This window comes from Vicia villosa, linkage group LG3, assembly GCF_029867415.1.
Source record: "Vicia villosa cultivar HV-30 ecotype Madison, WI linkage group LG3, Vvil1.0, whole genome shotgun sequence".
NCBI lineage: Eukaryota > Viridiplantae > Streptophyta > Magnoliopsida > Fabales > Fabaceae > Vicia > Vicia villosa.
The window spans coordinates 202,840,128-202,912,216 of NC_081182.1; the positions used below are offsets into that span (position 1 = coordinate 202,840,128).

Below are 72,089 nucleotides of genomic sequence, written 5' to 3' on the forward strand. Positions count from 1 at the left end.
CATTTCATTTCATATCATTTGTACCTTAGTTTTTAGACTTAGTGTTATTTTTTCGATTTTCAACCGATGTTTGCAAATTGATGTTGGGTTAGTTTTTTGTTAATATACCCATTCTGGAATGTTTTGTCATTTTTGCTTATTCGTAATGTTATTATTTTCCTATCTGTTGTCTTTATATTTGTTGTGATGATAGTATAAAACCTAAAATTGTGTATGTTCTTTGTGTCTTGCTCAATTGCCTAATTGTGATGATTTGTGCGTTTTTGGTTATGTGGCTAGCAATAGTGTGATAACATGTTGTTGTGGTTTCTATTGTAATGTGAATTTTAGTCTTATTTTGTCGTTGTCTTTCTAATTTTTGTCAAATGGGAGAATTTTAAGAGATATCTCACATTTTTATGCTCGTTAAGTGTTAAATGCAGTGGGAGCTTAAGAGCACAAGACCTAAAGTCGTTTTGTGCATTGCTCAAATGAGGAATCAATTTATTCAAAAGTATCTCAAATTTTTCTCGCATAAAAAAAAGAGAGACGAAAAAATTGCTCCATCGATTACAATGTAATTTCATTTATGTATTTTGATGTTCTATCATGATTTTTGGGGTTATCGTTTGTTGTAATATTAAATTGATTAATTTTTGTAGTTTCAATTTTACCACGTATCGTAGTAATGTACCTCTCACTTAACTCTTCTCTCACTTAGGTTGAAACAATTGCAATATTTTTTTAATTTAAGCAAATTGGTTAAAAGACAACTACATATGACTCAAATCACAATTTAGAAATCTTAAAACAATGTGTTTTCTAAGCTTGATTTGAATCACAACTTTGGCTGATTTGAATTAAGAGTTAAGACGAAATTTGGAATTTGGCATTGTAAGTTGGATTGGAATCAAGGTTTTGCCTGAATCGGATCAAATGCACCTTGACTCGAATCACAACTATAGTTGATTCGAATCATGCATGAACATAGTGTTTTGGAAACCACCTCAACTTGTGTGATTTGAATCAGATAACTGCTTGAATCGAATCACATGGTTCAAATCATGATTTGAATGAAACATAATATTTCCAGTTTTTATCATCATGATTCAAGTCACTTTCTCAAGTGATTTAAATCATTTTGTAGGACCTGACTCGAATCAAGTTGCTTATTATACACCTATTTTGTGCCTTATGTAACACCCCAAATCTACCCAACAATTATATTAAAATCAGAGTGAGGAAAATTTTTAACATTAAACCTGAGGCATTACATTTTCAACTTAAAAGCCACAAACAACCTGTATTTCATTTATCCTTGATACATAGCATTCGACATCTACAATTTTAAAATTATAACTCATACACAAGTTTATTCAACTAGATCAAACTTCAACTTATAATTATTCGTCAACTTTTATCCGACCAAAAACATCTTAAAACAACAATAATTACTCCTTATTATTCAACAGTAATAACACAACAACAAAACAACAACTACAATCATAATCCCATCCCGAGTGCTACGTATCAGAGCAAGGCACCAACTCGATTAACAGCAACTAAAGACTTCATAAAATCACTTCAAAACTTCCACCGCTATCTTGAGTACCTGTCTGTTTCCCACGGTAAGGGAAACAACATTCAGAAGGAGTGAGATATCGAAAAATATAAACAAAAGTATGATAATTAATATGTTAGAATTAAATCATACAAAATTATCACTTTACAACTTTCAGACGACAGCTATAACAACTATTTAAAACTGTATAGTTATAATAACAAAATCAACAACAACATAATAATAATAGTTATAACAACTATTTTTTATCTTCCATACGGTACCTGTCACAACAAGTCATTAGCATAACAACTTATAATTACAACTTCACATTATCACAATTCACTTCACAGCGTCATATTCAACAACAACTCAAGTCACATCACGTCACAATTAAATCACACTCATGCCACATATAACGAGACTCTACAATTGCACATGCATGTGGTACCCACGGCTTCAGCCCCCATCGCCAATTGCCAGTTAACAGATGTATCAAGGCATAAGCCTTCGTCACTAATTTTCCAATCCAAGCCATCACTAAAAATGCATATGTATATGAATGCAACAAACAATATCATCGTCACAAAGGCATAAGTCTATATCGTCGCTATACCAATAAATAGAGGTATACATCGTCACTGAAACATCCTGCAACTTCGCATAAAACAACAATAATATACACATCGCTCAGAAATCACAAAGAAATAACAACACAACGTACTCATCATAATTCACAAAACAATGCGATCACAATCACCTACTAGTATATACGAACTACCTCTACAATTTTCAATTAATTCCGGATAACTAAATACACCCTAATCCCATATACAATCATCATATTCCCGGTTATATAATTCGAACCCCATCCTTACCTTGGTAAATATGGACTCTTTCACCATAACTCTAAGCTTTTCTCAAAAACAAATCCTTTCTAACATCAATTGGAGACACACCTAAAAACCAGTTCGGGAATCAGCTTATCTGACGAACTTAAAACCCTCAAAATCAAAATCACTCCGGTCAGAACTTACCTCTATGAGTCACGAACGTTGTGTCCACGTACCGTAACGATCCAACGGTTGAATTGAGAGATATGCCAGATTTGTCAAGGTGACTCTATGCTGAAACTTGCTGCGAAAATTAAGGCTTCCTCCATAATTTTCTTCTTCTCTCAAGTGCTCCTCCCTTGTTTCTCTTCTCTCTTCTATATTTCCTTTCTCCCCAAAAATGAGTTATGAGACTCCAACTCTAAAACCCTAATTTTTTTCTCTCACTATCTCTTTTCTCTTAATGGGCTTAACCCATAATCCATCTATTATGTTTCTACTACTAAGGCCCAATTAACTATATTTCTCATACAACTTAATTAACCCAAATAACACAAACACACATACAATTAAATATTTCAAATAATTATTATATCACATAATAACTAAATAAATAAATAAATAATTATTGAAAATACCAAATAGTATAATTATTTATATAATTAATAAAAATATTAATAAAATCGGGATGTTACAACTCTCCCCCACTTAAAACATTTTCGTCCTTGAAAATCTATACGACATCACCATACTTAACACATCTTTCACATTCAACCCTTCGATCAAACGACAACCCGGTCACGGTTTAAATATAGTACTTATACCATCAATCTTCTAATACGATTGCGACATAATCCTTACTAACTTGCCAACCATTTTAGCAATATCTTGAAACAATAACTTACAACGTAGCAATAACTATCACTTGCTTACATCTGGTTATACAATCTTACTTCATCATCCTCAGCAACCTATTCAACACCAAACGCATACGCAATTCTTATTTCCATAGTCAGGTGTCCTTCGCTACCGAAGCACCAACAACTTACAACCGAATCATAACCGAGGAGCACAGGCACAGCTTCTCCCCCACTTAGTTCCAAACCAACTCCTGCAACAAGCAATAAAAAACAACAAGTACCGACAGTGTTGTACACACTTGTCGCGTACTAAGGGATAAACAACAATTAGACGACTCTGGCCGGACGGACCGACCTGCTCTGATACCACTAATGTAACACCCCAAATCTACCCAACAATTATATTAAAATCAGATTGCGGAAAATTTTAAACATTAAACCTGAGGCATTACATTTTCAACTTAAAAGCCACAAACAACCTGTATTTCATTTATCCTTGATACATAGCATTCGACATCTACAATTTTAAAATTATAATTCATACACAAGTTTATTCAACTAGATCAAACTTCAACTTATAATTATTCGTCAACTTTTATCCGACCAAAAACATCTTAAAACAACAATAATTACTCCTTATTATTCAACAGTAATAACACAACAACAAAACAACAACTACAATCATAATCCCATCCGAGTGCTACGTATCAGAGCAAGACACCAACTCGACTAACAGCAACTAAAGACTTCATAAAATCACTTCAAACTTCCACCGCTATCTTGAGTACCTATCCGTTTCCCACGGTAAGGGAAACATCATTCACAAGGGGTGAGATATCGCAAAATATAAACAAAAGTATGATAATTAATATGTTAGAATTAAATCATACAAAATTATCACTTTACAGCTTTCAGACGACAACTATAACAACAATTTAAAACTGTATAGTTATAATAACAAAATCAACAACAACATAATAATAATAGTTATAACAACTATTTTCATCTTCCAGACGGTACCTGTCACAACAAGTCATTAGCATAACAACTTATAATTACAACTTCACATTATCACAATTCACTTCACAACGTCATATTCAACAATAACTCAAGTCACATCACGTCACAATTAAATCACACTCATGCCACATATAACGAGACTCTACAATTGCACATGCATGTGGTACCCACGACTTCAGCCCCCATCGCCAATTGCCAGTTAACAGAGGCATCAAGGCATAAGCCTTCGTCACTAATTTGCCAATCTAGGCCATCACTAAAAATGCATATGTATATGAATGCAACAAACAACATCATCGTCACAAAGGCATAAGCCTATATCGTTGCTATACCAATAAATAGAGGTATACATCGTCACTGAAACATCCTGCAACTTCGCATAAAACAACAACAATATACACATCGCTCAGAAATCACAAAGAAATAACAACACAACGTACTCATCATTATTCACAAAACAATGCGATCACAATCACCTACTAGTATATACGAACTACCTCTACAATTTTCAATTAATTCCGGATAACTAAATACACCCTAATCCCACATACAATCATCATATTCCTGGTTATATAATTCGAACCCCACTCTTACCTTGGTAAATATGGACTCTTTCACCATAGCTCTAAGTTTTTCTCAAAAACAAATCCTTTCTAACATCAATTGGAGAAACACCTAAAAACCAGTTCGGGAATCAGCTTATCAGACGAACTTAAAACCCTCAAAATCAAAATCACTCCGGTCAGAACTTACCTCTATGAGTCACGAACGTTGTGTCCACGTACCGTAACGATCCAACGGTTGAATTGAGAGATATGCCAGATTTGTCAAGGTGACTCTATGCTGAAACTTGCTGCGAAAATTAAGGCTTCCTCCATAATTTTCTTCTTCTCTCAAGTGCTCATCCCTTGTTTCTCTTCTCTCTTCTATTTTTCCTTTCTCCCCAAAAATGAGTTATGAGACTCCAACTCTAAAACCCTAATTTTTTTCTCTCACTATCTCTTTTCTCTTAATGGGCTTAACCCATAATCCATCTATTATGTTTCTACTACTAAGGCCCAATTAACTAAATTTCTCATATAACTTAATTAACCCAAATAACACAAACACACGTATAATTAAATATTTCAAATAATTATTATATCACATAATAACTAAATAAATAAATAATTATTGAAAATACCAAATAGTATAATTACTTATATAATTAATAAAAATATTAATACAATCGGGATGTTACACCTTATATCTAGCACATATATAAATCATTTTTTGTCTCTCTAGAAAATGTTAATTCATATTTTCATAATCCTTAAAAAACCAAGAGCATTCTTTCTTTCACAAACACCTTCTCTCTCAAGTCAATCTTAAATAAAAACTTCAACGAGTGCTAATTTTGCGAGTTCTGGTTAGACATTGTATGAAATTCTCCTGATATCCAATCATCTTAAACCTTTAGCAAAAAAAACTCATTGTTGTGGTTACTCAACTCTAAGAGTGAGTGTAAGTAGTAGTTGAAAGGTATATAAGAGAATCTAATGTTTTGTGAAGCTTTTTGTGTATTGTGTATCATCGAATTAAAGAATTGGGTTTTGATTATGGTTTGTAGAGACTAACTTCAACAAAGAAAAAAAGTAATTTCTTCTCCAAAGGAAGATTTCAGTAGGGTCAATTGAAGATCACTACAGACAATTTTTTTTTAGAGTTTCTAACTCCTAAAGTATTTCAAAGACTCAGACAAAGGAATTTTAGTAGGGACGAGTGAAGACTGCTGCAGACAAAATCTTGGAGTGCATTGAGTGAGAATCTTGTCGAATTAGTAGTTTTGTGATATGCTTTTAACACAAGGAAAATCAAGATTCAGATATATGTTGCTTAAATTGTTGACGTTAAGTTTTTCAGTATTGTTTGTAATTATTTGTTGTACAAAAACATTGTGTATTAATTTGTGATTTATCGGAAGACCTATAATTTTTTTCAATTGTTTGTCATTAGAGACTAAACTAGGTGAAAACGAGGACACATCGAACCAATAAAGACACCGATGTACAATTTTCTCTAAATTTCTGTATAGTTTGCATGTTCATATGATTTCATCATTTTCTAGCATTGTATGATCTTAGAGTTTTATTGCTTTCTAGAATTGTATGTTGTTAAGTTGTTCGTTCATAATGTTTTAATATTTAAACTTAGGTCCTAGTTAGATCTTGTTTGCTAAACATTCTCTATGTTGATTATATCTGTATAAACATGTAATATTTGATCCTGACTCAATTAATATAATTATATTACCTCTTATTGTGAATCAGATTTAATTAATTGGCGCATTGTATGTCGGTAGTTTCACCCATTTTCTTTTCATTATATTGTGTAATCATTAAGGAATTCGCGAACTTATTCCACAACACATATTTTTTAAAAACCCTATTAAATTTCGCTCCTGCACATTTTGGAACCTCTAGTTCTAAAATCTGTGAAAAGAATTTTTATCATAAAAAAGTCTATTCATCCCATTCTGTTAGAAAAACGGTATGATAATCCTGGATATCTTCAAGAATCGTGTTCGTTCACTTTCCGAACAAAGTATTTCGACCCTATACTTGTCTGGGTTCACGAAATCTTTGCGGGGATAATTCTTGAAGAATCAATCTGTTTCTGACAATGGAGAACAGATCAGAATGTAGAGGAAGTGTATAATTTCGTATTCAAATCGAGACCGAAAGACTCCTTATATAGGAGACCAATAATAGCAACGAACAGACACACCTGTTCGGTAAAAAACAGTTATGTTGGTTGGAAACGAAGCATCTGTTCGGTAAAACGGTTAAGTCCGTTGGGAAAGGGTGCAACTTATTCAAACGAGCCAGGGGCGCTGCCCCTTGGACCCCGCCAGGGGCTCCGCCCCTTGGACCCCGACGGGGCGCTGCCCCGCACCCCGCCAGGGGCGCTGCCCCTTGGACCCCGCCAGGGGCTCCGCCCCTTGGAACCCCGTTTCTATTATTCATATTCAATTGTACGTTTGGCTCTACGAGCGTGCACTCCGCACTACCCTAACTCGTTTCAAGCTTAACGCATAATTGCATCGGCCTTCAGTAAATCACATTACTACCAAAATTGCATTGATGATACTAAAATCACCAACACATTCTAGACCATTTCTCCTCTATATTCAAGTCAACAACAACTTTCACATCTTTTTTAAGTGTTTATATAGTACATATAGTTTCTTTAGGGATTATGCACAAAATGTCCAATTTTAAGTTCAAACCACAAATACAAATTAAAAAAAGAAAAGTTTATATTTAAAAACAAAATTCAAAAAACAACAGACACATGTACAACACATGTATGAACTCTCCCCATTTTGACTTCGTCTTCCATCATTCATTTTTTCATCTGCTAGTTGCTTGGAAGCACAAGCCTGACCATGACCACGACGAACAAAGCAAGGAGCCCATACGTCACAACAACCTTATATTTAATGCTCCTTAGCCGGTCTGAAAACGACCCTTTTAACACCTTGTCCTTTCTATATTCATCCCATTTCTTCAACCTCATTTTTCACACTTTCATGGTCAATATCAACAACAACAAGACCAAAATACAATCTGGGTCGGTCTTATTCTTCGCTATTTCTCTTTCTTTCTATGTAAAGTTCTCACCTTTGAACTTTAACTATGTTGGGTCTAAGGTCTAACATGAATGAAAAAGTCTCAAAATTTATCTATTTTTGCAGGTTCTTTTCACTCTCCTTCATTTGTTATACTTTGATTGTTTCTAGTTTTCCAAATTGAAGACAAAAGATTCAAACTTTCTCAAATTCAAATAGGCCCATTAAGGTATTAATTCTTTTCTTTGTTTCTGTATTAATTTTGTGTCTGTGTCTGTGTCTGAAATCGATACCAGCACTTGTGATTAGTTTAATTTATTAATTTTTTCAAATTATTATCGGCGTCGATGTAACAGTGTTAGTTTTGTGTTTCTGGTGTCTGTGTTTCATAGTTTTGGTTATAGGTTATTGTTCACTTGATCATATTTTCTTCTTTTATTGATGAATAATTCTTGTTTTTATGTGAACAAATGAAGTTTTTGTGAAAAATAAGGAAAAACATGGAAAAGGAGGATTTTTCTGAGATGCTTTCAAGGATGGAAGTTTTGGTTGATGAGGTTGTTATTTTTGCTAAGAAATCTGAAATTGAGGTAGAGGCTTTTTCGGAGTTTGGAAACTTGGTTGAGAAACTATCACCAATCTTGAATGAATTGAGTGATAAAAGTATTGTTTTGGATAAGCCGTCGATAAGAAAATCGTTGGAATCTATTGAGAATGAGTTACGTCGTGCTAGAATTTTAACGAAAAGCTTGAATTTGAGACATCCGGTTAAGCAAATTGAGGATATGACGCATGATATTGGTCGGTCGTTAGGAGTTTTGCTTGTTGCGAGTCTTGAAGTGTCTATTGATTTTAGAGAACAGATTGGTGTATTGCAAAGACAGATGATGAATGCAAGATTTGATGGTGTTTGGAGTATGACTTCGAGTCCAAAATCGGAAATTTTCGCGAATGAAATGAAGACGGTTGGGGAAATAGAAGAGGAAATAATTGATGTGTCTATTGGTGATGTGGTTTTGCAACTTAAGAATGGTAATGATGAAGAATTCGCGGTTTCGCTTCTGAGACTAAAGGAGTTCATGAGAAGTGAGAAATTGGACGGCGGGTTGATTAACGAGGAAGCAACTATTTCCATTCTTTTCAATCGGCTAAGTACGTGTAAGGCAGATAATAGGCTCGCCATAATTCAATTGCTAAGACGTATTGCTTTCGGAAATGACGAGAAAAAGGTAAAATTTTGAAATTTTAAGTTAATTTTAACTTTATTTTTTGTAAATATTGATTTAGAATCATTACACTGTTAGGTCCTGTTTGGATATACAACTTAATTAAACGCTTATATCATAAGTTCTTATCATATAAGTGCTTTTACATAAGCGGTTTTAACTTTTAAACAAGTGCTTATGAAGTGGTACAATGCAGGAGAAGATGGTTGAGGTTGAGTTTTTATCGGCAGTGGTGAAGTCTCTTACAAGGGATTCAGAAGAGAGAAGAGAAGCTGTAGGGTTGTTGCTAGACCTCTCTAACGTTCAAGCCGTTCGAAGGCGGATCGGAAGAATTCAAGGCTGTATTGTTATGTTGGTCGCCATTCTTAACAGTGATGACTCAGTTGCTTCACACGATGCCGCAAAGTTGTTAGATATTTTATCGAGTAATAATCAAAATGCACTTCATATGGCCGAGGCCGGTTACTTTAGGCCGCTAGTTCAGTATTTGAAGGAAGGTAACGCCGGAATTTCCTTAACTGATAAGTTCATATTTATATAAATTTTCAAACAACAATCGTAGCTCCCTTAAGTTTTTCGACATTCTGTTTACTTGAAAACTTCGAATTATATTATTGCAGGCTCTGACATGAACAAAATCCTAATGGCGACGGCACTTTCTAGGTTGGAACTTACCGATAACAGCAAACTTACCCTCGGAGAAGATGGAGCGATCGAGCCACTTGTCAAAATGTTCGTCACTGGGAAACTCGAATCCAAGTTATCATCGCTAAACGCACTACAAAATCTATCTAGTTTGACCGAAAATGTGCAACGTTTAATTCAATCAGGAATTACAGGATCTTTGCTACAACTTCTTTTCTCGGTAACATCCGTGCTCATGACTCTAAGAGAGCCTGCATCAGCCATTCTTGCAAGAATCGCTCAGTCGGAATCCATACTCGTTAATGAAGATGTTGCTCAACAGATGCTTTCGCTTTTGAATCTTTCGAGCCCGATAATTCAGAGTCATCTATTAGAAGCTCTCAATAGCATGTCTTCGCATCTCGGCGCATCGAAAGTGAGAAGAAAAATGAAAGAAAAAGGTGCACTTCAACTACTCTTACCCTTTCTTAAAGAAAGTAACACCAAAATCAGGTGTAAGGTCTTGAATTTGCTATACACGCTCTCTAAAGATATAACCGACGAACTAACAGAATATCTCGACGAAACTCATCTTTTAGAAATTGTTAATATTGTCTCAACGTCCACGTCAGAGAGTGAAAAAGCCGCTGCGGTTGGCATCCTGAGTAACCTTCCTGCTAGCGATAAAAAAGTAACCGATATTCTAAAGCGTGCAAATCTGCTACCGATTTTGATATCAATTTTGTATTCTAGCAATGCAAGTAAATCACCATCAACAAATAGCTTAACCGAGAGCGCCACCGGTGTTATAAACCGCTTCACGAACTCATCCGACAAGAAACTACAACTCGTTTCAGTACAGCACGGGATAATCCCTTTGCTCGTAAAATTACTCTCAACCGGTTCACCGATCACGAAGTCAAGGGCTGCAAACTCCTTAACTCAACTATCACAAAACTCTCTTTCTCTAAGAAAATCTAGAAAATCAAGATGGTTATGCGTTCAACCTTCAAAAAACGCATATTGCGAAGTTCATGACGGATATTGCGTTGTCAATAGCACATTTTGTATAGTAAAAGCGGGTGCGGTTTCTCGACTTATCGAGATATTGGAAGATAAAGAGAAGGAAGTAGTTGAATCTTCTCTTGTTGCACTTTCAACTCTCTTGCAAGATGAAATATGGGAGAATGGTGTGAATTTCATTGCTAAATTATCAGGTGTGCAAGCTATTATAAAAAGCTTAGAAGTTGGTGATGCAAAGGTTCAAGAAAAAGCATTGTGGATGTTGGAGAGAGTATTTAAGATTGAAGAACATAGAGTGAAATATGGAGAATCTGCTCAAGTGGTGCTTATTGATTTGGCACAAAAAAGTGATTCTAGACTTAAGTCAACAGTTGCAAAAGTATTGGCTGAGCTAGAGCTTTTGCAAGATCAATCAAGTTACTTTTGAAACAAGGCTTTCATTATGAGAATTACTATTGTGGAAGTGATTTTTTGTTTTGCAATCAATTCATTTATATATTTTTTGGTGTACATGCTTGTATTTTAGATTGTTTGGGATGAAATACATAAAGCTATATAAATGTATGTAATAATTTGTTAGAAATGAAAGATTGTAAAATAAGTTCAGGTGGACTATGTAAGTATATCATAATATTGGTATTGTAGAAACAAGTCACGTATCCAAGTCAACTGTCTCCACATTAATCTCTTTTTTAATATTTCCGGGAAAGTATTCATCACCAACCTCAAATTTAGTTTCATTCATATTTTGTGTATTTTAAATTTTTAGAATGTCAATGTATATATAAATTAATAGTTTTAATATAGTTTTGGCTCCTTCAAATGTATGATTTTCGTCCTTCAATTTCTAATTGTTTGATTTTAGTTTCTTAAGTTTTTTAATTGTTTTGATTTTGGTCCTTTAAGTTTTAATTGTTTATTTTGATCTTTTAAGTTTGTCTCCTTTTGCATTTGATAATTTTTAATGACATATAGACTAAACTTCTCTTTTTTTAAAAAAAAATCTCTACAATTTTATTTTTCTTCTCTTTTTAATAGTTAAACTTTGAAAGTAATATATTGAAAACTTAAATATTTTATATATGCCTAGTGGTAAATTGTTTTGACAATATAAAAGATAGATCACAAGCTAATTAAAATAACAAATGTTGCTAATAAATTCCTCATATTTAAGTATAAAGTCTCAAAGTCTAACAATCATATTTGTCATATATATTAGAAGCTTGTCCCTATATTTTAAAATAACTTTGTTAAAAAGTTCAAATATATCATTGGCTAAAAGTCAGATAGTTTAATTATCCAATGTTCTATCTTTTGTGTTGTCAAAATACTTTGTCATAAAGTATATTTTAAATAAAAAAATGAAAAATTTTAAAATATTTCATTTAAAGCGAGAAGACACAATAGAATTGTAGAGAAGAAAATAAAAGAGAAAAAGTAAAAAAGAAGTGTAGTATATGTGTCATTAAGAGACTATTAAATATAAAAATGGGCAAATTTGAGGAGCCCAAATCCAGCAATTGAAAAATTTTAGGGGCCAAAATCAAACAATTAAATTTTGGATGGTCGAAATCAAACAATTAAAAAAATTGGAGGACCAAAATTAAACAATTGAAACTTAGGGAGTCAAAATTATGCAATTGGAAAATTTAGGAGTCAAATATGCATTTAAACGTAAATTAAATTATATATTATTTGAATTACTATAAATTGTGAAAATAGAAAAAAATTGTACTTGTCATATTTTAATTAGAAAATAGTACAAACTAAAAATTGTATCTAAGGATTTTCCATTTCAATTATGGTATTTATGTTTATGCTCTTTGAATTTAAACTTTAAAAGATATATATATATATATATATATATATATATATATATATGGGGACGACTCAAGTGAGAACACTTGGTTATTATGAGAAATGAGAACAATGAATCACGATCATTAAATTTTAATTTTGTTGATTTTAATGGACTGGATTGATTTCTCTCTCTATGTTTTAATTAAATTAAATATTAAGGATCATAGAAAGATCCAATCATGTCCATTAAAATCCACAAAATTGAAATTTAATAGTCGTGATTCATTGTTCTCATTTCTCATAATAACCAAGTGTTCTCACTTGAGTCGTCCCCTATATATATATATATATATATATATATATATATATATATATATATATATATATATATATATATATATATATATATATATATATATATATATATATATATATATATATATATATATATATATATATCATTAAAATAGTTGAAAAAAATATAACCATGATGTATAGTTATTTTTTATTATATATTTTGTTAAAGTTGTCGAAATAAAAATATAAAAATTTATTTATTTTATCATAAATTTTTTGAATAAATATCATTGTGATTCATGAGAGATTGATTTCAAGATCAATCGATTAAATAAATAATTTTATAATTTTTTATATCACAATTTATTACATATTTATTAAAGTCTTTATTTTAACTATAATTTTTTTTAGAATTTAGTTGTTTTGACTCAAAAAGTACCTTAAAAATAATATTCATAAATAATCATGATAAATTATGTAATTTTTTTAACAATGATTACCAATTAAACTTTTAATCAGTAAAAAATAAATTAAAATATTACAGATATCAGTAGCATCACAAATGTTTGGTTTTTGTATCATTTACTTAAAAAATTGTATTTTAAAAAAATAAATAAATTAAACTTTTATGTTTTTACCCTGGGCTTAGTTTGGTGAAAACCAGCGCTCAACAAAACGGCACCGTTTAAGTTAGGTTTTTTCAATAGACAAAAACCATAGCAAAACAGATACACAACTGACTCCAAACAGCCATAGCAGAGTCACGCTTCTCTGCCGTACCCTAACCGCCATCGTCGCTCACTCCCTCCGGCAGCCGTTACTACACCATCTCACCTTCAACACAGTTCTTACCAATTCGCGCGCTCTTCACTTTCATTATTTTACCGATTTTATTATTTCAGTTTCGTTGTTCTCAAAATGTTGCGTAGAAACATTCGTTTGAGGAGAGAGTATTTATACCGAAAAAGCTTAGAAGGAAACGAACGTGCTTTGTATGAGAAGAAGCGCAAAATCAGAGAAGCTCTTGAAGGTTTTCATTCATGAATTTCGCTTACTCTTTTTTCAATTTTGAATTTTATTTTATTTTTTTTAATTTTTTGTTTTGTTTTGCAGAAGGGAAGCCTATACCGACTGAGCTTAGAAACGAGGAGGCAACGCTTCGTCGTCAAATTGATCTGGAAGATGAAAACACAGCTGGTATTGTATTTCTACGTTTTTTTTTCCTTTTATTAGGGTTTAGGGTTTAGTAGCAAATTAAATTTTAATAGTGAATATTCTAAGGGAATGAACTTGAGTATGATTATGCTGTTTTAAATTGTTGCTGTCTGGTTGATTAGCATAACCATTAGTTTTTAAGCAACGAAGCACAGACACAAACGGGTATCGGATAGTATACGAAGATACGTCAGTCATTGATAAACGTTAATTAAATCATTTTGTAACTAAAACCAATTGAGTTTGCAAAATTTGATAGTAATTGGTAAAGGAATTATGAGAAAAAGAAAAGATAGTTAAAGTCGAGAGAAAAGTAATTAAAGGAAAAATTTGATTCTTGTATTAGAAAATTGAGTGATGAGGTAATTAAAGTTGAGAAAGGAAGAATTAAGGATGAGGAAGATTGATTCATATTCTAGAAGTATGAATAGTCATGAGATTTTAACTACCCGTATCCGCAGCGCATCAGAGACGTGTCACTAGCATATCACGACGTATTGGAAGTTTTTTATTTTTTATTTTTTAAATAACAATTTTGAATACTCCATCGATACATATCGAAGGCATAACGGCATGTATTGGATTTGATACGGCATAGATTTTAGAGTATCGGTGCTTCATTGATTTTCAAGAAATTATTTCTCTTTAAACCAAGTAGTTGGACTCAAGTGGTTAACAGTACTCAGTTAAGATTAAATTGATTGGGAGTACCTTTGTTTAATCCGTGCCTAGAACAATTTTATACATGAACTGAAGTGTAAGAGTGTGGTCTTGTAACTTCAAGAGATGCAATTCAAATTTCCCCAAAGACAATTGTACAAATGGCTGTTAGTGCTACTTTTGTAGCTTTTCAATTAAGTTTCTACATAGTAGAACTTAATCCAATCTGAGCCAATATGTTTGTAGCTTCTAGGTAGAAGCTATACATTAGCTTCTAGGCGAAATTTCATTTAGAAAGGCTTTTCATAAGCAAGCTGAATACATCGAAGATGAATTGTCAAGTCATCACATCACATATGTTTTAGTATGAGATAGCTCGTAAAAGCCTTGTAATTGGAAGCTATATGCTGCTTAATAATATATTGGTACCAAACAAATGTATATTGAATTTTATAAGTGGAAAGCTGAAAAAGAGTCACTATTATCAAATTTTGAAGTTATAGTTATTATCTATGGACCAAAAACAGATTTGAAATGCCAGAAGGCTTTTCGAGCCTTTGAAAATTTGGTTTTTGTTACACCTTTTTCTTTTATAAACCTCTCACTTCACATGTTCTCTCACTTGATTGTGTCTTACAATATGGGATTTGACGTGTTTTTTGAATTTTTGGGTTTTAATACTCTGCACTTTATTGAATTCAGTCCCAAGAACACACATTGATGATGAGTATGCATTTGCTACTGAGAAAGATCCTAAGATCATGCTGACCACATCCAGGGATCCAAGTGCTCCTCTTCAACAGTTTGTTAAGGTTTGCCTGTTTATATTGTATTGCTGGTTTCAAATATTTTAGTTAAGCTATACCTTCCTCCCATTGTTTGGGGCCATACCAACAACTTATTGAATATTATTATCTTAAATTCTTTTGTGTAGGAGTTGAGTATTGTCTTTCCCAATGCTCAAAGAATAAACCGTGGTGGTCAGGTTGGAGCCTTTACCATTTTATCCCCCTTTATCATTTTCTGTATGTGTATGTAACATGGACATTTGATTATTTGGTGGTTTGTTCTCTTATAGCCCAAGAAAATATAGGATTTAGGCAAAGAAGTTATTTGCAATTAGAGAGATAGTATGATTAATATCATAACTCATGTGAGAACAATTGGGGAAAATAGGACATAGTAGTTTATTTTTTAATGTGGCTATAAGTTATTTGTTTTACTAATCTTGAAATAGTTGTTTGTCCGATCTGGTCAAAATCTTACCTTTGCTTGTCAAACATTTTGTTGGTTTGAGCATGAAAATATGCATACATCAAATATAATATAATTTGTTAATGCTAGACACCTTGAACTAGTCTAGTTGTTCTAATAGTTTAATACAGTAATACTTAACGATCTATCTTCATTTTCATTTCAGGTTCTTTCAGAGATTATAGATGCTTGCCGGTCCCACGACTATACAGATGTAATCTTGGTTCATGAACACCGCGGTGTGCCTGATGGCTTAACTGTTTGCCATCTACCATTTGGCCCTACTGCATATTTTAGTTTACTCAATGTGGTAAGTGCTGGTTTTAGTTTATATATATATATTTTAGGAGGCTATACGCTAATTTGTTGTTTCTTGCAGGTTACAAGGCATGAAATTAAAGACAAAAAAGCTATGGGAACTATGTCTGAGGCTTATCCGCATGTTATTCTCGAAAATTTCTCATCTAAGGTATTCATAATTCAATATGAGCTTTATCATCTTTTACATACTAAGTTTCATTGGTAATGGTCTGTTCCTTTCATCTCTTATTCACCAGAACATTCTGGTAAATGTTGGTCTTTCAGTATCATTGGTTCATATATTATTCAAATATAATCTGGAAAGATTGTGTTTCAAAAGCTATTTTTTAAGTTTCCAAAACAAGTAGCATGTTTGATAAAGGTTTTATTGTGATATCCGTTGAATATGGCTAAAACATTGTGAACACTTCATTTGGAGGAATGATTTTTCTAGGAATGCCTTAACCAGTTTTATAAGTAGCTGCAAACAAGTCAGCCATTCAACCTAGTTTCAGTTTTACAGGTTAATCTGGTCCAAATTACTATTGAAATAATCACCCTACTAACCTACTAAGCGCCGAGAAGAGCATAAATTAAGCGTTGCACACCACATGAGTGTTGTGTTGAATGAGTAGACTTGCATAATATTAATATATTAAGATTACATATTAGAAGATAGTAAAATCATGCCTATGATGGTTTGGCCAAATATTTGAGTATATACATACCAAGGATATAAAATGGGGATGAGTGTGACCCTCGTAGTCTGTCCCCATTTTCAACTATTCCCGTTCCCACAGCTTGGTGAAAGACTGACAGGGCTGCAAAAACTCTAAAATATTTGACATAAACAATTACCTTCTTTAATAATAGTAACACTGCTTTTGTGCTCCGTGCTGTCTGCTCATATTTAGGACTGTAAATAGTAAGGTGAAAGGACTGTATACATTCGAAAATATTTTTAGACTAAATAATTGCCTTCTATAACAAAGCAACACTGGTTGTGTCAAGTGCTCATAAAATTTCTTTTGGGCTGTAAACAGTTAGGTGAAAGGACTGCCAATATTCTAAAACATCTGTTTCCGGAGCCAAAACCTGACACAAAGCGTATTGTCACTTTTTCCAACCAGTCTGACCATATCTTGTTCAGGTTGTTACATTTATCCGTTTTTGAGTATTTTGCCTTTACAGTTACTTGTTCAAGTTCTGTTAACTCTTGTAGCGATTCATTTCCTTCTCATTTTAAATATTGTGTCTGCTGCATACAGGCATCATGTATATGAAAAACGCGGGGGTCCTAACTCTGTAGAATTGAAGGAAATTGGTCCACGGTTTGATTTAAAACCATATCAGGTTTGTGTTGTGATTAAGTTCACTATTGGTTGCTTTATTCTAACTTTAAGATTCTTTTTTAGATTCATTGAATAATGAATGTATCTAGTCTACATAAAAGATCAGATATATTCATTATTCAATGAACCTAAAAAAAAAACTTTGCTTATAAATAAGGCCGGAGGGAGTATTTGATCATCTTTTATTTGACTACCATTTTGTTACTGTCTCCAATTTTATAATTGTTTACACGAACTTATTCGACGAGAGATCTCCAATACGAGATTTTATACCGGAAAACCTGTTCCTCATTTTTATGGACTCTTTTGCAGATAAAATTGGGAACAGTAGATCAAGTTGAAGCTCAAACAGAGTGGGTCCTCAGACCGTACATGAACACTACCAAGAAACAGAGGTTTCTCGGTAATTGATGCATGCACCGATGGTGTTGACGGCGGCAGTGGTGGTGGTGGTGGTGCAGCCAAACCATATTATACACTCTCTGGGTTCATACTGAGACTGTAGACGAAAAGCTGAAAATTTTGAAATGGAGATTATTTAACATGGTCACACATTAGATGTAATTGGAACGTACTTGTTGCTAAATTTTGGATGAAATTTAATTTTATGGGTTTACTCTTTTATTCTTCTGGGTTGTGTTATGTTATTTACTCATGTGTTAAACATACTAACTGCATGGAGTATCTATATATTTTAATTTTTTCACTGGTTATTTTATGCTTTTAATAAAATGATTACAATCTTTTAATATACTTTTTGTTTATGGTTCTAATAAGTATTATTAATTTCTTAATATATATTTTAGGTAGAACTTATTATCCTTGAAAAAACAAACTTTTACTAAAGTAGGTGCCATCACATTTTGTGCTATACACATATAACCGGTGCATTATGTAGGATCGTGGAAATGTTTATTTTTTAATTTCATTTCTTTTTCTTTCAATATTAGGATCTTTATATGTCTTAATTTCTGCAAGGATTTAATGGAAACACACCGACAGTGTAAAGCAGTTTTACACTGTCAGTAAAATTCAAACCGTTAATTTTTGTAAACGTTTGACTTTTTCATTGAATCATATTCATATATAAAGTATTTATTTTTAAGGGTTGTGATGCACTGACCGTGTACAAAAATTTACACTGACAGTGCACTACCTTTAAACTCTTTTTGCAAAAGTAAAATTTATGGAGTAAATTTAGAGGACTTCTTGGATAGTGCGTTCTATGTTGTTGTAGAGATGTGTTGCCTTTCAAATTTTTGGGTATTCTAATTGGGTCTATTCCAAGAAGATGTAATTTTTGAAATTCGGTGGTGAGTAATTTGAGGAAAAAATGGTCGACTCCGAAGGCTCGATTGCTTTCCATTGGGGGATTGGTAACTCTTCTCAACTCAGCATTATCTAGCATCCCCATCTTCACGATGTCGTTCTTTAGAGCCTCAGTTAAGATAATTAAAGAAATCATATCCATTTAGAGTCGTTTTTTAGGGCTTGGTAACGAGGAAAAAAGATGCATAAGCTGGGTGAGTTGGGCAAATGTATGCAAACCCAAATCTGAAGGCGAATTCGGAGTAAAACACATGAGTTTCTTTAACAAAGCGCTTCTGTACAAATGAAAGTGGTGGATTTTGATCAAAAGCGATGCTTTATGGAGAAATATCTTGCAATTCAGACATGGTGATTCAAACCAAACGATGATTAGGGGTTTAAAGCACAAACCCAAAGTGAAAAATTCTGTGTAGTGGAAGGATTTATGTGCGGCTAGTTCGCTCAAAACTAACATATTTGATTCTTTTGTAGGTAACATCAATTTTGTTTTATGAAAGGGAAACAATATTCCATTCTGGCATGGCAGATGACTGAGGGGTTCTACTGTTAGATCAGTGTTTCCCTCTGTATTCAACTTGTCGCGCGTCCTAACAAAATGGTATGTGAGATGGGGTACTGGCAGGAAAAAGTTTTGCAATGGGACTTTGACATTTTAGGAGAGGTTTAACTGGGAAATCCAAAAGCAACGATGGAAGTTTTGGAGTTAGTGAAACTTTTGGCAAATGTTAACCTAATGGACGCGGTGTGCAACTCTCTCAAATGGTGGCCGAATGCTGATGGAGTCTTCTCCGTAAAAAGTTGTTATTCTTCTCTCTGCGACACACAAGCTGAAGAGGTTGTGGATTGGGATGGCTTACTTGCTCTGGGTAGATTTTAGAGAACACGAATTTCATCGAAACTTAAGGTGTTCAGGTGGAGAGTGGTACTAGATAAATTGGCTTCAAAAGTACAATTGACAAAGAGAGGTTAATTCATAACAATCAAAACAAAAAAGGGTTCTCATATAATTGGCAAAGAGAGGTATAATTCATAACTTCTTAAAGTTTTGATAACGACAACACCGATGACAGTCGAAGTCGGTAAATTTGGTGGTAATGGTTCTCCAACTCTCCGATGATGGTGATCAAAAAACTTAAGGACATCTCAAACCTCATCTAATTAGAGAATCAAGACTTTATTGAAGTGCTTATATGATTAACATATCTGACAAATAATATTAAAGCCCTCAAAGTTGTGATAAGAGAGAAATTGTGAAAGCTCACCTGATCGTGTCCGTTTAAGTGAATGAAATTTTGTAAAAGTAAGGAAGTAAGTCCTAAGATACTAAGGCAACTCAGACACACACTAAAAAACATTTCTATCAAAAAATGATAATTTCAAAAATGCCTTAAAGTTGTATTAGATTACCTAAGAGTTGAAGAAATGACCTAAGGAAATTTTTTTTAGCAAATTTAATCGGTTAAACCTTTGGTGTAATCGGTGAGATTAGTCCAAGTTTACGTTCCAAGATATTTGATTAGCGTCTTAGGATATGTTTGAATTGATGGAAAACGACGGAGCGGAGTAAAATAGAATGGAATAATATTATGTTTCATTGTTTGGATTGGTAAAAAGAGGATGAAATGAAGCGGAACATAATGGACTAATGGAGTGCATTTCATCCTATTCCATCCAATTCCTCATTTTTTGTTCCATCCAACTTGGGGGTGTATGAGATGGAATGAGAAATTTTAAATAAAATAGCCAAACAATATACTGATATTTATATTTCATTCTGTCCTTCATAGCCGTTATGTTATGTTTCATTACGCTCTGCTCTGTTGCGTTCCATCAATCCAAACATAGTCTTAATGATGTGCAACGACTCTCTATCCAAACCTTCCTATTTGGGAAACATAAATGGTTATATTTGACGTTTCTAATCGGTTAGACAATCAATTAAATAATTAATTCAGCCCATGGATCGTTTTCTTTTTGGATGATTTATACTACTATATAAAGGGGTGACTTCCTAACTTGAAATCACGCATTTTTTCAATGTTTTTATATTTGTTTAGAATTTATCTCTATACTTTTTCTACTTCTCTCACTAAAATTCATTTCGCCACTCGTGGTTGGCTTAATACTTTGGAATGAAATTTTATTTGTGAGGAGAATACTTTCGTAAGTGGCCGTGCTTGTCGTTTATAGTCATAAGGGTGCAATACCTTTAAGAGACCAAGTTTTGGTTCTTGAGATAAACCATAAATCTCTTATTGGTTTATTAAACTTCTAAAAAAAATTGTTTTGGTTAAAGAAATTAACCAAAAAATATCTAACTGTTTCGATGGAATAAATTGGGGTAAAAATTGTCTATAGGTTGGGGATAAGTCTGTTAAAAAATCTTAAGATCATATTGTATTATGGTTCATGGACATAACCTTTGAAAGCTCACATGTCTATAGCGAAAAATATCAAGAAGACCTATTGGGGACAAGATTAGGTCAACGTTCGGCCAAATCTAGATAACTCTCTAGTGCAATCTTTTTATCCTTATCCTCTTTATTTTTAACAATTTACTTTCTTGTACTTTATTTCAGCAACCCTTACTCACTTGTTAGCTTACTAATACGATCTTAATCAAGAAAGGTTAAAATTATTCACGTTTTTAAATACCACAATTCACACTCTCCCTTGTGCTTGGAGTCACTTGTTTAATACTATTTACCACAACTACTTCTGAACCATTGTGGTCTACTTTTCCCTTGACTACCCTGGGCATGAGTTGTTTGACAGGCACCGCTGGCTGTGGTATCTGGTTATTAGGTAATTGCCGAATTAGCGCTCGTGGAACACCTAAACAGTTAGCAATTTGTTCCATTTTATGTACTAGCTGCTGGTAATTGTGGTTAGTGTCTAGAATCAAGGGATTGAACACAATGCCAATTTTTTGCATTAGCATGTTAACCATTTCATGGTTACTCTCATCCAATTTTTGCCTCGTACACAACATGGCAGTATTGGTTAGCTTCATCATAACTTGTAGTTGCCCCACTCGACCAGGGCTGCTCGTTGCAGATACTAATGCAAAATGTTGATTTAACGTTGATGCTATCGTCGCAGAGTTATTTGCAAATGTAGAAGCGTGGATTTTCAAACCTACCATTATGACGGTCGGTATGCCATACGAGTAATCTCTAATGCCTAGATTTAGCGTAAAACTCGGGACATAAGGGTGCCATGGGTCCCCTACAACAGCTTGAGAAACCCTGGGGTTAGTTAGGGTGTTCACTTCTAGTGGTAACAAAACTCCCACCCCTAGGATTGACGCCGAAGTGGATATTTGGCTTATAACAGGTTCTCTAATAATACTTGATGTCACTGCGCTACTAGCCATTGATTCGACGAGTTGTTATATGTTTGGGGGATTATTTTTGGGGAAAGAAGTGTTTTTTGAATTTCCCATTTCAACGAGGGATTTCCACTTCTCAAACGCATAAACATCTAGACATAAAAGGGTTCTCATATAACACGGGATTAATGTTGGAGCGGTATAGCGGCAAGCAACAAAAGTTTTGGAAGTATTTATCCGGGAATTTATCGTGTCCACAGAGATCGGTGCTACTGAACTGCCGTTCGACGGATTCTTAGTTCTTGAGTTTGGGTTAAAATGGGTTTTAAGTAAACAAGGAAAATATAACATTTGAACATAAACTAAATTCATTCTTGATAGAGAATAGCTTCTCTGGTTTGAATCTAAACTACTCCTCACAAACTTAGATTTATCACTCCGCCGTACTCAATCTACAATACTCATCAGAATCACCACATATCCCTCACATCAATGTCCATTTCTGCAACACCGACGGAAATTCAACTATATTGCTCTTTCGACGATGTCTCAACCGATCGAACAACACAGAGACATTAAACTCAGATATTATGTGGATGTTAACCCCAATCCTATGTCTAGAATCAAAAGCTAACAGATATCCCCCTAATCAAGATTTGTGATGTCTATTTCTACAACAACACAAATCTAAAGCATTCAAGCAAAAAGATCAAGAAAACACCCATTAAGATTTGTAAAGCAAATATATTATACAACTAGTACAAAGAGTAACAAACATCCATGGGTTTAGAGTATTTACATACAAACTCACCAAAAGAGAAATACAAAGAGAAGAGAAGAAGAGGAACCAAACATTTCTTGGTTTGTCAGCACCAATCGATGAGAAATTCGACCTCCGATCATCCGATTACAAGCTCCAATGGTGTTTCCAAGCCAAATCTACCCAAAAATGACCTAGGATGAGTTGGGGTTCAAAAATACCCAAAACATAACCTAAAAAATCTGATTTTCGCCTATTTATGCAATTTTGGATCTGGTACAGCGCGCGTCGCGCGCAGGAGCGCGCATCGCGCCCAACCTGCTGAATTGAAAAAACAGCTTTTAGTAAAAATGGCGTAACTTGAGAACCGTAACTCCGATTTGCGCCCGGTTTGAAGCGTTGGAAAGCTTATTCAATTTCCTATCTAACAATGACAACATATCAACCAAATTGGTGATTTATTATTCTTTGATTTTGAGCTTTATTCGCCGAATGAATTGATTCCGCCGCTCAAAATCGCGCGTTTGAAGCCGTGTCTTCGACACGTTATTGCTCATGCTCCAAATACGCAAGAATACCTACAAAAAGAGTAGAAAACTATCAAAAAGTATAAAAGTGTATGAAAATATATCTATTCACAAAGTATACGTATTTATGCACAAAACGGGGTATTATTCAAACGTTATTAACAAAAAGTATCGATAAGTGCCACTATTTACAATCACAAAATAACTACATTTTGGCACTTAACAACTCTCCCCAACTTGAATTTGTTTGTCCTCAAACAAGGCCAAACACTCAAATCGCAAAAGTAAAAATCCAAAGAATCAAGAATCAACAAAGTTTAGAAAACGAAACAATTGCACGGTTCAAACAAAAACGCACAAAGTAAACACTTACCACAATCCTACAACGAACATGAAAATGAAACGAATCCTAAGTACAAAAATCATATAAAACACTCTAAAACAAAACAAGCTCAATCACGAATCACGCCTAGCAAAAACTCACCGGTAGATGAAAAACACCGAAAGGTGAGGACTTTGAACACTCTTCCAACAATCTTGCAAACAATAGACAAAATTATGCATTCATCCAAAAATAGTATTGAAAATGCAACGACACGAATCACAAGGGCTTTCAAGGATGTAATGTGGCTCGGTTAACAAACAAGTGATAAGTCCTAAAGCTAATCGAAACAAAAAAACTTGCCTAAACCTAAGGGAGTGATCAATCCACAAGGTTTCAAACAATGAAATTTCAATCAAACTTCTTCTTCATCACATGTTTCACACCAAACACAATACTTATTAGCATATTCTTATTCATACTCTTTTTGTTATTTTCTTTTTCAAACTTTTTCTCTTTTTTCTTTCTTTTTCTTTTCTTTCTTTTTCACATTTTTTTTCTTTATCTTTTCTATCCACAACCGCATAACAATCACAACATAAGTAGATAAACATCCTCTCCCCAACTTGAATTCAACCACAACATAAAGTGAATACTCTCTACTTTCTAAGGCAAGGTAAAAATACAACTAAACATCATAGTTAAGGGTTCAAGAAAAACGATAATCAAAATCCATCAAAAATGTGAACTATGTCTCAAGTTCAAAAACAAAATGGACAATGATAAAAAGGCTCAGAGGGGTTACGAATGGTCACACACTCACAAGGTAAATTGACCTTTGGCTATGGTAGTTGTGCTCAAAATCAAACAAGTGCCTTGATCACTTTCGTGCATTCACAAAATCAATACAAATGAAAGATTAAACATAATAATATCCAGTTAAAACAAGAAATGTCGGTCACTCACATATATACACAATGAAAAGCCACCTCACATTTATGGTAAAAAGGGGAAACTAATTGTGATTCAAGTCATGAGCAAGTTATGCAAAAAGAATAAGTAATATGAAATTTGTACAACTGAAAAGTCTCAAAAACATGTTATGCTATAGAAAGCGATAAACGAGTACCTTGAGACGTACAAATTTGAACAATCATTACCGCACAATTGGCATGTTGAATCAATCAAAATTGAAGAATTACCAAATGCTACTTCAAGCGGTCGGGCCAAAATTTGAATCTAAACACAAACAAGAGAATTAAAAATAAAACTATAAAATAGTATACTACAAAGCCTTGGTGTAAGTGGGAAAAAAAACTAGGCAAATGAACCATTAAAAAGAATTCACTGGCCAAAAGTTACAAGGCGCGCGACGCGCCCTCAAGACCGCGCGACGCACGCAAAGTTCTGCCAAACCAAGCTCTTCAGCTCCCAGGCCGCGCGACGCGCCCTCTTTGCGCGCGACGCGCGCTACACCAGATAAACAAAAACCAGTGCAGCAAAACAGAAACTCAAAGAAACCTCCACTTATCACCTACACTACTCATTTACAGAAAAACAGAAAAATAGAATTGTTGGGGTGCCTCCCAACAAGCGCTTGTTTTACGTCGTTAGCTCGACGCCTTTATTTTGCACGGTAGTAGCTTTCTCCACGACACGCCAACGCTTTCACCCAACGCGAACCTAGAGAAAGTATCCTAACCACACACGAACAAACATTACGAAACACGAGAATATACAACAATACGTAAACAACACATATTAACAAACACGTAACGATAAGTAAAAACACAATTTTTACAAAAGTTTGGTGAAATTAACTAAACAAGTTTAAAAGGGAAGATTTGAAATTAAAAAACTATCCGAGTTCAACTTGTTTAATAAGTCCACCAAACAAAATTTAGAACATGTATCTATACAATCCACTATATAAAAGTATACAAGTATAAGGAAATTCACAAATATACGATATTCACAAAACTCGAAAACAAAGAAACTATCACAATGCGAATTCAATAGAAACACCAATCCCCGGCAACGGCGCCATTTTGTTGGAGCGGTATAGCGGCAAGCAACAAAAGTTTTGGAAGTATTTATCCGGGAATTTATCGTGTCCACAGAGATCGGTGCTACTGAACTGCCGTTCGACGGATTCTTAGTTCTTGAGTTTGGGTTAAAATGGGTTTTAAGTAAACAAGGAAAATATAACATTTGAACATAAACTAAATTCATTCTTGATAGAGAATAGCTTCTCTGGTTTGAATCTAAACTACTCCTCACAAACTTAGATTTATCACTCCGCCGTACTCAATCTACAATACTCATCAGAATCACCACATATCCCTCACATCAATGTCCATTTCTGCAACACCGACGGAAATTCAACTATATTGCTCTTTCGACGATGTCTCAACCGATCGAACAACACAGAGACATTAAACTCAGATATTATGTGGATGTTAACCCCAATCCTATGTCTAGAATCAAAAGCTAACAGATATCCCCCTAATCAAGATTTGTGATGTCTATTTCTACAACAACACAAATCTAAAGCATTCAAGCAAAAAGATCAAGAAAACACCCATTAAGATTTGTAAAGCAAATATATTATACAACTAGTACAAAGAGTAACAAACATCCATGGGTTTAGAGTATTTACATACAAACTCACCAAAAGAGAAATACAAAGAGAAGAGAAGAAGAGGAACCAAACATTTCTTGGTTTGTCAGCACCAATCGATGAGAAATTCGACCTCCGATCATCCGATTACAAGCTCCAATGGTGTTTCCAAGCCAAATCTACCCAAAAATGACCTAGGATGAGTTGGGGTTCAAAAATACCCAAAACATAACCTAAAAAATCTGATTTTCGCCTATTTATGCAATTTTGGATCTGGTACAGCGCGCGTCGCGCGCAGGAGCGCGCATCGCGCCCAACCTGCTGAATTGAAAAAACAGCTTTTAGTAAAAATGGCGTAACTTGAGAACCGTAACTCCGATTTGCGCCCGGTTTGAAGCGTTGGAAAGCTTATTCAATTTCCTATCTAACAATGACAACATATCAACCAAATTGGTGATTTATTATTCTTTGATTTTGAGCTTTATTCGCCGAATGAATTGATTCCGCCGCTCAAAATCGCGCGTTTGAAGCCGTGTCTTCGACACGTTATTGCTCATGCTCCAAATACGCAAGAATACCTACAAAAAGAGTAGAAAACTATCAAAAAGTATAAAAGTGTATGAAAATATATCTATTCACAAAGTATACGTATTTATGCACAAAACGGGGTATTATTCAAACGTTATTAACAAAAGTATCGATAAGTGCCACTATTTACAATCACAAAATAACTACATTTTGGCACTTAACAATTAACAGAGAAAATGTAAAACTTTCTTGTAAAAGTATGAAAGTTACAAAAAACAGTCTCACCGGGCGTCCTAACTTGTTCGCAGGTGTTTTTTACGAACAATCACGCGTTTGATTAGCTTGTGAGATAAACTAAAAAATCTCGAGAGCAATCTGTGCAAATTGAATGTACGAGAAAGTGTGTTTGCAATGTGAATATGTACGATTGCACAAAGAAAAAAACGACATAAACTTTAATTAAATAAGAGTTTGGATAAAGGCGATGAATGATAAGTGCAATAAATTACATTAAATGAGAATGTGCACTAAATGACATTAAAATAAGAATGTTTCAGTTAAGGAAACATAAAGATAATGAAATAAAGGGACCACACTTGTACATGTTCCTCACAAACTGTTTTCTCTTTGGCTCGAGTACTCCAGTTCTCTAGAGAGATGGATGAATTTTGCAACCTTGAATACAATATACGAGTCTTCTATTTATATTACTCTAAAAATAACTGTCGATAACAATTAATCCCTAAAATATCAGACATGATTCTCACTACTTGAATGCTTGCATTTTGACTTGCTTCATTGTGTCTTTAAAGAGAAAGCTATTGAGGAACATGACATCATGTCGATAACCGTCTTCCAACGTTTTTTGAACTTCCCAACTGCCTTCAAGCCTATCTGATTCAGTTCCAATAACGTGCATCGAAGTACTTTCCCGCTTACCTGATATTTGGACTTATTAAATTATTCTAAGTCCTAGACAACTGGTGACCTTGGCGAATCTGACCATTATGGCGAAATCCCCTTTTCGAGATTTCAGACACGTTTAGAGGAGAGGGTGATCCTAATCTTATGGATTTATTCTTGAGATTCTTTCAATCCAAGCTTACCGCTTCGTCGAACGCTTTTTGGGTCGACGTGTTTGATGAGTTGAAGCCCCTTCTGTTGAGATTTCTCAATACTTACCATCTTTAAATGTAACCAGCTAGTCTTATTTGTTGGCTTTCAAGCATTTTTTTGTTGACTTTCTCCAACTAGAATTTCCAGGCTAAAACCGAATCACTTTGAATTTTGCACCTCCTCTGATACTAATTGTTAGAACAGAAACGTTAATACAGATCAGAGTAGAGAGAAACACAAAAGCTTTGTTCACGCAGTTCAACCAAATTGCTTACGTCTGCGACTATATCTTGTGAATTGTATTCGATTATAGTGTTCCAATACAATTATTGGCCTTGTTTTAGTATATCTAAAACCCTAATATTTAATTTCCCTCAACAAACAATCATCTCTATTCATAATTATCCCAACAATATGAGTTATACTCTCAACAACCTAACTCCCAATTATCTCAACAATTCACAATCATCTCAACACTTTGAACCATACTCAACAATATTCTTACTTATTTTAAATCTTTGTTATTTTACTTTCGTTTTCTGATGAATGATCCGTCAATATATTGTGTAATGATCAAAGATACTCTTGAGAGACTAATTAATCATTTTTTTTTAAAAAAAGGGGGGAAACTAATCTATTTAGAGTTTAGATCTTTGAAATTGTGTTTGCACAAGATATGAACAATAAAAACTACTCTATCCGTTCTTTTTTAAGTATCGTTTTAGAAGAATTTTTTTTCCTATTTAAGTGTCGTTTTATAATTTAATGTTATAATTTGTCAATTATACCATTGTTTTCTCAATAACTCCACCTCACATTTTTCAATTAGTTATTAGAAAAAGAGAGTGTATGATTCAATTTATTTAGAAAGAGATAAATAAATAAATAAATAAGAGTATAATAGGAAAATTAACTCTAACAATCCAATATGTTGGTTGAAGAGTTTTATGCTAAAATGACACTTAAAAAGGTACGGAGGGAGTAATTTACACCCGCCCGAGCCATAATCTAGTTTCACATTATTTAAAAATAAAAAACAATTATAATTTGTAAATAAACTGATATTCTTCAACTCAGGGAAGTTTCTTTACATAGAACAATACCTCACAAAAGTAGAAAAACAAAGAATGTTATTAAACAAGAAAAGGATGGGAATAGATTCCAAGTTGCACATATAATTATTGAAGTTGGTTATTAGTTGTTAGATCATACATATCATGGAGTATGCCACTTCAGTTCATTATTTGCTCATTAATGAAAAGATAGGGGTGTGTCGAAAATTTTGATTATTTAAAAAAATCAAGTTGATGTAAAATGAACTTATAGATAATGCATGCTTATGTCATAAAATAGTAAAAGGTTGACTAAATATTTATGACAACTTTTTTGAAGGATTTTTAAATATGGACCTACAAATCCAATGTTGGCTGCTATATCAACATTAGGATTTAATCTCCATAACTGTCCCACTATTTTATGAATTTCTTTTGATGTTGTTGAGAGCTTATTGAAATAAGCTGAAAATTTTAAGACATTTATAACTTATAAGCTACTTTTACAAGTTCTCAAAAATATATACAAGTGCTTTTGTCATAAGATACGTCTAAATAAGATTTTATCGCGCCTCTAACAATGACATAGTAGCTTCATTTTGTGAACACTCTTCACAACTTCTTGAAGACGATTCTACCTGAATCGGATGATGAACTGATCTGGAATAAAACCCGGGTTCGCTAGGTTCAGGCAACAAATTTTCACCATTCAACATTAAGACTACAGATGACATGTTTGGTCTATGTTGTGGTGTTTGTTGCACACATAGTAGACCAACATGAATACATCTCAACATTTCACATGGAATTGTTGTTCCATGGAATAAGTCATCTATTAATTCTTGTGCCTTATCTTCATTCCATAGTCTCCATGCCTGAAATCAATGTCACAAATGTTTTATCGCTATATATTTTTTATACTATTAATCAATCATAATCGTCTAATCATAAAAAAACGCCTAACTTCAATCATAGTTACTTTTAAAGTCATGCATATGAATGGTTGTGATTTTTTAACGGTGCAAGAATATGTACATAGACAACGTTTCAAAATTAAACTCTTAGATGATTGCAGCAAAAAATATTGATCCAAAAACAAATGAGATATAAACTTACATGACCAAGAAGATTAAGATTGTGATGATGGTCATAAAAGTTTCGATTCTTTCTCCCACTAATTATCTCCAGAACAATTACACCAAAGCTAAATACATCTGATTTGATTGAATAAGATCCATGAACCGCGTATTCAGGTGGCATATAACCACTGCAACATAACCATTAAAGTCAAAAGTCAATGTAAAAGGACTAGAAGATAAAAGACTGAAGTTCAAACTTGGTGACGGCGAAAATACTAACATTTGCCCATCTTAAAAAAGAAATTCAATGTAAAATGGAATTGCAATATAATGGAGCTATATGACTTAGAGTTACTTACTATGTTCCCATCAGTCTATTTGTTTTGGATTCATCTTGATCTCCTCTAAATGTTCTAGCTAGACCAAAATCGGATATTCTTGGATTCATATCATTATCTAGAAGAATATTACTTGTTTTCAGATCTCTATGGATGATTCTTAATCTAGAGTCTTGATGAAGATACATCAACCCTCGAGCAATTCCATCAATAATTTGGAACCGTTTTGTCAGATCTAATTTTTCCTTTCGCGTTGAATCTAAAAAAAATGCTTTTAAAGTTAGCATGGTAGCTAAATAATAGCAAAGAGTAAAATGAAGTAAACATAGTTTGCATAGTGTGAAGTTTCAAACCAAAAATGAAATAATCCAAGCTTCTGTTGGGCATCAATTCATAGATCAAAAGCTTTTCCTCTTGATAAATTGAACAACCAAGAAGTTTTACAAGATTACGGTGCTGAAGCTTCGCCATCAACATAACTTCGTTTTTAAACTGTTCTTCTCCTTGTTCTGAATTTTCGGATAGCCTCTTCACCGCAATCTCTAACCCATCTTCCAATACGCCCTGACAATAATTTCAGAAAACTTTGAGACTTTGAAATAAAGATGACTAACGAACCACCAAAAATGAGACCAAACTCTTCTAAAACGAGTAATATCACTCGTTTATATTTAGTGACAGTGACTGACATTATATGCACATGCATAACAAATCACGATTGATTAAAATATCAACGATTTTCTCACTTTAACCAAGACTTATTTGAATGAATCCAACTACCTTGTATACCGGTCCAAAACCACCTTGTCCTATCTTGTTACCGTCTGAAAAATGATTTGTGGCTTTAGATATGGTTGTAAAACAAAATATTGTTGATAGTTGCACATCTTCCTTCTCCCTTTTGCACTTTCTATGAAATATTTTTAGCATCCCTAAAATTGAAGATGATACCAATTGAATATAACTAAAAGGATATTTGGAAGAACATAAATATGACATTTATAATTGAAAAAACTTCTCTACATTCTAATATTAAAATTCACCTGGCTCTGCAAGCTTCTTCCTCTTTTTGTATGTAAATGTGACCAATCCAAGAATCATGACAAATAAAATGATTCCTCCAAGTGCCCCTGCAAGTTTCTTGTTGTTAAAGCTCCATTTATTTCTTCTATGATCTGAGGGAAAAAAAAAGTATTCTCCATGAACAAATAAGCAGCCAGAAGCTTATTGAAATTCCACATACAAAAAAGTTTCTGAGAAAAGTGAAAGTACCTAAATCAGAAGCAGCAAGTCTTATGAAAATATCTTGTCCTTGATCGATATGTTTTGTCAAGTCCCTTATCTTGCCAAACCAAAGCAAACAACCACTATTACTTTTAACATCTAAATTCGCATATGCTGAACAAGAACAGTTTTTCAAACACATTTTCTGACATTCCTCAAGACTCAAGCTCTTATCGAACCAAGAATTTGATGTATCTGGCAACTCTACTCCTGAATGCTTTAGAAATTCATCTCCGATACAGTTTAATGTTATTCGTCTAATACATCCACCAGACCAATCCAAAGAATTCCACTTTTTGTAATATTTCGGTACAAAACCTTCCAAGCATTGACATGTTCTTGGAGAGTTTGTAATATTACAAACAGAATTAGCATCACAGCTTGAATAATATTCACACTGATCCATTGGACGAGTCGATATAATCTCCCAATCTCCTCCACTATCTGACCATACCAGTCTTTGAGCAAAACCTGATGGATTAAGCCATAATCTAGTAATAGTTTCATTTTTCAAAGTTTCATACTCATAAGAAACTTCTTTATCATTGAACACTAAAGAAAATTTGAATAGTTTAAGATTCCTTAGCCATGAAACTCCACCAAAAGCATAACCATTCCATGATCCACCTCTACTAAATAAAACTTTTCCCTTTGTAGTAACCAGTTGAGGAAATCCATGAACATCTATGTGATAAGAAAACTCACCTGAAGAAGGATCTTCAACACTTTTCCAAGACGTTAGAGACCTAAAAGTACCATTAAGTAAATTTGTCTTAAGTTTCATTCCTGCAAGAAAAGTGTCACCAGGGTAATCAAAACTCTCCCACAAAATCTTCTCTCCATCTTTCACAACAAGGTTTCCTGAATCTAAAAGCGACAAGACCGGTTTCAAGACCGGTTTCTCTGCAATTGTTGATGCATTGGAGGACCATATGATCCTTCCAGAATCATCAACAATAATAAGAGTTCCTTGATATGTTAGTTTCAGATTCGGTGTTGAGTTTTGTATCGGAGAATCTCTATTGGCAATCCAAACATAAGTTCTAGGTGATATGGTTTTGTACCATATACCATAGTATTGGAATTGCGAATTTGCAAAGTTGAAGAATCCAGCTTCAAAAGTTCCAGCAGAAGATATCAAAGTCTCATTACCTTGGATAGAATGATTTGGTCTATTAGTAGTAAAAGTTTCATATTGTATAGATAAAGTGGGAATAATAAAACAGAAGAAAGTGTGAAGCATTAGCAAGAGAACCATGTATATTTGCATAGTGTGTGGTTATTAGCTTCTATGTGAATTTCATCAAACATTGATTTGAAGAAGAGGTTGAGTAGAAGTCAATAGCATAGAGATGAAAGTTGAGACTGCAATTAAGGATAAAGCTTCACTGTATGTTACAATAAATTGGGGACATATGTAGGAAATTGATTCTGCAGCAGTCAAAGAACAACAGATTTGGATTGATTTTGACTATTTACTGATAGTATAATAATGCTATCAGCACACTTTCCAATACATTGCATTTACTACAATTTATAAAGGTCCCATTAAATATTAAATTTATGTGTGAGGCACATAGTTTAATAAATTTCAGTTGATGGTTAACCTATCAAACAAGTTTTTAAACTTTGCTTTTACAACAGGAATTTATCTAGAATCATACTAACATAAGATTACACATGCACATGACACTAATATTCTATTTTCTCTCTATCTTTATAATTTCAGACAAAATTTTAACACCTTTTTAGCAGTATTTCATTCATATCAGCGTCACAGTAGGATCTTATCGGGCCTCTAACAATGAGATTGAAGCTTCGTTTAGTGAACAACCTTTTGAAGAAGATCCTGTGCTATTTGTATTATCTTTTCCAGCATAGAACCCAGGTTCACTAGGTTTTGGGAGTATCTTTTCACCCTTTAACATAAAAACCACAGATGACATGTTAGGTCTGTTTTCTGGTTTCTCTTGTACACACAATAGAGCCACATGAATAAATCTTATTATTTCTGAATATATATCCGCATCATAGGATATATCAGCTATTAACTCATGTGGCCTTTCTTCAACCCATAGTCTCCATGCCTAAAACCACATCAAAGTTACAGCAAGAGTAAGCTCAATCTTTCCTTCCAGGAGATTTAATGAAACAAAAAAGAGATATGAGGAGAGCAAGCAGCTATAAATAAAAAAATGAACACAAACACAAACACTTCAAAACTTACATGACCAAGAAGGTTTAGATGGTGTATAGGGTCACAAAATCTGCGATTCTTCCTACCGCTAATTATCTCAAGTACAACGACTCCAAAGCTAAAAACATCTGATTTTATTGAGAAATATCCATGCACTGCATATTCTGGAGGCATATACCCACTGCAAGAAAGAACATTGAAGTTAGGAACAAAAGATGTTAAAAGGGGTTATGACGACGCAGAACTGAAGGTTTAAACTACATTATAGTACCTATAATATACAATACTATTAGCATATTTTTTTTTGTATTTATTCCCTAAAAAAGTTTTAGCAGCATTAATGTCTGAAACGTAGAAAAGAATCCTTGTAATATTTGTCCATATTGAACAAAGTCCATGTATAGTTTTTATTCTAAGGACGAAGATGAAAATATATTCCGATATGAACAAGTACTACCAAGGACTAAAACCAAAATAATGAGTAATCTAAAACAGAAATCAATGCATATTATAAAGACTAAAGTGTTATTTAAGCCTTAAATTGAAATAAACATAAGTTGAAATTACTATGTTCCCATCACTCTATTTGTATTCGCCTCAGCTTGGTCTCCCATAAATGATCTGGCTAAACCAAAATCTGATATCTTTGGGATCATATCAATATCAAGAAGAATATTGCTTGTCTTGAGATCTCTATGTATGATTCTTAGTGTAGAATCTTGATGGAGATACAACAGCCCTCGAGCAATCCCATCAATAATTTCCAAGCGCTTGGTCCAAGTTAGTAATTTGCTTTGCATAGTATCTGACAGATTTCACTTACTTAAGTTAGCATGAGAACTATATTTTGACGAGAAACTGAGATCAATAAATTTGAATGGTGTGTAAGTTCAAACCAAAAATAAAGCAATCCAAGCTTTTGTTGGGCATGAATTCATATATCAACAACTTCTCATCTTGTTGAATAGAACAACCAAGAAGTTTTACAAGATTACGGTGTTGAAGTGTTGCCATCAACTTTACTTCATTTTTGAACTCCTCGGCTCCTTGTCCCGATGTTTTTGAAAGCCTCTTTACAGCAATCTCTTGGCCATCTACCATTAAGCCCTAGTAATATTTTTAGAAATTTTAGTATTCAATACTTATAGTACTTGCCCAAATAAGGGGATAAATTAACTTGGTAACCAAGACTTTACCTTGTACACTGTTCCAAAACCACCTTCTCCTAACTTGTTTCTGTCAGAGAAGTTATTTGTTGCATTAGTGATGGTCGAAAAATCAAATATTGTAGCCAACTCACCGTCTTCCGTCTCCATTTTGTGCTTCCGGTGAAATAATTTGTTTATATACCCTGAAGTAACAATAAGTTGTTTAATGTTCACAGTATAGGAACAAAGCAATTAAACTTCAGAGTTCACTGTAATCTGTAACTTATTCTGTTTGCGACACTATTTTAGTAAATCATAAATATTTAAGATTTTCTTATCATAACTTTTTCACTTGGCTTACCAAACTTCTTTCTATATACTGATGTGACCAATACAAGAACAGATAGTCCTATAATGAATGCAATAACTCCTGCAAGAGTCCCAGCAAGCTTCAAGTTCCTCTTATTCTTTATATGATCTGAGGTTGAAGTAAGTGTCAGTCAATAAGCAGTAGAAGCTTACTAAAAAGAAGGAAAGACATTTATAGAGATAATCAACTATTCTTAAAAATAATCAGCTATATACTTAAAAGTTGAAGTGTCACATAATTAGAATTTAGAAGTTTTCAACAGTACTTAATCATATCAAGACAAATGCTGAAATATATAAATTTGTGTTGTATATTTAACTGAAATGACAAAAGATGTAATAGGAAATGAAAATACCAAGTTCTGAAGATGCCAGCCGAATGTAAACGTCTTGCCCTTGCTCTGGATGTTTTCTCATGTCCACAATGTTGTTAAACCAATGTAAGCAGCCACTCCCATCATCTCTGATATCTAAATTTGCATATGCAGTGCAAGAACAATTTTTCAAACACATTGTCTTGCATTCCTCAAGGCTCAAGCTCTTGTCAAACCATGATGATGACGTATCTGGCAACTTCATGCTTGGGTATTTCAAAAATCCATCTCCATGGAGACAATTTAAATGTGTTTTCCTTACACACCCATCAGACCAATTCGATGACTCCCATTTTGGTTGAAATTTTGGCGTGAAACCTTCCAAGCATTCACATATTGGAAAGTTATCAACATTGCAGTTAGAGTTGATACCACACAACGAATAATAATCACACTGGTCTGCAGGACGAGCAACTATAATCTCCCAAATATGTTCACTATCTAACCATAGTGTACGTTGTGACTTTCCATCTGGATCGAGCACCATTTTAGTAATAATTGAACTGTTCATAGTTTCATATTGATAAGCGATTTCTTTGTCAGTGAACACTACTGAGAAATTCAAGAATTTATGCATTCTTTGCCAAGAAACACCAGTGAAAAGAAATCCATTCCATGAACCTGCTCTAGACAGAAACGTTGCTCCTTTTGCAGTAACCAGCTGAGGAAAACCATGTGTATCTATCCTATATGAATACTCGCCTTCAGCAGGATCTTCGGGGCTTCTCCAAGATGTGAGATATTTATATGGACCAGTAACTAAATTACTTTTCAGCTTCATTCCAGCAAGGAAAGTGTTACCCGGATAATCAACACTTTCCCAAAGAAAATTCCCACTGCTGTTTGCATCTTTCACAACAAGGTTTCCAGAATCCAACAACAATACAACAACTGGTTTCACCATTTTTCTTGACGAATTGGAGGACCAGATGATGCGTTTGGAGCCATCGAGAATAACAAGAGTTCCCTGATCATTGAGTTTCAGCAATCCTGTTGAGTTTCGTACAGGGGTATTTCTATTGGCAACCCACACAATAATCCTAGGTAATATGCTCTTGTACCATATACCAAAGTATTGGCGTTGTGTATCTCCAAAGTCGAAAAAGCCTGCTTCAAAGGTTCCAGCTGCAGAAACAATTGTTTCAGGATATTGGATAAACTGACTTGGAGCAATAGTAGTAAATGCGTTCTGTTTAGAAAAAATGGGCATGGAGCAAAAGAGGAAAGTACACACAATTAGCATTAGCACCTTATTATGGTTCTCCATTGTGTTTGTGTGTGTTCGTCCTCTTCATTCTCATTTTATCGAATTCCATTGAGACAACTTAGTCCAAGTCTTTCCATGTAACTCCAAAGAGAAAACGGCCTAAGTAGGCAAGGAAATAAAGACAATTTCCATTTTTGTTTCCATCTACAAACAACACTCAAATCACCCTATGTATATGGCGGATTTTTGGCTCGTGACATTGCCCACCCACCTATCAGCCCACCCACCTATCATCCTCAACCTCTTAGCAGCGACATCTAAGAAAAGGTGTGTACGTGTCAATGTTGGTGCCCGAAACTAGACATTGACACTTGTGATTACCTCAATAGTACCGACCCCTCTGAAAAAGGCGTGTATGTGCCTGTGTCAGACACCGACACATATGCTTACGTTCAATTTTTTTCGTTTTTTCAAATTATTACTGGACAACACGTGTCAGTGTCAGTATTGTGTCTGGTGTCTGTGTTTTTGCTTCATAGGTGATTACGTCTAATTTATTCATTTTTTCAAATTATTACCAATGTGGTGTCAGTATCAGTGTCGTGTCTGATGTCTGTGTCCGTGCTTCATAGGTGATTACGTCTAATAAATTTATTTTTTCAAATTATTACTGGTATCGACGTGTTACTGTATGTGTCGTGTTTCCATCGTGCTTCATACTCCACAACACTGTTTCAAATCAACTAAGACCAAGTCTTCAATATCATGAAAATGATGTAAGGTCCAAACTACAACATGAAGCCTGTGATGTACTACAAATCAAAGTCATTTCAATTTTGTTCATATAGTTACCTATGAAATGGGGTATTCTGATTGAAACAACAACGAATGCAATGTAGAGACCTCAACTATAACATAGACTGATAGTGATGATTGAATTGGCTTGTGGTGTGTAAAATGAACGATTTTTTTCAAACGATACACATATAATTGCCATATTTTTAAAAGTAACGTTGAAACTTACCCCGCAATATTTCATCTTCATTATCACCCAAACCCTAGCATAAACCAGCGGCCGGCATAAAGAAACGGCGCCACCGCCGTCGAGATCGAAAATTGCGGCGGAGGAATGAATCGACGAACCCAATCGAAGCACTGTATGTTCTAATTGTTCCTATGAGTTGATGAAAATTTCCCGCCAATAAAACGACCACAAAGCAGAACATTTTAAATATTTAATTACAAAAACAAAAAATTCTACTTAAATACGCATAAATAGTCTAATCTCTTAACTTAATTAAATATTTTGCATTAATTATTCAACTAAAAATATTATAATAAAATATATATTTATGATACTTAAATTCTAAAAAGTAAAAATAAATTTTAATTAAAATGATAAAAATAAAAATGAAATAGAAAATGATAAGCTATAAATTATAAACAAAACTGCTATTTGAAATAATATATGAAAAATAAGCCAAAAGTTAATAAAATAAGTTATACGATCGTGATAAAAAAAGTTTTTATTATCATATGAACTTACAAATTACAAAATTATAAGTTATATGTTATATGCTCAAATATATGTTATCCCAAGGAGAAAGAGTGCGCTAATAATCCATTAGAGATGAAGGTCCTCAACAATACGATGGAGATGATGAACAGTGTCAGAATATCTCATAAACAATCTACAAACACAAAGTGTTAGTCAAGTGTTTTAGATGAAGGCGAATGAAGAACACACACAGAAGGTTCTATCAAGTTTCTAGATGAATGGGGTTTGGCTTTGATTGTTATCAAGAAAATTGATTAATCATGAACACACATAAAGATTAGTCAACCCTCCCTCTTTAATTTTCTCAAACACAACAAAAAATTCCACAAGAACAAGATGCAACAAAAAGGAGAACGAATTTAACTATGTTCTTTCACCAAAAGAAACAACTATTTACATGAGAAATGGAAAATTGGATTTTAAAATACATGATTTGAATCAAGAAGAAAGTGTGATTCGAATCAACCTGGACAGGCCAAAATGGGGCGTTTTTTAAATTGCATGATTCGATTCATGATATTCACTTGATTCGAATCAAATGAGGTTATGATTCGAATCATGTTCAACTTGTGATTAGAATCATTTTGTCCAGAGGCAAATTCTAATTTTCACAAGTGCATAATTCAAATAAGATATAACACATAATTTGAATCAAATACTAAGACATCCAAATTTAAATGTTCTAACTTGTTATTCAAGCTACGCCTGTGGAAATGACACAATAGCAATTTCACAGGCTCAAAAAGAAATATCAACAAGGATCTAGGGAGTATAATTCATGAAACAGAAAAAGACCCAAAGCAAGAACTTATTGTTTTTGAAGATAGTTGTGATATAGATCTAATGTCAAGGTAGTACAGTCCTCCATTCTCCTTAACACTGCCAATCATCTTCCCCGAGTTCAAATCTTGAAAGACACAGTGAAATCGAAAAAAATTAGTTTGACAATTTATATCTTGGGCTAATTTACTGACAGACATTAAATTACATGATAAATTTGGAACATGAAGGACATTTTTAAGAATTAACATTAGAGACAACACAACTGACCCTTTACCTGCAATGGCTAAAAAGGAGCCATATGCGATTTTTATTTTTTGATTACTTACACATGAACTATATGAAGAGAACAAAGTAGATTCACCTGTCATGTGATCAGAGGCACATGAATCTACTATCCAAGTATGATTGGGACTAACACTAAGAAATGCATAATTAACTTTTATTGCTATAGAGCACGAAGGAGTTGGAGACTCATGTAGTTTGTGGAGTGTGTCTAGTTGTTTCGTAGTGAGTGGAAGATGAGGCGAAAAGATTCATTTCCCTTGATCAGAATTACTAGCCAGAAATGTATGACCATCTTTCTTCTTCTAGTTAGGAGGTTTGTCTTTGAGCTTCCAACAAGTCTCACACGTATGCCATTTGCGCATGCATTGATCACACCAATGAACTTTGTCTAACCTTTTTCCCTCATTAAGTTTCCTAGTAGCCAAAGATAAGCCTTCAGACTCAAAGCTTCTTGGTATCTTTCCCATCATAATACCTTGTCGTGGCTCCTCCCTTCTTATTTCTGAAAAAGTTTCATGAAGAGTTAGCAATGCTATTTTTCTGAAAACTCTACCTTTTACCTCATCAAGGTATTTATTGAGCCCAACGAGAAACATGAAGACACAATCATTTTCTCGCCTCTTGAGAAACATAACACTATATTATGTACATATCCAATTGTCATCATAAAAAAGATCCAACTTTTGCCACAGGGTCAACAACTCATTAAAATAAGAAGTTACACTCCTGTCACATTGTTTCGCATGCCATAACCTTGATTTTAAATCAAAAGTTTGTGAGGAGTTTTGAATGTCAGAGTATGTTTCCTTAACAGCTCCCCATACATCCTTTGTAGAAGGCAAAAATATGTAAGACTTACCTATTCCAGTTTCCAAAGAGATTACCAACCACACAATAATCAAGGAGTTTTCAGATTTCCATTATTTGTAAAAAGGGTCTCCTCATGCCGATTTAGCTATTGCTCATGTTAAAAAACCAAGCTTCCCTTTGCTATCCAATACCAAGCAAACGATTTAGGCCCATTCATTATTGTTATTCCCATTTATCTTAGGAATATTCACCTTGAGGGAGTATGAGGAATCCTCTAGGTCATTGCCGCCTATATTGGAATAACTGTCACCATAAACATTGTTGTTTTTGTTTCCACTGTTGCCACCAACATCGCCATTGTTTGTGACCACCCACGATTGCTCTATTATGCTACTTCTGCGACCACCGTCGTTTCCTCTACCACCGCCATCTCCGCAGCCACCGCCATCACTACGACCACTATCGTTTCCTCTGTCATCGCCATTTCCACGGCCGCCGCCCGACTCGGATGGTGGTTGTTCGCCATGGTTGGATTCGGTGTAGGCCTGTGCTAGGGAAGGTTAAATTTTGTTGTGATTCGTCATATGGGGCTAAACAGGTATGTGACGCGGGTCGGGTAAGAAAGTGGGTCCAACATAAATTTTTTCCCTGAGTTACACCCAAAACCCCATTAGTTGTAGAAAGCTTTACAGCTAAACCCTAACCTAGTGCTCTTGATACCATATTAAAGAGAATGGTGAAAAGTTGTTGTGTTTTATTCCTCAACCTCATATTGGTTTATATATTGGGAATACTATAAATTACAATTAATTCACTCCTTAACCGAAAATAAATAAGAATAAAAAAAAATCATAATATGGGAAAATAAAATATTTTCCGATAAAAAGTATTTCTCTTCTTAAACTAGATCATTCAATCGTCCAAACCTCTAATTAAAAATAATATGTTACACCACTCTTAATTAAGTTACTAAATTGATTAAGCTTATGAATCAAAGTAAACTTTATTTTTTTACTAATTTCATCACTAATGAGATTTTGAGTTATTACAAAATAAAATATCCTAACAACATCTTTTGTTTAGCTGTAACTTTTGATTAAACTACTTATATATGTGATCCCTAATAGTATAATTTTTCTCAAGGACTAAATTGTAACAACATCCACTAAAACCATTAGAAATATAACCTAATTCTAATCAATAATTGATTCAAGCATAAGTTGATTCCAAGTATCTGGAACCCCAGCTACACACCAATGTGTACAATCCATGCCATGGAAGCCATTATGAGAGCTAGGATGACCATCTTTTCTCAATTCTGAAAGAGCTGTAATATTGAGAAGATGAACAGGCTTTGTGATTGTCTTCAAAACACTTTCCATTACATATGATGCTTTTGGTAATCCTCTTGTTGATGATGTTTCATTTATTGGTGTTGTCTCTTTTGCACAATTTGTTACTCCTGGCTCATTCCATTCTTCACCACTATTTTTTATATCCACAAATAAAAATAATTAAAAACACATTACATTAATTATTACAACCAATAAACAATTTATTAAGATGATTTGTGAAACTCACTGGTAGTGCATAGGAGAAATTCCTTGAAAAAAAACTTTGGTTTTTGTTGTATCAACATCTGTATCAACCCATTTAGCCCAAGTTGTCAAACCAGTTCTAAAAGCTTCCATTCTATCCATGTCTTTCACTATTTTGTCACCTATTTGAATATAATCCCATCTGCAATAAAAATTCAAAATCGTAACGTTATTTCCGTTATATATTATAAATAAATTTTATCTTTTTAGATTCATTAAATAGACCAGATACATTAATTATTTAATTTATATAAAAAGGTAAAATTTGCTTATCATATGGAACGCAGAGACTAATCTCTGTATTATTAGGTTTACGAGTTTCTTTATAGAAATCTTACGGTTGTTTGGGTCCGCTGCGGTACCACCAAAGCCAAGTGTTGAAAACCAAAACATCCATTTCTTTCCATATGTCTCCACTCTTAAGAGAATCAAGTTTGAGAACTCTACCCATTTTTTCCACTTCAATGTCAACCAAATATGAACTATGGTAGACAATAACTGAAACTCCATATTCCTGCAAAAAATATTGAAAATTACTTGAAATTGTAATAAAAATAAAACTTTTTTATGAAATGATTTAGAAAGATGATTTGTGATGGAAGATATATATGACTGACCTGAAATGTGTGGTTTGTGATGGGTTCACCACCCACTTGTGTTATAGTAGCATTAGGTATAGTAGAATGAAGCATACATATAAATGATTGCCATTGGTTGAGACTCACTGAATCTCCAATATACATGATTTGTTTTCCCTTGAATTTGGTCAAGAAACTTTTTCCATCAAAACTGCAAAAATCATTAAATTTTTTTAACAAATGTTATTGAATATTTTTTTTCAAATATCTATTTTGATGAATTGATATTTAAAAAGGAAAACCAAATCACATTAAGTAAGACCTCTAAAAAATATTTCATAATTCATCTTAAAATAAATTCAACTTAAAATAAATTCAACTTGAAGGCATAAACTACATCATCACTTTGATGTACATAGATATAAAACCAAATCATACAACTCACGGATATTGTGAAAGATGTAAACTCTTTTTCCTTTACCAAGAATGATGCCATTTTTTTTTATGTTAAAGCATACAAATCATCACATGCTGTATTTTGCTATTATTTGCACTAATCCAACGCCAAAAACAAAAACAGAAAGCTATCACATGTGAGAGGTGCAAATCCACATGAATTGAAATTGTAATTTAGTGATAACAATAAAGTTAAGGACCAAAATTAAATTATTTTTTTATGGACCCCTCATACTATTTTTGCCAATTCTGCCATTAAAAACAATACATTTTTAAAAATACTTTTATAAATCATTTGAAAAATAGTAATTTTTTTAGATTTTCAGTGTGTTTGATTAAGTTTCCAAATAAAGTTAATTATGACATCAAAAAATTGAATTGTTAGAATGCAAATTTTTTTTTTATGACATTGTAGATCAGAGTAAATATGACCCTAAAAAAAGGGTTGACATTAAATATTCTCTATCATAAAGTTACATTTGACTTGACCATTTAATATATTTTAATAAAATAAAATATGATAAATAAAAGTTAATAATTAGGATATTTTATAATTTTTTAATATAAATAAAAGATAATAATTTAGAAATAGTCTACCAATCTAATGAGATGATAGAATTAAAAAAAAAAAAGAGTTAGGCACTCTTTGGCAGGCCAGATTCTAAGCTTCTAAGCTTATAATTAATAGAAATATGTGTGGTTTATGTTAACAACTTTTGTGTGTACAAATAAAGTAATTTGTATTTCTCAATATATCCAAAAGTCGTATCAAACACGACAACACTTTTTCTGATAAGACTACAAACCTATAATCACATGCTATTAACACATACACACCATCATTCATTGATATGCAGAAAATCACAATCAATTATATAATTCAATAAAAAAATTCTAAAACTATGAAAATCACACACAACATTGATACTATCACTAACACTAACACATATACATCAATAATAATTAAAAAATTAAAATAATTAATTGTGATCACAAATATTAGTATCAGTGCAAAATGTTAAGAATAGTATCATGAGATATCAGCCATGTAGTACAGACACCCCAAAAACGACCCCAGCACTGTCACGGTGATACCGATAATAATTTAAAAAATAAAAAAAATATATAATTGTAAGTGTCACTGTGTCGGTGCAGGTGTCTGTCATTGACTCAGACACATCTGATTTTATAGGTATGGGTGCTTCACAGGATATCAGTCATATAAAATTTAATAAATTGGTACCTTGATAAGTTACAATTGGTTGGTTGCCATCTGTATTTGAGATACTCTTGATCAGTTCTTCCATATTTCAAGCAATCATATTCCAAACGAATGTGAGGACATTTTGATGAATCATAAAGAGGGTAAGATTCATCATAAACCCAACTTCCTTCATATATATTGCAACCCTCTCCATTAGTTTCTTCCAAACAAATGCATGGATTAAGACAAATCACCATACAAATGGTTATTGCAATCCAACCATAAACCTTCATTTCAAAACCCAGCTCACACTCTTTCTCTCTCTAAAAAATTATTTGTGAGTGAATGTTTGGAGAGATAGTATGTATTTTGTTGGGTATATATATGATAAATTTGGATTGTCTCTTTATTACACATTAATATAAATGGGAAAAGGTTGTATCATTAAGGTAAAGACAATTTATTTGATGTAAATTTGGATCTGTCCATTATCGATTGCAGAATTTATGCAATTAATTTAGGGGTGCAGTTAATTTTAATAACCAAACTATAATCATATATATAACCTATATTTTATAACGAACTAGATTACCGACCCGTGCTCTGCACGCGTATGTTAGAAATAATTTTTTAATAATAGTTGATATTTATTAGTTATTTGCATAAAAATTATTTTATAGACCATATAGATTATATTGCAATTATACTATTAATTATTTAGAATGTATAAATTAGAAGAAAGAAAAATTAAGTAACTAAAGAATATTATTAAATATTTTTTTTAAACTACATTTGATATTGTATCTATATCTTCACATTCATCTTTAGTCACCAATATCTTCTACCTTTTTTTTGAAGTAACCCGTCATATGGTAACATTTAAACTTTTTATTGACTTTTTAAGAATTAATAATAATATATTCAGCTAACACTATTAAAAATAATAATATTATAATAATAAGAATATTATAAACTTCAAATAAGATATTTAAAATTTAAATTTCATAAAAATAATATGAATTTTATAAAAAATTAATAAAATAAAAACTCATAGAAATAAAAATATTTTGGAATTTAAATTTACAAAAATATGAATATTATTTAATCTTTTGATTTATAATAAATAGTTAAGACAAATTTAATATATATATATATATATATATATATATATATATATATATATATATATATATATATATATATATATATATATATATATATATATATATATATATATATATATATATATATATATATATTATCATTACTATTATTTTGATTATTATTATTTTGTTTATTATTAATATTGTTATTATTATTATTATTATTATTTTATTTTTATATATTTATAATAATATAAATAATAAATTATAATATAAATATTATTTATATTTTTAACAATAATAATATAAATAACAAATTATTTTTAATATAAATATATACATATAAAAAAAGTTTTATCTAATGTTTTTATACTTTATAATTAGAATATATTTAGGAGTTACAAAATACTAAATAATAAAATATTATTAAAAATATAAACATTAAAATACATACACATAAAAGTATTTTATGTAATATTTTTATATTTTATAAACGGAATATATTTGAGAGTTACAAAATATTAAATAATAAAATACAGTTATTATCATTAGATGAGTAATTTGAAAGAATTTGAGTTTATGTAAAAATTAATTTATTGTTCATTAAAAATTAAATATAATTTTTATTATTATTATTATTGTTTTAATTATTAATATTATGTCAATTCAATAACTAGTAGATTTCAGATTGTGGTAATAAATATATATTACTTATTATTTATATTATTATTATTATTATTAATGGTATTATTATTATTATTATTATTATTATTATTATTATTATTATTATTATTATATTTATTCTTAATGTAGGGTTAAATTAGTAAAGTTGAAATTAGGGTGTGAGGTCAAATTTGTAAAATTAATATTAGGGTTTGGGCTTAGAGTTGCTATCAGGTTGACATGTGGCTAGGGTTGCCATCATAACAACCTTACATTTATATATATTAAGATATTAAAATTAATTGTTATAACCGGTTTCCATCTTTTAAAATGGTTATAAATTAGATATTAAGATGTTATATATACATGTTTAATTTTGAAACATAGTTTAGAGACCATGTAAGTATTGTTTGATGTGTAAAACGGACGAGCAGGGCTTTAAAAAAAAGTTTTTCCTAAGTTCTGAATCGTAATAGACGCCATTTTTGTGTTTGAGAGGTTGTAGAATATTCCGTAGGTGCATCTACGGAATAATTAAACGTTGAAGTAGTTCCATAGATGCAACACCGGAACAAATCCAGTTGTTATAAATGTTGGATGCTTCCGTAGCTGTATTTACATAAGCTTTCCACATTTGCATCTATAGAGTTAAATTTGTTTTTTTTTATCATTTTATTTTTATAACTTAATTGTATCTAATTCGTATTTATTTGTTATACCTTGCAGACATTATGGCTGATGAGATGGACTGACTTATACATGGGAGGGTTGCCCAACATGCCTCCATGTGGCATGCACAGAGCCAGATAGTCCTAGAGGTAGGTGACACCTCTGTTCTAACAGAGGCCTTGGTTGAGGCCACGCCGTAGACTACTCCGCAGCTCAGTGCACACGTGCCTTCCGCTTCTACTTCTTCATCCAGGAGGCGTCGGGATGATGGTGAAGGTACATCCTCGGCGCCCTCCTCCGCAGACGTCGTCGGGGTATTTCTGTACCACCTCCAATCGAGTCTGCTTCTCTTGTGCCACCTCCAGCCGATGTTGGTTCTCCTGGTGGTGTTAACCCACTGCATGAGGATGTTGATGCGCCCGAGGGTTACCCAGAGGGTCCCTCCGATTTGTCCCTGTTGACAGGGTATGCTGATCATACCGTCAGACATGTCTGGGATGGAGAAATAACATTTCTTAGACTTATTATTTTTTTGTCCTCACTGGAAATTTATTATTTCTAACATTGCTTGTTATTAGCAGTGTTTTCATTTGAAATTTTCAGGATAGGCGGCCCAGAAGTTCTATAACCACGGGCGTAAGATCTTATCTCTAGAGCAGCCTGAGGAGCCATGGTTTCAAGATGCCCTCACAACATCTGGTCTGAAGGACATATGTCAGATTGAGTACACCACTATCCTCAATGAGGTGCTCATGGCATTTGCAGAGATATGACACACAGAGACGTCCTTCTTCCATCTACCTCATGGTGATATTACTATTACCTTGGACAAGATCTCATGCTTATTGCATATACTTATCGAGGTGCCCTCCTCATACACGGTAGGATGACGAAAGAGGAAGCGAGAGAACTTCTGGTTGAGGAGCTTAAGGCTGCTCTACTTGATGCGCTATAGGAGGTGGATAAGACTCGCAACACGCACGTGAGGTTTTGTTTCTTGATGCAGAAATATGATAAGGAGCTAGTTGTGGCACAACAGGCTGTTGGTGACCCAGTTGAGGTGGAGATACACAAACAACATGTGCTTAGGTGTTACTTTCTATTTTTGATAGGCGCTCTGTAACATCCCGATTTTTCTATTTATTTATTTAAATAGCTATTTTATTATTAGTATAATTATTTAATTATTCTTTGGTGTGATAATTATTTAATTGTGTGTTATTATGTTAATTGGGTTAATTTAACTATTAGTAGGATAATGAGATAATATCTATTGGGCCCAATAATTGAGAATAGAAATAATAAGGATTGAATGTGTTACTAAGCCCATCTAATTAGAGAAAGATAGGGAGATGAGTTAGTTTTAGCCTCATAAGACATTCATTTGGTAAAGAAAAGAGAGCTCGAGAGAAGAGAAAGAGGAGAAAAAGGGAGAAAGTGAAGGAAGCCATAGAAGAGAAGGATTTAACCTAAGGTAAGGGGGAGAAACTTTATTATTTTAGGTATGGTATAATATACCATGTGTAATGGTATGCTTAGGTTTTCATCTCTCAATTTCTCATAATTCATATGTTTGGGTTTGTGCAAATCTATGAGATTTTATGGATTAACCATGTTTTATGTTGTTATAATGATAACCCATGAATAAAAACATGATTAGGAACCTTACGTATGTGATCAATTGTTGTTTGGACGAGTTTTTGTTGGTTAAACCGAATTTGGAAAGTGATGTCAAAATTGATTTTTTTTCCCAAATAACGCAGAGGGCACATAGCGCGGTGGAGGGCGCTTAGCGCGCTCTTGAAGATAGCGCGAACCATTTTACAGAATCGAGCGCGTATAGCGCAGGAGTCTGGGCGCGTAGCGGTGCCTGACATGGAATTTGTGATCTTTTATTCTTTGAATTGGGATCTTTTATGCTTATGATTTAAGATGGGTTTCCATGTGTTTTAATAATTTATTCAATAATGTTTGGATAGGTTTTGAATCGAAAATGAACTTATACATGAAACTTGTGTTTTGTTTATGTACAATGTGAATTTGTAAATTGGGTAAATAACATGAATTGACTTGTGTGCTATATGTTATATGTGATGAGCATTATATAATATGTGAATTCTTGTTTAATGGTAAATGTGTGTTGTGCAATGTTTTGGTGATTAATTCGAATTGTGCGAATTATTGTGATATGCTTGGATAATTAAGGTTGTGTGAAAATCTTAATTGCATATATTGAGAGTCTTGTTGCACATGCATTCATGGGGAGTTGGAACTCCGGTTGGCTTTGATCCTTGTGTGGATATAGAGGCAGGGGTTTGCTTCCTTGTGGATTCGGAAGCGGTGAACTATATGTTCATATTTTGAGGGCCTTGGTCTTGTCCGCATCGGAAGCGCGACTCTGGTTCTTGAGTTTAGAATCGGGAGCAGTGAGCTTGATACTCACATGGTACCACATGCATGAGTCACATTAATTGCATTTCGAGTAACATTTTTTGATATGTGATTGTTTGAATTGATGTGTGTTTATTTGATAATTGGAAATTCGTGTTATGTGTAATATTTATGGAACTCATTTAAATTATGAAGAGTGATGGATGATTATACTATCGTATGCTATATTCATTGTCGTATTATATATATTCATAATGATTTGAATTCTCACCCTTCAATTTGAATGATGTTCATTGCGACATTGCACAAGTTTCGACGAGTAGCGTGCTTGCACGAGGCTTTAGACGAGGAGCTTATCGGTTATTTCATTTTGATTTTAGGTAGTGAGTCAATGTTATGATCATGTAACACTAGTGGGTATTAGAACTCACATTTTGGATGTTTGGATCATTTTTATCTTTATTGTATTCGACATGGTATTTTGGATATATTATGTTGATGGCTATGTTGCCTATTATTGGATTCATATGACATTTAATGAGATGATAATGTTATTATAATTTTGGTAGATGATTATATTATGGGATATATTCATTGTAATGCTTGAGAATTTATTATCCCGTTGCGATATGCATATTGATGAAACATGTTATTTGTTGTAGTGATCTTTGTCCACATACATGGTTGTCCAATCAAATATAAGAAAAATATTTTCAATGCACATTGTCTATGATAAGTGACATGAACTTCATCACCAGTAGAAGTAACAATGGCTGTTAAGTGGTCATTGTAATTAGTCTTTAGGAATTAAAATCATGCATGTGCTCCTCGTGTACTTGCAATCTCATCTTAGGCCTTACCCAGATCAACCACTAAGTGTGTAAACATAGGCCTATTGCATCCATCTCTGAATTATAGTGTGATCCAAATATCTTCTTGTGATAGGAAGATATAGGATGCACAATACATCATCTAGAGTGATACCAAATCCAACAATCTCACTAATGAGAAGATAAAACGAAGATGTTTCAGAGTGTCATCTCTCAATAAAGGAAGACAGAAGACCATGGTCAATGAAACCAAATGCAGCCATACAAACACCCTCCAATCCGGAATTTACTAATACTTCTTAAAACCATGGTTCATCTGGTTGTTGGAGGTGTGTCATCTTCCTACCGTGATTAATATACTTTAGTGTCTCTCGATGTTGCAAAAATTAATGCATCAACGTTAGATGGTTAATTTCATTAAAAATATTTTAAATAAAATGTTCAAAATTATAAGTAAATATTTGTTTTACTTCTCTATCCCATACATGAGCAGTAGGGATGACAGACAGACCGAAACCTAAGGGGTTCATCTGCACCCAAATTCAAGTCAATGGGTTAAAACCCGAGTTTACGGGGTCCGAGTTTGGGTGTTATCCAATATTTTAGATGCGAGTTTGGGTAGTGTGAAACTCGTGCCCGAAACCCGAAATCACACCCGCTTAGACAAAATTTAAAACCCTCACTTTAATTTCTTTATTTAATTTGTATGTTTATAGATGGTGTTTCTTTATTAATGCAGGTTAATGTACATTTATTTAATATCTTGATTGAATCAATGGTTATTTGAATGTTAATATGTTGTGTTGCATGATTGAAGCAATGGTTATTTCATTACATAATACTAACTGTACATCTGCCATATATATACATAACTTGTAAGGTGATTTAGGAAAGAAACTGACGACATATTTTGAAATCAAATCCCTCTGATTATGAAATATTTCCAAGTTTCAAAATCTATACTAAAAGGAAATAGAAAAAAGATTTACCTAAATAGAAAATTGATAGAAAATTGTAATGCTGATGTTGAAAAGTTGTAAGAAAATTGATGGAAAATTGTAATGTTGTTATTCGAAAGTTATAGGAAAATTGATGGAAAATTTCAATGTTGCTGTTGTATTTTATATGTGATTTGTTGCGGGCTTGAGTTTGGGTGAAAATACCCAAACACAACAGTGTGGGTGTGAGTGTTATTTTGTCACCGAATAGCCTTTGGGTTCGGGTTCGAATTTAGGTGGTGATTTCGGGTGCATGTTTGAGTAGTGTGAAACCCGCACCGACCCTATCCGTTGCCATCCCTATTGAGCAGCGACATGACCTGCATATAGTGGAAATATTGACATGTCCTTTGGACCTCAAAGAAATCCCTTAAGTGTGGCAGGAGCATGTCTGACGGAGCAGGTGCACAAATTCGGGGATCTTCCAAGAAACTGTGGTCCATGACCATGTGACGATGATAAATGAGCAGTTTCACATGATTGCCCTACTTCACATTGTATACTTTTAATCCTCGAAGATTTTTCTTTCTCTCTGCATTATAAAGCATGTTGTGAAAATTGACCATATATACCTCGATTGTTCATCAGCCATTTTTCTATAATCACATAAGACAATACATGACACAATATTAGTAAGCATATCAAAAAATTTAAAACTCAACACAAAGATATTATATAATCTCAAAAGATTAAGATATATGAACATATCTTATGTTCGAATAACACTATACGGACGGGTCTTTGGATAGTGTTATCTGGATGACTTTGAACCACCATTCGCAGAAAAATATCTAACCCCAAATAAAAAATAAAAAATGTCAAACAACTAAATAGAATAAAAATAATAAATGGCATGTACATTAATTCAAAACTAAAAAAGAAAAGAAAAAGAAAGAATGTATCATACTTATCATATGGGAGGAATGTGGAGCAATTAAAGTTATTGAGTGTGCTTCAAATTTCACAATCCGATGGAATAAATGTCAAGAATTGATCAATAAAGTTAGTTAAAATGTATAAGAATAGAAATTGAGATATTTTGGGTAAATGATGATATTCTTTATGCAAATATTAAGACTTGGTATATTTGCTCTTTTTTTTCAAAGTTATTAAATGAAGAGAAAAAATGAAGTTCGATTATATTAAAAGAGCCACTAATTGACGATGCTAATAAGATCCAACATTTTGATGCTTGGCAACCTTCTCCAAATGGTTGGTTGAAATGTAATGTGGATGTTAGGTTTAACGCCCAACTCGGCACGACTAATAGAGGATGGTGTGTTCGAGATTTTGTTGGGGGCTTTAGAGTGGTAGGTACATTGTGGGATCATGGTCGGTATTCTATTGTAGAAGCGGAGGCGTTGGCTTTGAAGGAAGCTATTTAAGGGGCAATTTAGTTTAACTTGAACAATATCATCTTTGAAAGTGACTCACAAATAGTGGTTCAAGCTACTCATGCAACTACTACCGGTAACTCTGAATATAATATAATTGTTGATAGTAATAAGAATCTTCTAGCTTCTCGACACGACTTTGAGGTCATGTTTGTTAAGCGTCAAACTAATTGTGTTGCTCATAGATTAACTCGAGTGGCCAATTCCTGATCTCAACACATGGTTCTTTATATGAGTCCTCCTTGTATTGAACATTGTTTATTTAATGATATGAATTGAATTTGCTTTTGTCAAAAAAAAAACGCGTCCATTCCTGTTAGCTGAAGATTTCGACTAGCAGATCGTGATACCTTGAAGTGTTGGATTATGATGAAGAAATAGTTCTCATAAAGCTAGTTAAGGATTTTTCTCCTTGGAAGAAGTATTATTCGACCAAGAGTAGTTTTCGTAATACTTACAAGTATCATTCGACGGAAGCGCTAACATGATCGAAATGCTAAAGCGGGAAGATTTGAATTTCAAATGGAACAGTTTTGCTTATCGGACGCGTGGGAACATCTGAAACAAAGTGAGCGTTTGAAATATCGAACGTGGCAAAGATCTATGTAGATACCGTTAAGGTCGAAGTAGTATAAATATGAGTACTATTGTTTAGTTTGACATGTTCGAATAAATATACAGAAAATTCACAAAATTACTCGAAGTACCGACGCGAGAGAAAAGAGTCTTTGCTGAAACAATGTATGTGTGAAGAACATCATATTTACATTTTTTTTTATGTTATTTGTTCAATGCAAAGTTATAATTAAAAGTTCTTTGTTTATACAATTGCTTTATTTCATTTTAAAGTCATTCATTTACTGCAATTTACATTATAAAGTTGTATATTTCTGCAAACTAGAAAGATTATTGAACATGAATCAAATCACTAAAACACTATTCGACAATGTCCTAGGATCAATCTAGTCGATCCTGCGAGTAACCAGATTGTTTAAACACTTTGGAGGACTAGCGGTTGTTTGTCAGAAATCACTGGTAAACAAATTGGCATGCCCAGTGGGACTGTGTGACTGTGTCATAGTGTTATTTTCAATTGTTTTCATTTTAATTAGTTTGTAAGTTTAGTGTTTTCGCTGCCTTCTGCGTTGTATGAACCTTAGGAGTGGTAAAACTTTTGATAATAACCAACCAATACCTAAGAGGAAATATACTAAGAGAATGCCTAACAACACTAATAGAGGGGGACAACAGGATCCTCCACAGGGATCGGGAAATAACAATGATAGTGCAACAAACACTACAGATCCCAATGCCCAATCAAATGCCATGTCTGCGCCAACGCACTCACTGGCAGTAACTGGTTCAATACATGGGTCTACATGGGTCTCCTCATGCCAATATCAACATTTTGAAGTCACATTCATCATTTGATCAAGGGTTGATCATGATTCATCAAGAAAAGCTCAAAAATCAACAAAGCCCATAGTTTCTAAATTAGGGTTTTATAGGAGAAAGTCAACACTACTTTTACCAGCCATAACGTTCACATGGAACATCAGAAATTTCCCACCCAAAGCCTATTTTGAAGGCAATTGAATTATCTATAACTTTATCTCTCTAAAGCCAAGTCCAAAAATGCTTCATTTGGGAGATATGAGTCAAAACATTATAGGTCCTTTTTGAAAGTCAACCAAAAGCAGTTTTTTGTCAAAGCCAATATCATCAAGATAAAATCCTCAAATGGAAGAAAGGTTCCAAGGTGGCTTGTAGAGGACATCTTGAGCTTTCCAAGAAGTCCTAGAACTCTCCCATATCTTAAAAATTGAGGGAGATATGCCTTGTCAAAGTTGGACAGATTTGAGTGAAAAATGTGAAGTAAATATGGTCCAAAATGAGTTTTCTTGCAAATGGGCCCAACTTTTTAAGATTCAATCTTGATCCTCAAGTTATCTAAAGCGTCAAATCTAATTACCATGAATTATTTGATTTTATATGAATGTTTATTCATTAAAAAGTCAATTTAATCAAATATTTGGAAGGAAAATAGAAAAGATTTGATTTAATCTATTTTTTTAACCATAATTAATCACCAAAATATGCATTATTTCATAACAAATCGTGAAGGAAGATTGGTGAGAAAAAGATTGAAATTGGATAATTTTAGAAACATTTAAAGACAATTTCCAAACAATTTCTCAATGATTGATTCAAAGAGATTCTATCAAATTTTTTTGACCTAAATCATTCTACTATAAGTAGAGAAGTTATTCACATTGCAAGAGAACGAGTGTTGACTGCCTCAAGAACGCTAGCAAAAATCTCTAAGAACTCAAAGTTAGGGCAAACTTGAAATTGAAGTCTCAGCCATCTTTAGGCGAATACAGGTTACCATTCACTCTTCTGAGACTGCCAGGGATCGAGCCAAGCATCCACACGAGTCCAAAGCGTCTCAGGCTCATCATCCTTGTTGGTTCTCGTTTGGTAAACAATTTTCAAATTCAAATCTCGATTTCTCCAATATAAAGTGTTTTTGCGATACATGTTCATAACATTGATTAGGATCGATTGGACGTGTTCATATTTAGTTTTGAGGCACGGATAACATTGTGCCATTGTTAGGGCACATACCTTTTCGTCCCTCGTATACACTTGCAGGGACTTTCAGACAAAATGGTGGACAGATTCGAGATCAAAATATGTTTTTAAGGCGATCTGGGTGCTTTGTTTTGTCGTTGCCATCGTTTTTACAAGTGTCGTCGTCGTAGACGGTCGAAGAAGATGACCGGAGGGTTGACTCTGGCGTCGCTGCATTTTGGTGGGTTGGGACTCATGCACGCGTGGCTGTTTAGCATATCATTATTGGCCAGTCAGAATGTCAACGCATTCTCTCTCTTTCTGATTCGTGGGTCAGCGACACTGGGTCCCACCTTGACTCGGTTTGAATTTTCCAATTGAGTTACTCATTTGTTTATTTATTTATTCGTGGTTAGCATATTAACAGTTCAAAGACGCAACCTGATTGGTAAGTGTGTTTTGGTGATAAGCGTGAGGGTCTGGGTTCGAACTTTACCCTCAACGCTATATTTTTTTTAACAACAAATGTGTTCTAACCTCCTGGCAGATCCAACGCTATCACTTCCTGGAAAACCACCGTGCACCCTCAGCTTCAGGCCCTTGGATATCCACTACCACTAAATCTGAAGGCCAGATGAATGCGTCCCCATGGTGCACTTGCAGGAGACTTCTCCACTAGATTTCAGCACCTGGTTTTTATTTATTTTGTTTTTTTAAATTCCTTTTAGTTTATTCTAATTTCTTATTAATTCTAGCTAATAAACCCTTTTTATTACTAATAGTCAAAACCTCATTTTAGGTAAACTTCGAAATCGATATAAATTAGGATTATTAATTAATTAGTTTAAATTAAGTTAAATAATTAGAATTGATTTTTTATTAGTTATTTTAATATTTAGGGTTTAGATAAATTTTGGGTTAAATAAATTAGGATTAATTTTAGTTTGCAATTATTTTAATCGTTTGGATAATTTAGTGCAGTTAGGCTTAGTAATTACCCTCTTTTCAAAATACCTTTTGTTTGCCTTATGCCATTTGCCTTGCCTGTTTATTTTTTGCAATATTATTGTAACTACCCCAAAGCCTTGTAATAGCTTAGTTTTTTTTCTATTTCGCCTCTATATTTGCCTGCAGGTGTTTATTGTAATAGTTTAGGGTTTTATTTTTCTGCCTTTTAATTCCTGCCTCTATTTTCCTGCCCTACAGGTGTTTATTGTAATAGCGTAGGAGCTTTTAATTCTGCCTTTATTTTTAACTGCGTGGTTAGTAATCCTAGGGAGTGCAAGCCTTGTTAAAATGAATTAGACCACTTATTTATAAGATAAATATTTGAATTTGACCACATGATTGTGCCACACACACACCTTTATGCTAACCCTTCTTATGCTGCCTGTTGCCTTTCAAATTTTAAAAATAGTCAAGTCCATCGAATACGAGGATACCTTAGTAATGTTGCCCTCAGTTCATTATCATCATCAATTTTGTCATTTTGTCCCTCGATGTTGCCTGGGTTAAATGATGATCGTCCTTTTCGAACGCTAAGGTATCGTCATTGTTGCCTAAATGACTATTATATCCTTCTCTAAAGACTACCTGCCCCTTTTATGGTAGGGACAGTCTTATGGCGAACAATAATTCCGACGAACCTTTTTACATCCAATGAAAGGACTACCTGCCCTCTTTATGGTATGAATAGCCCTTTCAAACTGAAAAGCTTAAAGAACAGAAATCTTAAAATTAGGGTAGTTGCTACTAATTGCTTGCTCTGATTTAAATTCAAAAATCTTTTTTCACACTATCTTTTCAAATACTTTCAAAAACAAGGCTACGCTTATTTACAAGCTAAAGTCCTTAACGAAGTTTTTACTATTCACACACTACACTTCAAACAATTCAAACAAAAAGTGAGCTAAGAAATTAAGATCCCATGGATAACCATGGATACAAAGGGTGCTTACACCTTCCCTTTGTATAACTTACCCCCCGAACTCAAAGTCTTTCTAAAGGTCTTTTTCTGTTCTTTTAGCCTTTCCAATTGGATAAAATAAAAGTCGGTGGCGACTCTTGCTATCCGTAACATTTCAAAAAGTCAGTTCTCCCACCGTATTACACTTAGCATGCTCGATGGTTATTCCGGGTATAATCAAATTTTCATTGCAGAAGAGGATGTTTCTAAAACAGCCTTTTGTTGCCCAGGGGCAATGGGCACTTACGAATGGATAGTCATTCCTTTTGGTCTTAAAAACATTGGGACAACATACCAGCGTGCAATGAACTCTATTTTTCATGATTACATTGAAACCTTCATGCAGGTTTGTATAGATGACATAGTCATAAAGTCTATATCAGACAAAGATTATCTAACCCATCTAAGCTAATCATTTGAAAGAATGAGAAAACATGGCTTGAAAATGAACCCTCTTAAATGTGCATTTTGTGTGCAGGCTGGAGATTTTCTGGGCTTTGTGGTCCACAAAAAGGGGATAGAGATTAATCAGAATAAAACAAAGGCTATCATGAAGACCAAAGCACCATCAACTAAGAAAGAGTTGCAATCTTTATTAGGGAAGATACATTTTTTGAGGAGATTTATTTCAAATTTAAGTGGTCGAATTTAAGCTTTCTCTGCTCTTTTGCGTCAAAAGCATGGCAATTTCGAGTGGACAAATGAACATCAAGAGGCATTCGAAAAGATAAAGCAGTATCTGATGAATCCGCCTATCTTGTCACCACCAAGTGGAAAGAAGCCTATGAGATTATATATCAGCTTCAGACACTTCTATAGGTAGTATGTTAGCGCAAGAAGATGAAAATGGCATTGAGAGGGCCATATATTACCTAAGTAGGGTATCAAATGATGAAGAAACTAGATATACTTCCATAGAGAAGTTGTGCCTATGTTTGCATTTTTCATGTACTAAACTTAAATATTATATAAAGCCAATAGATTTGTATGTCTCTTCCCATTTTGATGTTATCAAGTACATGTTATCAAAGCCAATAATGCGCAGTTGAATTGGCAAATGGGCTTTAGCCCTAACTGAGTACTCTTTAGCCTTTATGCCTTTAAAATCTATGAAGGGGTAAGTAGTCTCAGATTTTATAGTAGATCACGCAGTGGTCGAAACTCCTCAACTCCTAGTTGAGTTGAAGCCCTGGAGATTGTTCTTCGCCGGTTCCACCCATAAATAGGGTAGTGGAGTTGGTATTCTACTCATTTCTCCAGAAGGAATTCCAACAAAACTCAAGTATAGAATCGAAGGACCCTTATGCTCAAACAATGAGGCAGAATACGAAGCCTTAATAGCAAGACTTGAGGCCTTGATGGAATTGGGGGCAACTAGGGTCGAAATCAAGCGTGACTCAGAATTGGTAATCAAGCAATTGACGAAGGAATATAAGTGCATCAAGGAAAACTTAATCATGTATTTCGTTATTGCAAACAAGTTGCTTAAAAAATTCGAATATGTAGACATAAAGCATGTCCCTAGGATTATAAATTAAGAGGCTAATGATTTAGCACAAATAGTGTCAGGATATAAGATCTCAAAGGAGAAGTTAGAAGAATTGGTTGAAGTAAGAGGAAAGACAATGGTAACCAAATTGTCTCTAAGTGACTTGGAAAGAAATCGTTTAGGTTACGCTAACGAAGAAGAATTCGAAGTGTTGGATAACGATGCTTTAGCAAGCACAGATTGGAGAACTCCAATTATAGAGTATCTTAAAGGTCCTTTGGTGAACACTGACAGGAAAACCAAGTATAGAGCTTTGTCATACGTTTTGATGGGAAATGAATTGTTCAAGAAAACTCCTGAAGGCATTTTATTAAAATGTTTGGGGGAGAATGAAGCGTACTTGGCATTATCCAGCGTTCATAGTGGAACATGTGGGGCGCATCAAGCAGGCCATAAAATGAAATGGTTGCTTTTCAGATATGGGATGTATTGGCCTACCATGCTGAAGGATTGTATAGAATTTGCTATAAAGGATGTCAAGAATGTCAAATACATGCAGGAATTCAACATGCTCCTGCAAGTGAGCTTCACGCAATTATCAAGCCATGGACATTTAGGGGATGGGCTTTAGATTTAATTGGTGAAATTCGACCTACTTCATTTAAAGGTCAAAAGTACATTCTTGTTGGAATTGACTATTTTACCAAATGGGTCGAAGTAGTGCCATTGGTAAATGTAGACCAAGAAACGGTCATAGATTTCATCCAAAGACAAATATTATATAGATTCAGAATCCCGGAAACTATAAAAACATATCAAGGATCAGTATTTACTGGTCGAAAGATGCAAGAATTCTCGAAAGAAATAGGATTCAAGTTGCTAACATCCACACCTTACTATGCTCAAGCAAATGGACAAGTCGAAGCAGCAAACAAAGTAATCATAGGTTTTATAAAGAAACATGTAGGAACAAAGCCAAAAAACTGGCACAAGACATTATATCAACTGCTTTGGGCTTGCCGAACCTCTCCCAAAGAAGCAACAAACAACACTCCTTTCAAATTAACGTTTGGACATGATGCAGTCCTACCTGTCGAAATCTATTTGCAATCAGTACGGATCCAAAAGCAAGAAAAGATCCCATATGTAACTCAGTGGGAGAACTGGCTTTTATTTTCGCAAACAATGTTGCGGTGAGCAAGAGTCGCCACCGACTTTTATTTTATCCAATATCTTGGAATGACAAAAAGAACAGAAAAAGACCTTTTTAAGAAAAACGGGTTCAAAGGTAGGTTATAAAAAGGGAAGGTATTAGCATCCTTTTTATCCGTAGTTATCTACGGGCTCTTAATTTGTTTAGCTCATGTTTGTTTGTTGTTTGTTTTTTTAAAAAGAGAGTTTAAGGACTTTAGCTTAAAAGCGTAGCCTTAGTCTTTGAAAAGAGAGGTGCAAAAAGCTTTTTCTTAATTGAGCAAGCAAATTAGGAACACTACCCTAAGTTTGGTCTTTTTCTATGCTTTTTACTCTCCTGAGAGAGATAGGGCTATCCTTACCATTCGGGGTAGGTAATCCCACTGATTGGATGTGCGGGACAATCGAAGGGTCATCGACGATCATTGAAGGCAACACGATAGAGGTAGCTTTAGAAAATTTGAAGGGACAATCATCGTTTCGTAGGCAACCATTTAAGGGACTAGATCATATATTCGTAGGCAACATCGAGGGTCATCAAGGGACTTATGATCTTTGTGATGATTTTTGAATCGAGGGACTTTTGCTAATGGTACCCCTATATTCGAGGGACACGATCATTTATTCGTAAGGCAACCAATAGGGGCGTACCCTAGAGGTGAGTGAGTGCAAGTGTGTTGGATTCAGTTATTTATTTATCTTGAGTTAGTGAGTTAACGGTCAATTATTAGTCTTTCCATACAATCCTAATAACTAGCGGTTAATATATTTACAGAAAATAAATTGCGGAAAAGTAAAGGTTCCTACGCTATTACATCGCTTTGGGGGAGGGGATTACAATAAAAACCTGGCGGGAATGCAGAAAGTAAAGCCCTAATTAACTATTACAAAATAAAAAAATAACGCAAAAAATATATACAAGTAATTGGATTATGAGTTTGGTACAATGTTAGCTTTATTGTTACTGTAAGTTTGTGTTAAAATTGTGATGAGATAATGGTTTATGGCTTCACATTGTTTTAGTGGTAAAAAAATGTTATAGCTATTTTGTGTGTAATCTTAAAAATGAGTTTTCCATTGTGGTTGAAATTGGATAAATGTGGTAATGGTTTGTGTTTATGAGTATATGGGCATGATAGTAATAGAGATTAGAAAAACCAAAGGTGAGGATGATGTTACTGTTACGTGAAAAAGTGGTAGAGAGGAGTATATGTATTGGAAAATAAGGATTTAAGTATGTTAGTAAGTGTGTAATAGGTGAATATGTACATGTAAAGAAAAAGGTTGGAAATTTGTTTGTGTTTGTGAATGCTGGTTTTTTTACGTGAGAGAGTGGATGGAAGAGAGTTTTTGGGTTGAAAATAAGGGTTAGAAATTGCCCTCCCTAAAATGTATACTAATAGACCTATTTATATTAGTGTACTATGTTAAACTAAAAAAGAAATTCCAATCAAACATTAATAACAAAATTAAATCAAATATTATTTGTCATCAATCTTATTAGAAACTTCCTAAAATGCTTTGCTTACTCACCGAGATATGAAAATATGCACACACAAAAAAAACCAATCAAATCTTAATATTTCTTTTTTATTTTTTGGACTAAAAATGCATAAAAATGACAACAAGTATAAAATAAATATATTTTTTAAAATGCTTAACTAAAAAATACAAAAAATACAATTAAATGATTAAAATAATTCTTTTTTGTGTGATTTTTGAATATAATTGAAAATAAAATTATAACTAGTTAGAAACAAATAAAAGGGAAAAATTTTAGAAGTGAGATTCGAACCCGGGACCTTGCACCCGCAAACCTTACACTCTTACCAAACGTGCCATTACTTTTATTCATAATAAAGTGTCGTTCATAAATATATGAGGGCAAATTTTGGGGTACAATACTGTACAACCTATATTGGGAGATGATGATGAATGAGTTGACAGAATTGGACGAAGAAAGGTTGCACGCGTTAGAAGTCTTAAGGAGACAGAAGGAGAGGGTAGCAAGAGCATACAACAAAAAAGTCAAAGGTAAAACTTTTATTGTAAATGATTTTGTTTGGAAAGTTATATTACCTATGGATAAAAAGAATAAGGCTCTTGGAAAATGGTCTCCACACTGGAAAGGACCATTTCGAATTTTGAAAGCATTCTCAAATAATGCTTATGAGATAGAAGAATTAGCAGAGGATCGAAGGATCCTAAAAGTAAATGGGAAATATTTAAAAAGATATAAGCCATTTATGCATTAGGTTAAGATTGCAACAACATAGATATCAGAAGCTAGCATTATAAGCCAAAATGGCGAACATGTGTTTCATTCCAAAATATTCATTTTTGCCAAAATGGCTACATATTACGTAGAAGTACAAAAAGTGATGCATAGCATCATTATTAATAAAAGAACTTTAGAAGACAATTTCAGTCACGCCCAAAACGCAACTTCTCTAGATCTATTTTTCCCCCACTCTCTATTGCAAGGAAATCTAATAACCCTGATGCACGCATCTTTCCGATCACGCCAATTTTGATGAAGATGTGAGTTAGAAGCCTTCCGTAAGGGATGAAAAGGACTTCATCATAACGTGAGCTCAAAATCTCTTCTTTGAGATGATTGAAAATAGCAAGAGGTATGTTGTTCTTTTCCATGCGAAGGAGGGGGTATAAGAACCTAAGATCTTCAAGCAGGATTCTGTCTTGATCTTCCTTCCTGGGATGAAAGTTAAAAACCAAAACTTGATGCCAGATCCTGCCTATAAATGTAGTAAATGCTTTGTTAGGGTCAGTAAACACTACCCCTAGAACGTTAGAGACAAGCTTGTTATCATATTCAGCGATGCGGGCTCCATTGGCTTCACACTTCATCACTTTTGAAATTAGCTTCGTAGTGATGGTAATAGGGAAACCAAAGATGTTGGAGTGAATAGCTTCTCGCCTTTGCGATCCTTGTGGACAGTTGCATTTCTCCATAAGTTGGCAAGAACAAATGGATAGATAGGTCCATCCAGGATGGTTAGGTAATACTCTAAGTTCTGCTTTGCGAACATAAGGGTAAGATTAACCTTTTATTCATCAAAATCAATGGGAGAAAGAATGCTTTCTTTGATGATGTGAGGAATGTTTTCTGTCTTAAAGGAAGACATGATGAAGAAAGCAAAAGAGTTTGTTTTGTTTTAGAGAGAGAGAAGCTATTGTTGGTTTGGAATAACAAAAGGAAAAGATTGAGAGGCTTATATAGGAATAAACCACATTGGGGTTAATTACGCAAAAGCCGTAGTGGTGGGCCACGTGTTACATCCCTAGAGGGGAGTTGTATAGTCCGTCGCGTTTGCACCTTGGAAGTTGAAACTGAATCATTACACGACCGACACAATATGTATGTGTGTGTGTGTATATATATATATATATATATATATATATATATATATATATATATATATATATATATATATATATATATATATATATATATATATATATATATATATATATATATATATATATATATATATATATATATACACACACACATATATATGTGTGTGTGCGCGCACGCGCGCGTGTGCGTGCGCTACATCATATACTCATATATTTTTTAACATAATTTTTATGTATATCCGGACAACTATTACAATTTAACAAATTTGTTATTCCTTTTTATATTTTATATACATTTTAAATATCACTATATTATATTTATAACGATATTGTGCGACCCGTACGAACGCACAGGTAGATGACTGCTTAATTATTTTATGTATTTTTCTACTACAATTTTACATTTCTGATGGGACAACACTACTTAATTTGTATATCTTTTATATACATGTGATCGCACGAGTAGATAATCGATTTTATATATGTGTGTGAAGTGTACTAAATCATATACGCATATATTTTTCAACACAATTTTTATGTATAGCCTTACAATTACTACAACTTAATAAATTAAATTAATATAAATTAATATTTATGTGACAATCATCGTTAAAACTTTTTTATTTGTATATATTTTTATATACATTTTTTAACTATAACTATATAATATTTATTCAATATTTATGTCGACTTTGTGCGACCCGTGCGAATGCATGGGTCCTTTGCTTGTAAATCTAAATATTTCTGAACATATGGCCTCATCATATAACACGGGTCCTTTGCTAGTAAATCTTAATATTCCTGAACATATGGCCTGATCATATAAATTAATCTCTTTCTTGATATCTAGAGCACGCTGAAAATAAGGTAGTTGTGTATATGTGTTGAGGGAGCATGTGCCATGTTTATCCCATTCTTATTCTCAAAAATCTACATTTTACATCGGTCCATTTCCTCGCAAGTTGAGTTAACAATGGATTAAGTTGAAAAAGATGAAGAATAATAACATATTAAATTTTGAGTTTGTTACTATTAAAATAAATAAGTAAGATTAAACAAATTTATATAAAAAAAATACTCACTAATTTAATATTGAAACCTCCACTTCCTTTTTTCCTTTCCTTGCAGAATTCAGAATACAGTGATGACTTGTTACTGGGCCAAAGCCCATGTATACTAAATTCTTACAAGATTGTGATAATTTTTATCATACAGGTGAGTGTTTTAGAATCTTCCTATGAATAATGCACGTTGATATTGGCCATTGTTGAGCTATGATGGAAAATTCGTAAGAAGATTCTAAAACACTCACTTGTGTGATAAAAATTATCACAAAACAAAAAATTGAATTTCATTTTCATGTTTGACTACACTTTCTTAACTATTGTAAATGATGTAAATTCATTATTTACTAACTCTGCTATTTATAAAGGAAGACTTGTTAAGAAATTTAATTAAATTTTTTATTACTTATTATTTTAGAATAATTTTTTAAACAATACTTGCAAAATTACAATAAATGAACTAGAGTTAAACAATTTCAAATTAAACACATATGTTTCTTTTAGTAAAACTTTCATTTTTTAGTTTACTATTTTAGACTAAAACCATTTATCATTTTTTAAATAATGCTAAGAAATACTACTAAAGTCAAAGGTATTTACTATTAAAATGCATATCACACTGTAACAAAACTCTACTTCTTTGAGAAAAGTTTAAAATAATATTCTAAATTTAATATACATATCAAAGGTTTTTACTATTAAAATGCATATCACACGGTAACAAAACTCTACTTCTTTGAAAAATGTTTAAATAATATTCTGAATTTAATTGCTCTTAAAATGCATATCACATTATAACAAAACTCTACTTTGAGAAAAGTTTAAGGGAACAACTTCTCTACCCATCACAAAAAGTTAGGTAGTGTACATTCAACCAATCACATGATGCCATCTAATTGTAACACATTTAATTATTTATTAAATATTACAATTATTTGTTGTTTTCAAAACATTTTACAAAGGAGGTAACATTACCCAACTTTTTGAGTTGGATAGATAAGAATTCACCAAAGTTTAAATAATATTCTTGCGTGCAAAATATTTCCATAAACTGCTCATGATATAGAAAACCACAAAACCGAACCAAATCTGCAAACTGAAACTACAAAAAATCGCATTTGGTTCGGATGTGTTTGGATCATTTTTTAATAAACTGCACGGTTAGATTCGATTTGAGGTTTGTATTCTACAAACCGAACCAAACTGCATTATGTTACAACCCCCAAACTTCACTTAACATATATCCAACCCAAATTCAAATTTATTATGTCTTAGCCTAAGTGATTTTCTCTTCCTCACACTTAAGGTTTCAGTCTAGGTCTTCTCAAATCTCTCGTAGCAGTATTGCGCCTTCTTCACATCTTCTTTTTCAAGTACATATCACCTCTTCTTTTCTGGTCTTCCATCTTTTAAATTTACTGTTCTTTTTTTCAATTAAATTTTTAAATTCCGCAAAAACATGTCGCATTCAATATTTGTTGCATACAATGTATTTTTAATATTATGTATAAATAATGTAACCATTTTTGAAAAAAAATAATTTTAATCTAACCCCTCAGTTTTAAAACAAAATCGAGGGGTTAGAGTTTTTTTTTAATGGTTACTTTGTTTACCCAAATTATAAAAAATACAATGTATGCAACAAATTTTCGCAGAATATCAAGATTATTTATCCATAATAGAAAAAATGCAACATGTCCATGTCTCATACATGATGGTAGAGATCCGCCTTGAATGTCAAACATTCATTCACCAAGATTGATCGTTGATGCTATGATTATCACTGCTTTCGCTAGCGTATATAATTTTCATGCTCAGAATTCATCCAACTTCAATAAAGACTTTTAGGAATAAATCATAGTTGTTCAAAACTTTAAACACCACCACCACCATTGTTTGGGATGGATTGCAAAAGTTGAAAAAAAAAATTTTTTTTCAAGGTAGAAGAACATTTTTTTCAGTTTTGTAATCCATACTAAAAAAATGATGCATTTGACGGCGGGGCAGCTACAAATAAAATAGTATTAGGGTAAAATCTGTTAAGCGAGTGTTTTGTAGTGAAATCTGATTATTTTATCTCTCGTTATCAAAGAAACCGAAGGGTTAAATCATATACTTTATAGTTGTTAACAAATAAACACAGAGTGCATTAGTTAGAATTCGAAGCATGTCATGAATGGTATATCACTTCGGTGTTTATAAAAACCGAGGCAAATTATTTTTTTAAGATATATATATATATATATATATATATATATATATATATATATATATATATATATATATATATATATATATATATATATATATATATATATCGTCTTGGAATAAAACCTTGATTTTTTTTCTGAATGACGTAAAAGCTTCATCATGAAAAATGTAATTTGTAGTAGTGATTTTTGTCCACAGACATGGTTGTCCAATAAAATACAAGAACAATATTATCAATGCACATTGTCTATGATAAGTGACATGAACATCATCACCAATAGAATTAATAGTGGCTGCCAATTGGTCGTTGTAATTAATCTTTAGGAGTTAAAACCGTGCATGTGCTCCTCGTGTACTTGCAATCTCCTCTTAGGCCTTACCCAGATCAACCATTACATGTGTAACTATTAAGCCTAATACATCAAAATCTGAATTGGAGTGTGATCCCATCACCTAGAGTGATACCAAATCCAACAATCTCATTAATGAGAAGATAAAACGAAGATGTTTCAGAGTGTCATCTCTCAATAAAGGAAGACAAAATACCTTAGTCAATAAAACCAAACCATCCCTACAAACACCCTCCAATCTGGATTTACTAATACATCCTGATACCATGGTTGAATCTGGTTGTTGCAGATGTGTCATCTTCCTACCGTGATTAATACACTTTAGTGTCTCTCGATATTGTAAAAAATTAATGCATTAACGTTAGGTGATTGATTTCAATAAATATATTTTAAATAAAATGTTCAAAATTATAAGTAAATATTTGTTTTACTTCTCTATCCCATACGTGAGCAGCGACATGACCTGCTTATAGAGGAAATAGTGACATGTCCTTTGAACCTTCAAGAAATCCCTTAAGTGTGGCAGGAGCATGTCTGACGGAGCAGGTGCAAAAACTCGGGAGTCTTCTATGTGATGACTGTAAATGAGGAGTTTCAGATTATTGCCCTACTTCACATTGTGTATTTTTAATCCTCGGGGATTTTTCTTTCTCTCTGCATAATAAAGCATGTTCAAAAAATGGACCATTTATGTACCTCGATTGTTCATCAACAATTTTTCTATGATCACATAAGCCAATCCATGATACAATATTACTAAACATATAAAAAAATTTAAAACTCAACACAAAGATATTGTATAATCTCAAAAGATTGAGATATATGAATATATCTTGTGTTGTAATAACAATATATGGACGGGTCTTCGGATAGTGTCATCTGGACGATTTCTGTTAGAGTTTGACCCAACTCACCTTACAAAACCGGTTGGTAAGGTGAGGAGTATCACTCTATTTAAACTCTTTCAATGCTCTGTCTCCAACCAATGTGGGACCTTTGGATCTTTCTAATAATTTCAAATCACTATTCGTAGGCAAATATCTAACCCAAATATAAAAAAATAAAAAGTCAAACAACCAACAATAGATGGAACTAAAATTATAAATGGCATGTACATTAATTCCTAACTAGAAAGAAAATGAATGTATCCTACTTATCAAATGGGAGGAATATGAAGCGATTAAAATTACGAAGTGTTCTTCAAATATCACAATCCGATGCAAGAAATGTCAGAAATTGATCAATGAAGTTAGTTAGAATGTATAAGAGCATGAATTGAGAGACTTTGGATAAATGATGATATTGTTCACACAAAGATTAAGACTTAATATATTTTCTCTTTTTTTCAAAACTATTGAATGGGAAGAAAAAGTGGAGTTCTGTTATATTAAAGACGCGTCCAGATAACACTATCCGAATGGTTTGTTCGGAGAACTCTATCTAGACTCACTCATTTGAATATTTGGTGCATTTTATATTAAAATATAAAAATTATTAGAGAAATATTATTCATAGCTATTTAGGTGTCTTCGGTCACTTTTTCGATATAAAATGACATAGATTTTATAGTGTCGGATATACATATTTTTAATATATAATTTTATCTTCACTAATTAAAATTTCTAGACCCCTCCATGCATATCATAAACCTGTGACATCAATTAACAATCACACTTTTTTAAAGTCCGTAAACGAAATAATAATAACCCATTAAAAACTCAGATACACGACCGTAAATATCAAGAGTTTAAATTTTAATAATGACGTCCAACTTAATAATATTAGATTTTATCAGTTGAACTAAGATCCGCGAACATTTACAATCACATTTTAAAAGTTTAAAAATAGAAATTTTAGATGCCAAAAGTTATCCCACATGTTCAATTTGGAGCAATCAAGTATTTCATATATAAACTCAAATTTCCCTACATTGTAACAATAATTGATTTACAATACCTTATAGAAATGACATATCCTTTTAAACCAAAACTTTTAAAACTTGCCTTTACAACATAAACATATACAATATTCTATGCTCTATCTATCTCAAAATTCTGCAAAACCAATATAAGTGGACATTCTATCGAGCTTCTAACAATGAGATTGAAGCTTCATTTATTGAACACCCCTTTGAAGTAGATCCTGTGCTATTTGTATAGTCTCTTCCATCGTAGAACCCAGGCTCACATGGTTTCGGGAGTAACTTTTCACCCTTTAACATAAAAATCACAGATGACATGTTAGGCCTATTTTCCGGTTTCCGTTGTACACACAATAGTCCCACATGAATAAATCTTAATATTTCTGAACTTATGGCCTCATCATATAATGTGTCGGCCATTAACTCCTCTGGCCTTTCTTCAATCCATAGTCTCCATGCCTAATATCAAATGAAAGTTATATAATAAGGTTAAACTCAAGTCATACCGTGTGTCTAAAGATAGAGAAACATATACACTTCAAAACTTACATGACCAAGAAGGTTTAGATGATGTTGAGGGTCACAAAATCCGCGATTCTTCCTACCACTAATTATCTCAAGCACAACGACTCCAAAGCTAAAAACATCCGATTTTGTTGAGAAATATCCGTGCACTGCATATTCTGGAGGCATATATCCACTGCAAGAAAAAACATTGAAGATATTAAGAGGGGTTGTGACATGGAAGAACTAAAATTAGGATGATAAATAAGCCGAACTTACTATGTTCCCATCACTCTATTTGTGTTAGCCTCGGCATGGTCTCCCATAAATGATCTGGCTAAACCAAAATCTGATATCTTTGGGATCATATCAATATCAAGAAGAATATTGCTTGTCTTGAGATCTCTATGTATGATTCTTAACGTAGAATCTTGGTGGAGATACAGCAGCCCCCGAGCAATCCCATCGATAATTTCCAAGCGCTTTCTCCAATCCAGTAACTTACTTCGCGTAGTATCTAACAAATGACACATTCTTAAGTTAGCATGAGAACTATATTATGGCAAGAGTAAAACCAAGATCAATAAGTTTGGTTGGTGTGAAAGTTTATACCAAAAATAAAGTAATCCAAGCTTCTGTTAGGCATGAATTCATAGATCAACAACTTTTCATCTTGATGAATAGAACAACCAAGAAGTTTTACAAGATTACGGTGTTGAAGTGTTGCCATTAACTTCACTTCATTCTTGAACTCCTTAGTTCCTTGCCCTGATGTTTCCGCAAGCCTCTTAACAGCAATCTCTTGTCCATCCGCCAATACGCCCTAGTAAAAATCTCAAAAAATTTAGTACCTTCACTACTTTTCTGAATTAAAGTAAGAAATTAACTCGGTATGGTAGTGACCGAGACCTTACCTTATATACCGGCCCAAAGCCACCTTCTCCTAACTTGTTTTGGTAAGAGAAGTTATCCGTGACATTAATGATGGTTGAAAAATCAAATACTGTTGGAAAATCTTCCTCTTTCTTCTCCTTCTTGTGGCTCCATGGAATCAACTTTCTTATACACCCTGATATATTGTAAGGTACATTATAATAGTTATGATATTGGACTATTGTAGTATTATATCATGAAATTTACTTATCATAGATTTTTTTACTTACCAAGCTTCTTCCTAAATGTTGATGTCACCAATAGAAGAACTGTAAGTCCTATGATGAATGCCATAACCCCTAAGAAAATCGCAGCAAGCTTCGTACCCAAGTTCATCTTATTCTTTGTATGATCTGATAAGCGTTGAAGAAAAAGCCGGTCAACAAGCAGTTACAAGCATGATTAGAAAAATAAAATGAAATTACCTAGTTCAGAAAATGCGAGTCGAATGTAAATGTCTTGTCCTCGATCTAAGTGTTTTCTCATGTCGACAATACTATGAAACCAAAGTAAGCAGCCACTCCCACCATTTCTGATATCTAAATTTGCGTATGCAACGCAAGAACAGTTTTTCAAACACACTGTCTTACATTCCTCGAGGCTCAAGCTCCTGTTAAACCAGGAAGCCGAAGTGTCTGGCAATTTCATGTTTGTGTACTTCAGAAATCCATCTCCGTTGAGACAATTCAGTTTCGTTCTCCTTACACACCCGCCAGACCAATCAGACGAATCCCATTTCGCTTGAATTTTCGGTGTAAAACCATCCAAGCACTCACACATTTGGATGTCATTAATATTGCAGTTAGAGTTGATACCGCATAAGGCATAATCATCACACTGGTCTACCGGACGAGTAACTGTCGCCTTCCAAACCTGTGACTCATCAGACCATATAAAGCGCTGTGAAGTTCCATATGGATCTAGCACCGTTCTAGAAATAATCGAACGGTTCAAAGTTTCATATCGATAAGAGACTTCCTTGTCGTCGAACACAAAAAAGAGATTATAGATTCTATGCATTGGCCACGAAATTCCAGTGAAAAGAAAACCATTCCATGAACCTGATCTATAGAGTAAACTTCCTCCCTTTGCAGTAACCAGCTGTGGAAAGCCACACGTATCTATCTGATACGAAAACTCACCGTCTGAAGGATCATCAGGACTTTTCCATGATCTGATATATCTATACGGACCAGTAACTAAATTACTTTCCAGCTTCATTCCAGCAAGGAAAGTGTTACCGGGATAATCAAAACTCTCCCAAACAAAATCCTTATTCTTAACGCTGCTGTTCGCGTCTTTCACAATAAGGTTTCCTGAATCCAACAACTGCGCAACAACTGGTTTCACCATAGTTCTCGATAAATTAGAGGACCAGACAACGCCTTTCGGGCCATCAAGAATAACAAGCTTTCCCTGATCATTGAGTTTCAGCAATCCTGTTGAGTTTTGTACAGGGGTCTCTCGATTAGCAACCCACACAATAGTCCTAGGTGATATGCTTTTGTACCATATACCGAAGTACTGGCGTTGCGGATCTCCAAAGTTGAAAAAGCCTGCTTCAAAGGTTCCTGCTGCAGAAACAAGTGTATCACTATATTGGATAAACTGATTCTGAGCAATAGTCGTAAAGGTGTTTTGTTTAGAGAAAGTTGGCATAATGGTGCAAAAGAAGAAAGTACACACCATTAGCATTAGCACCTTATGGTTGTTCTTCATTGTGCTTGTGTTGTTGTGTTCTCATCATTTGCATTTTTATCAAATTTCTGAATTCAGTTGAAATGGCTTTGTCCAAGTCTTTCGGTATGCGCCAAATTCAAAGCAAAGTCGTCAAGTTTGTTTTGTGGACTTCTGGTGTATGGTTGGTATGTTGACCAAATGTTTAATAACTCACTTATTTTCAACATTTAGGGAATAATTTTGGCAATTGTTTTCACACTTATGGTAGGTTAGACATAGTATACGTGTTGTAATACTGATTGCTGTCGTT

The 72,089-nt window shown here is 33.4% G+C and overlaps 6 protein-coding genes across 10 annotated transcripts; 2 read left to right on the forward strand and 4 right to left on the reverse strand.

The window, feature by feature from the left end:
* Positions 1-7,599: 7,599 nt before the first annotated feature.
* LOC131593324 (U-box domain-containing protein 44-like) lies at positions 7,600-11,472 on the forward strand. 3 transcript variants are annotated; one of them, XM_058865789.1, is made up of 5 exons: positions 7,600-7,902; positions 7,990-8,092; positions 8,340-9,092; positions 9,286-9,586; positions 9,710-11,471. In XM_058865789.1, exons 3-5 carry the CDS (start codon positions 8,364-8,366, stop codon positions 11,161-11,163), a joined length of 2,484 nt encoding a protein of 827 aa, XP_058721772.1. In that variant the 5' UTR covers positions 7,600-7,902; positions 7,990-8,092; positions 8,340-8,363; the 3' UTR covers positions 11,164-11,471. The 3 variants fall into 3 exon arrangements, with proteins under 3 accessions (XP_058721772.1, XP_058721771.1, XP_058721773.1); XM_058865788.1 differs by having other exon boundaries at positions 7,600-7,865; XM_058865790.1 differs by lacking the exons at positions 7,600-7,902; positions 7,990-8,092 and having other exon boundaries at positions 8,356-9,092; positions 9,710-11,472.
* Positions 11,473-13,541: 2,069 nt separating this feature from the next.
* On the forward strand, positions 13,542-18,327 carry LOC131593326 (uncharacterized). The gene is made up of 9 exons (XM_058865791.1): positions 13,542-13,863; positions 13,947-14,030; positions 15,411-15,520; positions 15,643-15,693; positions 16,129-16,272; positions 16,342-16,431; positions 17,306-17,412; positions 17,531-17,615; positions 17,927-18,327. Exons 1-9 carry the CDS (start codon positions 13,752-13,754, stop codon positions 18,023-18,025), a joined length of 882 nt encoding a protein of 293 aa, XP_058721774.1. The 5' UTR covers positions 13,542-13,751; the 3' UTR covers positions 18,026-18,327.
* Positions 18,328-29,619: 11,292 nt separating this feature from the next.
* On the reverse strand, positions 29,620-33,318 carry LOC131593327 (G-type lectin S-receptor-like serine/threonine-protein kinase At4g27290). The gene is made up of 7 exons (XM_058865792.1): positions 31,889-33,318; positions 31,660-31,791; positions 31,397-31,548; positions 30,970-31,180; positions 30,638-30,875; positions 30,316-30,466; positions 29,620-30,074 (listed from the first exon to the last, which is right to left on the reverse strand). Exons 1-7 carry the CDS (start codon positions 33,168-33,170, stop codon positions 29,763-29,765), a joined length of 2,478 nt encoding a protein of 825 aa, XP_058721775.1. The 5' UTR covers positions 33,171-33,318; the 3' UTR covers positions 29,620-29,762.
* Positions 33,319-33,445: 127 nt separating this feature from the next.
* Positions 33,446-37,442, reverse strand: LOC131593329 (G-type lectin S-receptor-like serine/threonine-protein kinase At4g27290). Of its 2 annotated transcripts, XM_058865797.1 has the most exons (8): positions 37,238-37,442; positions 35,971-37,113; positions 35,607-35,723; positions 35,294-35,448; positions 34,994-35,204; positions 34,665-34,902; positions 34,128-34,278; positions 33,450-33,987 (listed from the first exon to the last, which is right to left on the reverse strand). In XM_058865797.1, exons 2-8 carry the CDS (start codon positions 36,890-36,892, stop codon positions 33,688-33,690), a joined length of 2,094 nt encoding a protein of 697 aa, XP_058721780.1. In that variant the 5' UTR covers positions 36,893-37,113; positions 37,238-37,442; the 3' UTR covers positions 33,450-33,687. The 2 variants fall into 2 exon arrangements, with proteins under 2 accessions (XP_058721779.1, XP_058721780.1); XM_058865796.1 differs by having other exon boundaries at positions 33,446-33,987; positions 35,971-37,442.
* A 4,200-nt stretch (positions 37,443-41,642) lies between these two features.
* On the reverse strand, positions 41,643-44,824 carry LOC131593330 (protein trichome birefringence-like 38). Its single transcript, XM_058865798.1, has 5 exons — positions 44,507-44,824; positions 42,847-43,018; positions 42,568-42,743; positions 42,213-42,371; positions 41,643-42,116 (listed from the first exon to the last, which is right to left on the reverse strand). The coding sequence occupies exons 1-5, from the start codon at positions 44,758-44,760 to the stop codon at positions 41,825-41,827; spliced, it is 1,053 nt and encodes a 350-aa protein (XP_058721781.1). The 5' UTR covers positions 44,761-44,824; the 3' UTR covers positions 41,643-41,824.
* Positions 44,825-68,583: 23,759 nt separating this feature from the next.
* LOC131593328 (G-type lectin S-receptor-like serine/threonine-protein kinase At4g27290) lies at positions 68,584-72,068 on the reverse strand. 2 transcript variants are annotated; one of them, XM_058865795.1, is made up of 8 exons: positions 71,786-72,067; positions 70,525-71,673; positions 70,330-70,452; positions 70,081-70,235; positions 69,779-69,989; positions 69,446-69,683; positions 69,212-69,362; positions 68,586-69,121 (listed from the first exon to the last, which is right to left on the reverse strand). In XM_058865795.1, the coding sequence occupies exons 2-8, from the start codon at positions 71,450-71,452 to the stop codon at positions 68,822-68,824; spliced, it is 2,106 nt and encodes a 701-aa protein (XP_058721778.1). In that variant the 5' UTR covers positions 71,453-71,673; positions 71,786-72,067; the 3' UTR covers positions 68,586-68,821. The 2 variants fall into 2 exon arrangements, with proteins under 2 accessions (XP_058721777.1, XP_058721778.1); XM_058865794.1 differs by having other exon boundaries at positions 68,584-69,121; positions 70,525-72,068.
* Positions 72,069-72,089: the final 21 nt, after the last annotated feature.

Bases quoted from the DNA above. Each gene is read 5' to 3' on its own strand.
- LOC131593324 (XM_058865789.1), top strand. From the start codon at position 8,364: ATGGAAAAGGAGGATTTTTCTGAGATGCTTTCAAGGATGGAAGTTTTG. The intron at 9,093-9,285 runs GTAAAATTTTGA...GGTACAATGCAG, and splicing joins TCGGAAATGACGAGAAAAAG to GAGAAGATGGTTGAGGTTGA. The intron at 9,587-9,709 runs GTAACGCCGGAA...ATATTATTGCAG, and splicing joins AGTTCAGTATTTGAAGGAAG to GCTCTGACATGAACAAAATC.
- LOC131593326 (XM_058865791.1), top strand. From the start codon at position 13,752: ATGTTGCGTAGAAACATTCGTTTGAGGAGAGAGTATTTATACCGAAAA. The intron at 15,521-15,642 runs GTTTGCCTGTTT...TCTTTTGTGTAG, and splicing joins CTCTTCAACAGTTTGTTAAG to GAGTTGAGTATTGTCTTTCC. The intron at 15,694-16,128 runs GTTGGAGCCTTT...TTTTCATTTCAG, and splicing joins GAATAAACCGTGGTGGTCAG to GTTCTTTCAGAGATTATAGA.
- LOC131593327 (XM_058865792.1), bottom strand. From the start codon at position 33,170: ATGCAAATATACATGGTTCTCTTGCTAATGCTTCACACTTTCTTCTGT. The intron at 31,792-31,888 runs GTACTTTCACTT...TTTTTCCCTCAG, and splicing joins ACTTGCTGCTTCTGATTTAG to ATCATAGAAGAAATAAATGG. The intron at 30,876-30,969 runs GTTTGAAACTTC...CATTTTTTTTAG, and splicing joins CTTGGATTATTTCATTTTTG to ATTCAACGCGAAAGGAAAAA.
- LOC131593329 (XM_058865796.1), bottom strand. From the start codon at position 37,255: ATGGAGAACCATAATAAGGTGCTAATGCTAATTGTGTGTACTTTCCTC. The intron at 34,903-34,993 runs GTTTGAACTTAC...GAAATCTGTCAG, and splicing joins CTTGGATTGCTTTATTTTTG to ATACTATGCAAAGCAAATTA. The intron at 33,988-34,127 runs GTAAGTTTTGAA...ATGTGGTTTTAG, and splicing joins ATCTAAACCTTCTTGGTCAT to GCATGGAGACTATGGGTTGA.
- LOC131593330 (XM_058865798.1), bottom strand. From the start codon at position 44,760: ATGAAGGTTTATGGTTGGATTGCAATAACCATTTGTATGGTGATTTGT. The intron at 43,019-44,506 runs GTACCAATTTAT...TGATTTTTGCAG, and splicing joins ACCAATTGTAACTTATCAAG to TTTTGATGGAAAAAGTTTCT. The intron at 42,744-42,846 runs GTCAGTCATATA...TATTTTTTGCAG, and splicing joins TCACAAACCACACATTTCAG to GAATATGGAGTTTCAGTTAT.
- LOC131593328 (XM_058865794.1), bottom strand. From the start codon at position 71,818: ATGAAGAACAACCATAAGGTGCTAATGCTAATGGTGTGTACTTTCTTC. The intron at 69,684-69,778 runs GTATAAACTTTC...GTCATTTGTTAG, and splicing joins CTTGGATTACTTTATTTTTG to ATACTACGCGAAGTAAGTTA. The intron at 69,122-69,211 runs GTAAGTTTTGAA...ATTTGATATTAG, and splicing joins ATCTAAACCTTCTTGGTCAT to GCATGGAGACTATGGATTGA.